This window comes from Panthera uncia, unplaced genomic scaffold, assembly GCF_023721935.1.
Source record: "Panthera uncia isolate 11264 unplaced genomic scaffold, Puncia_PCG_1.0 HiC_scaffold_1505, whole genome shotgun sequence".
Classification (NCBI taxonomy): domain Eukaryota; kingdom Metazoa; phylum Chordata; class Mammalia; order Carnivora; family Felidae; genus Panthera; species Panthera uncia.
Window position 1 is genome coordinate 1 of NW_026058146.1, and position 61647 is coordinate 61647.

Sequence of the window (61647 nt, forward strand, 5' to 3'; positions counted from 1 at the left end):
GTAATTAGAGCAAATTAGACGGTATTAGAGCAATGCAATTGATCATTTTCACAGCAATTTCATCTTTCTGGGCCAGATTTTGAGCTGATTTGTATTGTCTCTTTGTCTTACAAACATATGCACTCTCTAAGCGGCAGCCCAGATTTGTAAGGATATTGTTGCATTCAAATGAGTTCATTTGGATAAAATTGGCCTTTTTCTCCTGATTTTCATCTACATTCTCCCTATGATTGCTGATAGCCATCAACTTGTGCACACAATTTTAGATTTGGCAAATGATTGCTTTAACTTCTCCCTCTACTTAGAGCCTTTTTTACCTTAGAAGCGGCCCCTTTTTCTGACTTTGATCTTCCTCAGAACTCCCATGACCTCTAACACTCTATCCCTCTATCACTCTATCCCTCACAGACTGATGGCCTATATTTTGCTATACATTTTTTTTTTCAGTCTCACAGATGCAAGTGAGTATCTTCTTGAAATTTTAACTGGTGATTATTGCCCTTGCTCCCTGGTAAGGGTTTGGGCCTGTCACTTCTCACCTCTCATCCTTCTGGTAGCCCAATTCTTATTTGTCCTGACCTCAGATCTTTGACATATGCTAATAACGTCAGTGATTTCTCCCCCTGTATTTAGGAAATAGAGAGCTAGGAGATGCCTTGATCCCCACCTTCTGGATCATTTTAGAATTACAGGAAGCTTGAGCTGAATGGGGACACTGAGGTCCACACCCTCTCATTCTATGGATGGGAAAATTGAGGAGCCAGAAGAGAGACCTACCAAGCCCAAGGTCAGAGAGCTAGTTGGCAGTAGAGTGGATACTAGAAATCAAGTGTTTTGCTACCTAAGCCACTACACTTCCATTACACTGTTCTTTTTAATGCTCTTCTAGGCATCCTACGAGCCATAAAGATTTCACAAATATTGTAATATTGGTAATGACTACCATGTCAAAATACACAAATGGCATTGTGTCATCTGTCCTCTATAGCAGGGATTGCGAACTTTTTTGCAAAGAGCTAGGTGGAAAATAACTTTGGTTTTGCAGGCCACATGGTGTCTGTCTCAACTGCTCAACCCTGCCATTGTGACCCCAAACCCGACATAGATGATAAACAAATGGACATGGTTGCATTTCAATAAAACTTTATTTACAAAAACAAGCAATGGACCAGATTTGGCCTTTAGTTTGCTGACCCCTGATCCAGAGGATCAGCTGTTTTCATTTTATCCTTGTAGACATAGTCGTGAGGTCTAACCTTATTAAAGCCAGCCAGTGGAGTTGACACCCAGGGGATGACCGGCGCATCCTTGGCATTCATTTCTGTCAGAATAATAAGAGCACCCTAATGAAGTTGTGGCTTTTAGCCAGAGCTGTAGTTTTTCTATTAAAGTATTTTTTTTTTTTTTGGAATTTTAAAACAAGGTACAGTGGATCCCAGAGTCTTGCTTAGGAGGTGGGCAGTCTTCAGTGTGACCTTACCTTTACCTCTTTCCTCTCACCTGACAGTACCCAAGAATTTCCCACAGGAACTCAGGAAATACACAATACAAGGCTTCCGTGTCATTGCTTTTGCCCATAAAGGCTTGAAGATGAAGAAGATTTCAGAAGTGGAGAATTTAGCCAGGTAAGGAAGTCAGATATCGACACTAGAGCAGGCTCTGTGTGTGTGAAGTAAATGAATGTTGGAGATGGACAGAAGGACAGCTCCAATCACGAGGAAGCCTCCTGGAGATGGAAAGTCGTCTCATCCAATCTCCTAACTTGGAGCCGGGCAACCGTAAGCCACACTGGGGAAGACTGGTTGGAGGTAGAACAAAGATGGTAGTCCAGATCTCTTGACTCCCAGCTGTCAGTGAGCTATCTCTGCCCGGCAGTCCATCATCCAATCAAAAATAACCAACACTCCTTCAATCTTGGAACATTATGTGGCTGACTGGCTTGGGGGTCCCACGTACAAACGGGTTGAGAAGGAGAGAGTGGGCGCTGTGACACACTGACCTCCAGTATGCTTTAAACCTGGTTTCAGACCTGGAGATGTAGTGAGTCTAAGTTGAGTTATATGAAATAGGATTCAGTATTCTTAATTACATTAATGGATAAGATGTCCTCTTGAGAGTATAATCTGCAGATTCTTTTCTCTTTTAATGTTTCTCAGTTTTTAAAGGTTATTTTTGAATTGTCTAAGACAAAGGAGTAGTGAAATACTGCGGAACATTGAATAACAAACTATGCATTATCTTTGATGTAGTGTTGCTGATAGAGAAACCCTCACTTATATACAATTAGCACCTTCACATAAGATGTGGATATCCTTGGTTCAATGTTACTGTTTACAAGCTATGTCCATGTGTTCTAATAGAATCTTTGTCCCTTCCTTGCACTGTGTCTATTTCCCTCGTCTCTCAAGTGTAGGATTGGATGATCTTTAAGGAGCCTTTCAGCCATGACATTTTAATCTTCTAAATAGAATCAGAAAGCTCATTTTGAAATCAATGAAATAAATTATGGCACTCTCAGATTTAACATTAAAGGTGTTAGCTATTCTTGAGCAAGCACGAAGACCCATAACACACAGGATTTTGTAATTTCTCAAGGCAAAAATTTTAATAACAAAAGCTAAGGTTATGTGTGAATAAAAAATTCGTGTAGTTTGACAAGGAATATTGCCACCACCCAGCTGCCACACACTAATGTAGCTGTGATGTTCTCATTTAAAAGTCACTGATGAGTAGACATTATTCTAAATATAACAGAATAAGAAAGTGATGATCAAATGTGCTAGATTTCCAATCATCTCAGATTTTCCCAGAGAATATCAGGATCCTATTATGCTTCTTAAAATTTCGCTACTATTTTCAAACAGAGTAAGGGAAAAGTGTTTTCAGTTTTTTTTTAGAATCAAATTATATTTCGCAAAGTTTTCGAATCAGAAAGATCAAAAACTTCTTTAAAAACTGGTGTGTCATAAAAGGGAAGTAGAAGAGTTTCTTTCTGTCTCTCTCTCTCTCTCTCTCTCTTTTTTTTTTTTTTTGGAAAAAATAAAACACCCACACTAACAAACAGAAGAAATACTTTGTCAAAATTCTCCCTTTCATTGGTTTAGCAAATTTCTATTGAGTTTGAGGGTGCACGAGATACTCTTTAAGGCACTGAAGATTCTGAAGTGAGACAATCTTTGCCCTCAGAAGCTTATATCCTAATTGGGAAAGATAGATAATGATACCATTTTACATGGAGTGATCAGGGAAAGTCCTCTGAAGAGGTGCCATTTGAACAGAGATATGGCATGAGGATATCCAGAAGAAGAGTATTGCAGGCAGTCAGAAGAGTGAGTGCAAGGGCCCTGACACAGGGATTTGCCGGGAATGTTGCAAGGTAGCAAGAGGCCCAATGCCTGAATTGGTGGAAAAGGGAAGAGTCCTCAAATAGAGACCAAAACTGGAAGAAACTGGTGGGACGATTCTTTGTTTTAGTTCTAGCTAATGGGAAAATATGAATCCAATGTATAATAGACAGCTATGAAGTTAAATGATAGAAATTTAACACATTCTGTATTTAGGTAGGTCTTTCATAGTATTCTCTGAGATCACTGAGGCAGGATTCATATCCGATAATCTGAGTACTCAGCAAGTGCCCAATACAAGGTCTAAAACAGAGTGATTGTTTGGTGAGTGGACTTTTGAATGAAAGATGGAGTAACTTGTTCTGTACTCCAGAGAGAAGTTTCCTCACTGTGTTCCCATCTAAGTTTGAGTAATATTTTTCAAGAAATCCAACTCTGCTCTTTCTCTTGAAGAAGGTTTACTGACTGCGTGTTTATTTCTTCTATCTCCCAAGTCCTACCAGCGTGATAGAAAAGAAATAACATCAAAGAAAACTAGAAAGGTGATTAAGTGCAGACAGGAGATTTCTACCATTTCTGTAAGATGAAAAATAGGTGGGGGGCGGTGAATGGAGTCTGAATCAGTAGGGATGGAAGAAGTGTGGTCTACGCCATGACAGAGAGAGAGATGGCGAGAGGGAAGTTGCTCCACCCTGTAGAGCCTGACAGGCAGAGACTCAGCTCTATCACGTACTGTGGAAGGTAGACGTGGGACAGGACTGAACATGGGAGATTGTACCCAACAAGGTTAGGTCCCTAGGTCTCCAGCTCCTCCTGCAATCTTAACTCCTCCCTGGGCAGAAAAAGGAACAATGTGAGATTCAGAAAGAGATCTTGGCCCCCCACGTTGACTTTTTAAACAGTCACCTGAGATTTATTCCATTCCTGAGGTGAGTTCCTATAAAATGAGTGTAACCCAGTTAGACTCCAAGCTTCCAATTTCAAATTCTGATAACTTTTTGAAGGCTTAGCTGATATCATATATTTTCTGGAAGTTACAGATGGAGGTTGAAACGAATGATTCCATATTCAACTGTGACCGTAGTATCCCGTCACATTTAGTTAGTTAAATGCCTAACTAAACTGATTACCAGGTCACAAAAAAGCTCTTTGAAATTAAAAACAAAATATGTGTGATTAACAAAAATTTTAAAAACCAACAGAAGAGTTGGTAGATAAACACATTCTTTTAAAAAATGGAGTTGAAAAATGGAAGAAGTTGCTAAAAGATATAAAAGTGGTTGCCTCTGGGAAGGAGAGGGGGTGAATAGGGGTGGAGACAGGGACTATTGGTTTTCATCATAAGCTTTTGGGTTCTTTTTTATTTTTAAAACATATGCATGCATTACATTGATAAAATTTAGAAAAAGTTTTTTAAGGAAGAAATAAATTCGACCGTCAAGACTCCGTAAATAAGCTTTAATATTTTCTCCTGAATCCCAAGAGAGAAGGTGGAGTCAGACTTGACATTTCTGGGACTTCTCATAATGGAGAATCGCTTGAAAAAAGAAAGCAAGCCAGTCTTGAAGGAACTGCATGAAGCCTGCATCAGGACCGTGATGATTACTGGTGTGTACTTCTGGAGGCCTGACACGTTCAATGTATCCCAGGCGTCAGAAAAAGACCATGTGAGCTAAGTGGGTTCATGTGGCTGAGGCAGAAGGAAAAATACTTAGCTGTCATGTGTTACTGTTCTTTGACTCCTTTTCTTGCGGCACAAGTGCAGCAGCCCCAAGATGACTGTGAGATTTGGTAGCAGAGACCATACTTCATTCTCTTTGTCTAATGCCCCTTCTCCCTACTTGGGCTTGGTCCAGAGTTAATAGGCTCACAGTAAATGTTTAAACACAAGAACGGATATGTGCTCATCAAGAACCCCCGTGAGACGTCTGTGTAAAGTGTGTAAAACTCTACTTAGCTGTCCTTCAGGGCTGTGGGGCAGGCATAGCATATGCTGATCCAGTTCACGCATGGCCCAGCCCTCAGTGTTCTAGTCTCTGTTTGACTGCAATCCAGATCCCCAAAATGGTTGCATGCGATCAGAGTGGGCCCGTGTTATCTTCACCACTTGGGGCTCTCAGTCTTGTGAGGGTTCATCAAAAAGCATGTAACCATTTCCTTATTCATCCTTGCATGTTTTGGAAATATTCAATGTTGAAGACATGATACCATTGTGGCAGGGAGATGCAGACATTGTTTTTGACCACTAGAGACAGACAGGCTTGGGCAAGAGGGACAGACAAATGGTTATCAAATAAGGCCCAAAGTGGGAAATGCCCCACAAAGAGCACCAATATTGGGGTATGCCCACTCGGAGGAGGCAGAGCTCAATTTGAGCTGCTGAGAGATTTACACAGAAAGCAAGCTGACTCTCTTTGTCATCTAGGTGACAACCTTCAAACAGCGATTACTGTGGCAAAGAATTCTGAAATGATTCCTGGAGGAAGCCAAGTGATCCTTGTTGAAGCCAATGAACCAGAAGATTTTGTTCCTGCCTCTGTGACTTGGCAGCTGGTTGAGAACCAGGAGAATGGACCAGAGAAGAATGTGAGCAAATGTTAGAAGGCCCCTTGGTGGCCTGGGCTGATGGCATACAGCCCTGGCCTGGGCAGCCTTCTCTGGGCGTTAGAAGTCACCAAAGTCAAAACCCTTCACAGCTGTAGGTTCTGAAGTTTGCAAAGCATTTAGCATTTCCACTAGCACTTCTCGCCCTGGCTGCATGAAGAAATCACCTGGAAGAGTTTTAAAGCTTCCAGTGCCAAGGTTTTACTGGTGAAATCCAAATCTCTGGGTTGGGAGCTGGCATCAGCCCATGATTCCAATGTGGCTGGGAACTTATGTCCATATTTCCCATTTGAATCTCATAGTTGGCCTATACAGTTGACAAACTGTTCAATTCACAAATGTGAAAACTGAGGTCCAACAAGGTAAACTTGCCCAAGACACACCGCTGGCAAGTTGCAGAGCAGGAAATCAAATTTAGGTCTGTTTGATAGCACCCAGATCCATGGGCATTTACTTGTTTATTTTTTTAAAGACTTTTCAGAAGTACTTTTTCTTTAAGTTAAAAAAAAATTTTAATGTTTATTTTGTGAGAATGAGAGAGAAACAGATTGCAAGCTGAGGAAGGGCGGAGAGAGAGGAAGACAGAATCTGAAGCAGGCTCCAGGCTCTGAGCTGTCAGCACAGAGTCCGACGCGGGGCTCAAACTCACTAACTGTGAGATCATGACCTGAGCTGAAGTTGGACGCTTAACCCACTGAGCCACCCAGGAGCCCCCAGATCCATGGCCATTTAGATTGTGCTGTGTTCGTGACGTTAAGTTAGCAAGTGTCAAGCTTTTCGAGATAGCAAGTTTCCTGTGCTTTTGTGAAAAAAATGGGCTGCAGCCTGACATTCCATCATTAAATGTGGCACCTCTGCCTGTCTGAATTCCAGATGGTCCTCCAGGTGATAAATTACAAAAATGATCCCTTCCTTCAGGCTGACCAGCCCTTTGGATTGTTAAATGTAGAGTAGACCTCGTACAGTATACAAACTGCACAACTGTACAGTGACCCTACCCCTACTTGGCTCAAACCCCATCATATTGGCTGTAAAAGATGACAGCTCTATCTGTACTTTCAGCAGATTTCTGGTGCTTTATATCCTTGCAAACTCACTTGCTTCTGTGTCAATGCATGTTGCCTCCATTTCACTGTGTGATAAAAATCAGGTCTTCACTAATTTTTAACAGTCCACTCACACTACCCACTCACTAATTTAATACCTTTACTGAAGTTTTGGCCATCGCTGGGTAGTCTGGTTCCCTCCCACCACACTTTCCCTATCCAACTTTCTATTGAAAGCAGAAGGAATTCTTTCCTTGCCTCATGTGGAATGCTTTAAGCATATTTTTGTTGGCTATTTTGCAGTTGGGAGAAGGGGCGTGGAAAGAGAGGGGTGTATCTCCTTGCCTCCCAATTCAGAATATCAAGATGAATCCCTCTAGTGAAAAGAATGTTCTCACCTTCTATGCTATTTGAACTCAGAGTTCTACACTAATGTAAGGACCCCTGAGAAATGTTGCATGAAAAAGCATGATCAGCTGTCAACACTGTGAGTGCATGTGCGTTCATCGGGTGCTCTCTCTTGGGGCTGAGCCAGGTAGAGCTAGATTGCAGTGATGGGAGCACATTGACAAGTGGAGGGCAGGAGAGAAAGAGCCAGTGCAATGGAACATAGGGCATGGAAGAGGAGTGGAACACCATGAAGGAACATGTTGCCTGTTGAGGTGGGAAGAAGGCAGGTGCTATAAGGAGCTAGGCTCTGAAGAAAGAGTCTGCCTATTTTACAAGGAAGAAATTGGAGAATGATTGGTGAGTGAATGACTGGTAAAAGATCTTAGGAAATAAAAGCATGAAGAGGAGAGGAAAGAGGAGGGAAGAATGTTTTCTACTCTTCCTTGGAATCACTAACGGGTACCTCGGAAGGATTTCCTCAGCAGACTGACATACATGTATTAACTCCTAGGACATGATCCTGAGCATTGTGTTGTCAATGTCTCATATGTTCATATAATTTGGGAAGGACATTTTGAGTGTCTTCTTCATCGGAGTCTAGGTTCCATGGACAAATTGCACATTATGCATTTGCTGGCATTACACTATTGCATAACTTGAATACACTTCCTTCCATAAAACATAGGAAAGCAGAGACATTCTTTAAGAGCCCATGTGGAAACAATGCCCTTTTGAATTTAGGAAACCTGCGTTAACATTGGGAACAGTTCGGTGCCTGATGGAGCAAGAGGGAGCTGTTACCATTTTGCAATGAGTGGAAAATCCTACCAAGTGATATTTCAGCATTTCAACAGCTTGCTTCCAAAAGTAAGTACTGGTGAAATGAAGTGTTTTGTTTTGCTCTCAAATTATTGAGGCAAAAAAAAAAAAAAAAAAAAAGAAGAGAATAGTGAAGGTGATCAGTGAGGTTGTCTCAGATTTGGGGAATAAACACCCCCAAAGGTGCTCCTTCAGAAGTTCCCCAGCCCTACCTGATCCTGCACATGCACATAACCCCCTCTTCAGAGTCTGAGCTCTGGTACAGCTCTTCACCCCCCCATGGCCAGCCCAATCCCAGTCTCCCTCCTCCTTTCCCTCCCCAGCAGGGAGGACCTCCAAATAGTTCCAAATGTGCTGCCTGTTTTGTGGGTCAGCCTCTCTCTGAAAGCCACCAACTCATGTCAGGTTGAGCTCTATTCCCCTTCCTGTCTGGATTCTTAAATTACAGCAGCAGGAAACAAAGACCCCGTGGTTTATTTTCAAAATCATTTGTTATCTTGTCCTCTGTGTGTCTATTTAAAAATAGTGCTGTGCAGGGTTGTGCTGTCAGTGTGAAGGAGATAAGTGGAGCACAAGCTGAGGGCAAGCAACCATCTGTTAGCAGTTTCTTGAAAATTCTGTCACCTTAACAGACAAGACCATTGAATCTAGACCCCAGAGGCTTCTAGAAAGCTCTAGTGCAGTACCTAATTGAGGAGATGGGGAAGCTGAGACTCAGAGAGTTGAGGTCCCTTGTCTAAGCTTTGCCCAGCTAGTGGGACCAGAGCTGAGAATGAAACGTTGGTCTCCACTCCTCACCTATCACTTTTCCTCTATCTATGCTGCAATTGTGGTGATAGTGTTTAGTAGAAAGAACTGTATTTCCTTAAGCATTTTTGTCCCATATACTCTGCTGCTTTTCAGCTATTATTATTAACTAGAGCTTATCCCATCTCAGAAAAATGGCCAGGAAAAAAGTCATAAAGTTGTGATGGGAGATGAAAGTGAAACTTAAATATTAAAGCATTGAGTCCCCTTTCTCCCTGTCCTGACATTTGGGCTAACGACACACCACCTATTGCTATATTCAAAGAGTGGCTGGGAATGACTTTCAGGGCTGTTCTTTTTTTAAAAAAGTGTCCTTGGGGGCTCCTGGGTGGCTCAGGTGGTTAAGTGTCCAACTCTTGATTTGGGTTTAGGTCATGATCTCGTGGTTCATAAGATCGAGTCCCATGGTGGGTCCATGCTCACAGCAGAGAGCCTGCTTGGGATTATCTTTCTCTCTCTCTCTCTCTCTCTCTTGCTCTCTCTTCCCTCTCTGCCCCTCCCCTGCTCTCTCTCTGTCCCTTTCTCTCTAAATAAATAAACAAACTTTAAAAATAAAAAAAAAGTGTTCTTCATCCTAATCTTATTGCAGTAGTTGTTTTTCTCTTTAGATCCTGGTGAATGGAACCATTTTTGCAAGAATGTCTCCTGGGCAGAAATCTAGTCTTATTGAAGAATTTCAGAAATTAAAGTAGGTATTATTGCACGAAAGGAGAGTGTATTCATTATCTATTGCTGCGTAACAAATTAGCCCCACATTTAGTGGCTTAGAATAACACCACTTATTATTTTACATTCCAACGGGTCAGAGAGCCAGGTGTGCTGAGCTGAGTCTTCCGGCTCAGGCCTCTCACAAGGCTGAAGCTGCGTGTTAGGCAGGACTGCAGCTACCTCAGTGCTGGAGGAGGAGGTACCCGCCACCGACCTCCCTCACGTGCTGTTGGCAGGATTTAGTTCCCTGTAGCTGTTGGACAGAAGCCACCCTCTGCTCCTTGCTACATGGATCATTTCATAAGGCAGCTCATAGTGTGGTAGCTAGCATCCACAAGAGTGATCAAAAGAGAGAAGGAGAGAGATCACCATTTTTTATATCTTCATCTCAGAAGAGACATCGCATCACTTTTGCTGTATTCTCTAATACAGCACTAATACTCTAATACAGCACAGTATTCTCTAATAAGAGGCACTTCACTGAGTCTAGCCCACACCCAGGGAAGGGCTTTATATAACGTCTTGAACACCAGGAGATGGCAATCATAGAGCCATTTGGAAGCTGCCTACCCCATACAGCATTCCTTCTGTGGCCCATACAGCATAACTTAAAGGAAGATCCTCTGCTTGGATGTGGGGAATAGAAAAAATAGGGGCTTATATATCTCAGAATGAGAAAAATGAGGAAGTGTGTGGGTCATCCCTTAGAATTATTTGAGGTTGGTCCATTAGAAGATATGTGAATGATTCCAGGACCAGTAGGAAAGAGGTGGAATGATAGTCTCACTATATCTGGCCCTGGCCATGGTTTGGGTATGGAGGCCAAAGTAAAAAAAAAAAAAAAAAAAAAAAAAAAAAAAAAAGTCCTTTTTTTAAATCTCCTTCAAAATATAGATAACCATGTACATCAGAGTGAAATGGTTCTTCTTGAGACCAGACCTACCTATAATTTTCTGGGAATGTTATAATTTCTGAGCTACATATTTCCAGAAAGGAAAAGGAAAGAGAGTAGTGAAACTTCATATAATTACTGACAAGTAGTAGCTAAAATCAGGAGACTGCCTTTCACTATTATTTTGTGTTGCCAAAACATTCTTTGGGAAGTTTTAAAGAGAATGCCTGTCAACTCCCATAATGCCTTGAGGCTGGGTTAGTAGCCAGTGTTTAAGTGACTATTTTACTTACATGGTCATTATATGATAATGGGCGAAGAAAGTAATTTTACCCATCTCAAATGCCTAAGAAATTTTGCCAATTTATATGCTTACTTTTGAAAAGCTATATTCCCTTAAAGAAAAATCAGTTCAGGAAAATATGCTGTCTCGGAATGAACTGTCTTCTCGATTTCCCCATCTTATTCCTCCTGACTTTATCACTGACAATGCACATAAGGTTGTCTGAGTTGTCTTCTGAATTCAGGGAGCACTTGAAGATGTAAGATTCTTTGTGTGATATAGAGACTAAATATGTGATTTGAGCCTGAAGAAAAGGACCCACTTCAGCAAATGTACACAGTCATGACATGCGTGTGAGCCCATGAAATGTTTATAAGAATATTTTCGTATATACCTGCCAAATATTGGGTTGAATCTTATGAGTTTGTTTGTTTTTGACCATTTTTGACTTATAAAAATGACCATCTCTTATGTGTCAGTTAATCATAAGGAAACTGTCCAAGAACTTTATTTTTTGCCTGTATTGGTTTTGTTATTACTCTTCTGTTCATGCTGTGGTGTTTGCACACCAAACTGGTAGAGATTAGGAGCATATGCTCTCATATCACTCCAGAATGCCTCAAGATTATGTGTATATGCTTTTGGTTCTTTCTGTTCAACCATTTCCCAAAGGTTTCTCATCCTAGTGTCTAAACTTCCAGTGGCATCAGCCACCAAAAAACACAGATGGATCAGGTTATTCAGTGCATCAGGTGTGGGAAGTGCTGTGATTATGGCTGCACACGCTTAAGCTTAGCCCTGATGGATACAATCACCCAGGACTTGTTTAGAAATGTGTAATCTTCTTGGTGGCCGTCCTTGGCAAAATCACTGTCATTTCCACATGGTGGAAACAACTTAAATACAACAGCCTTATTCCTCTGGGGATATTGCTCTCTAAGTCGTTTGCCATGAGCCTGATGCCACGTGTGTTCAACACACACACATACATCACGTGTGAGTTGGTTGTGATGAAAATTACCCAAGAGAGGCGTTAAGGCATTAATGTTTTTTATCCGTCCCCTGCAGTTACTACATGGGCATGTGCGGAGATGGAGCTAATGACTGTGGGGTGAGTAGAACACATGAGTGGTAAAGGCCGAGTGAAGGAAACGTTTGAAACTGATGGTTTAAAGTGTTGAATTATGTATAAAATCATGTATGCATAACATATCAGTGAAATCGCAGACCAAACTATGTGGCTATTACAAACTATAGAGAGGCCTAAATTAAATAATTCTCAGCAGATGCCTTCCCATACACAAGAGAAAGCAGTACGTGTTTTAGACTCTGAGTGTTGAAGATATGGTTGAAATAATAGCCCACCTTGAAGATTTATGTGCGTAAGCAAATATTTTCAGTACAAAATCTTCAGCACAAAACTGAACGGGATTGCTTTGTATTTCCAAAGCCTACTAGATCCTTAGGATCTGGGTAGTTGTGCTCCTCTCTTTTTAAATATTTTCGTCTAAGTTCTGTGAAAAATTGTGTTCACGCTTAGAGATCTATTATGAATTTTTCTACCTTATGCTTCACGAGAAGACGCTCGTTGTTAGTCTACACTTCAAAACCTAAAATGAGTTACCCATTCCCATAATTATGTAGAAATTAGAACAAAACAAATCATGCTAAAAAAAGGACATAGTCTCTGCCCCCCTAAAATTCATTATCTAGTGGTGGAAAGAATCATGCATAATATTAACCCAAACAGGGGCCCCTGGGTGGCTCGGTTGGTTAAGCATCCGACTTCGGCTCAGGTCATGCTCTTGCAGCTCGTGAGTTCGAGCCCTGTGTCAGGCTCTGTACTAACAGCTCAGAGCCTGGAGCCTGCTTTGGATTCTATGTCTCCCTCTCTCTCTGCCTTTCTTCCGCTCATGCTCTGTCTCCCTCAAAAATAAATAAACATTAAAAATTATATATTAACCCAAGCATAAAACAGATGATCTTAAAATATGTAATAGAGATACAAAATACTAAGAGAGAATAGAGGGAGAAGGAACTATTCTAATGTGTATTGAACATGAATTTACTATGTGCCAGCCACGGTAAACAGATGCTTTGCGGTTCTACAGAACTACAGAACTACGAAATCTCATTTTATGCTCATACAATTCTTATGGGATTAAAAAATTGACTCTGGCCTGCTTATTGGCCACTGTCTGCTCTACGCTCTCTCTGGGCCATTTCGAGTCTTGTGACAATGATTTAGCCTTTATTTTAGTGAGGCAACACAGGTCCTAGAAGGATGTGTGATAAGTACGATTCGGTCCCTGTCTCCAGTGAAGATGCTGTGAGCCCCGTACTTTGTCCCAACAGTTAACTGGTTGGCTATATCAGGCAGCCCAGGGAAAGGTGGGGATTTGATCTCTTTTCCTATCGTTCGTGAAGATGGTCTGCTGAGTGTAAGAACTGTTGATGAGGAAGACCCCCACACATACCCATCCAAATGCTATCACCTTTTCAGTTGACTTCTTGAATTATTCCTTCCTTTTGCTTATCACATCTACATCCGCACAAGCAATGCACACACATGCATATGAACGCACGCACCACTCTTTTGCCCCAGGAGCATCGTTTAGCTGGCGCCTCTTTGGTTGATGACTTTCTGGATCTGGAGGGGGATAGTACTCCATGTGGAGGGACAGCGTAAACAGACACCCAGGGCTGGAAGGTTACAGGGTTATAAACTCAATAATGTGAAGAATAGCTCATGGTGTTCAAATAGAACATGGCCCGAGGAGTCATGGGTGTAACGTGGATTTATCCTTCTAGGCTTTGAAAATGGCTCATGCGGGCATTTCGCTGTCAGAGCAGGAGGCATCTGTGGCTTCCCCTTTCACCTCGAAAATAGCCAACATCGCGTGTGTGCCTCATCTCATCAGGTAAGCCACTAGTTCCCTTCCACCCTCATGACCGACGGGCTCATTGGCTCTGTACAGAATTCAACCACAATTTAAAGTGATAAATGTCACACAGAGGTATGGGTACAGTGCTATCCGAGCACCAGTTAAGGGGCCATTTGTGCTGCTTGGGAATGCTGGTAAAAACCACAAAAAGTGACCTTTGCCGAGGCTGAAAGGATGAAAGGCTATATTGTATGGACAGTTGAAAGGTAGAGTTGATATTTAAAAACTGATTGCATTTCTTACTTCTCTCCCTTATCTTGTATGTTGGGTGCTTACTGGAACCTTCCTCCTGGGGATTGGGAAGGGTGAGGCAGTACAAAGAAAACACTCCATCACATAGCCTCCCCAGATAATGTTATCTCTCCAAGATACCAATCAGCAAATATCCAAAATGATCGCAAGACTTTTATAATCGAGGGAAGGGGAAGGAATTAAAGACCATTTATTTTGTCAAGATAGCTCCCTCACCTCCATTCTGCTCTCATTACTGATTTTCGTCTCTACTCATAGTTTAAACGTAGTTAAGAATAAAATGTTAGGTTTTATATTTTGTTCACAAATCGTACTCTTCTGTTGCTCCCTATAACACTGTGGGGTAACTTTAGGCCATCTTCACAGCCAGTGGTTTGAAAGACATCCCTGAAACTTGAAGTTTATTCCAAAGGGATGAACATAAAGTTCTCCAGCATGTCCCCTGGTGCATCTGTGCATCTGAATGGGCACCTACTAGCAGGAGTTACTCACCTAAAGGTGCTAGGCTTGAAATTCTATGCCCGTGTCTGGTTGCATAGCAAATAGCTTGACACATCTCTCTGATCTCGGGGTGCCTGTCCCTGTGTCCTTCCACACCCTCAAACATCAGCAGCTCTTCTGCCTCCAGAGCAGGAGACTCCTCTTCCTAACTCCCATGTTCTCTGCTTCTGAGAACTATCTGGTCCTTAGAGCCCTCAGAACTTCAGAGAAATCTGAACTCTCTCCTTTCTTCATCCATAGCCAAGCAGGCATTATGTTTTACTGGATTGTCTTTGGGAGACTGTCTCCAAGTCCTCTCCTTACTCTCTACTGCCTTAAATTTGGTTCCTAGCCAGTGACTACGAAATGAGAGTGCCCAGGACCCTGTCCCTATGTCAGTACAACTCATGGAGCTTTTTAAAATATTGTGCTTGGAAATATGGTGGATAAAGGATGAGACAGATTTTGTCCTGGAAGACTCATGTTCCAGTAAAGGTACAGAGAGATAGAAATATAATCACAAAACAGAGAATCATCTGCCTGATCAGTGAGAAGTGCTCAACAAATTAGTTTAAAAAAAATTAATGCTCAAACAATATGGTAATTGTTCCAGTAGTTCCGATTGGTAACTCAAGCCAGGAGGGAAGGTTTCAGGAGGGGAATTGGGACTTGAAGGATGGATAGGAAGTACGTAAACAGGAAGGAGGGGGGAGAACATTCCAAGTGGGAGAAGTGGAGAGCCACATTTAGAAATGGGATTTTAACTGGAGAGTGTAGAGCCCAATAGCCCAGGCTTCTCAAGCCTCCTTAAGCCTCCTGTTGGGAGGCTTCTCAGGTGGGAGTTATGGAGGGTAAGCTGGAGCAACAGGTGTGGAGGGAGTTTAAACTCTTGGATGGTTGCACAAGTGCCTATTTGATCCATCTGAGAAGCAGTGCAATTTGAACTTCAGATGCTGTCTCACACACATGGCCCAATTCATTTGTGAATGGAATGCAGTGTTTTAAGATACACGTCATGGTGTAAAATTTCTCTAGTGGCAGATGGTTTAGTAAGACTCAAGGTGGAAGCTCTTTGCTTTTTTATTTCCTAGATTCATAAAAATTAGATATGGTTCAGCTCTGTTAGGCTCATTTTACCCTTGCTATCCTTGATGTATGCTTATTTCTGAGAAAACATCCTCCAGAGGGGCAGCGAGGTACTGTTTTAAATGCATAGGTCCACAGGTTTTCATTTGTATCTTTTGAAACATGACTGACTTGCTGCTAGAGTGGAAGCCTTTTAGGATAAGGACTGCACCTTATTCATTTCTGTATTATTGTGCCCAGCACTAAGCTGGACACAACAGAGCACTGGATGAATGTTTGTAGGCTGCATAAATAAATGAATTGGCTTCTTAAAATTCATAATTATAGGAGTAATTTTGGAGACCCATAGTTTATTTAGAATGGCTTCTTGAGCCCTTCACAAAAGGAGAAAAAGGATGAAACCACCAAGTTTATGTCAGAAAACGGTCTAGGCTTCACATGCCTGCCCCACTCTCAGCTTGTCTGCTGCTGCACCCTCTGTGCTGAAAACAAATGTTAGTGCCTCACAGCCTGGTGGAGAACATCTGCCCAACGCATCCTGGCCCATCCCTCCCAAACATTCTCATCCTGCCTGAGCCCAGGTGGTTATTTGTCTTTTAAGGTTTTCCTTCTCGAGTCCCCATTTTATTGACAAAGTCTTCAAGTAGCACTAATGCCCATGTCAATGTGGGGGGGGGGGTGGTGGTGGTGGTGATATGGGCTACCGCCCATGTGAATTCGCTTCTGCTTTGATGAGAGCAGGCTGCAGGAGGGGTTGTTTGCCAAGTTCACCATCCCTCCATCACATGTTCCTGCCTCGTGTTGCTGTCTTCTTTGGCCTGTCATAACCCACCACCACACCAAGCCTCAGTTAAGGGAATAGCAGCCAAACAGGATTTTTCAAGGTGGGGTGGATATTTACTTCTTAACCTGCGGTTTTTACTGTTGTCTTTGTGTCTTTTGAAGGGCACACCAGCTCAGATTATTACCATGTGTTCTCCCCGGAGTATGGAAACCAACAAAACCCAATTCATCTCACATATTGGAGGCACACCCACACTTCCTAACATGTAAAAGCACCTGTCCTTTAGCTTAATGTCTCCACGGGACTCCAAAACATACACACTTCAGTTCTCAGAAGCCTGTTGTTAGGATGTAAAGAGTCACAGCTGAGTCAATGCTTGACATTTTGTATCTCATCATAATGTCATGTGTTTCTACTATATGTGTTAATCTTTTTAATTCACTGAAAATAAAGACTGTGCCTGATTCATTTATATCCTCCATGACTCTTAGCACAATGCTGGTACCTTATAAGCCCTAAATAAAAGTGAGTCAATGAGTGAGGTCATGATAGAAGCTGAAAATGAATGAACAGATGAGTGTTTCAACAAATAATTGAGACGATGAATCATTGATTAAGTGAATGTATATTAACAAGCTATTAAATTTGAACTCCCTTTGAAATATAAAAGACTGGGAGATGTATATTATGCATAACCAGTTATTTTTATCTTTTCTTAAACAGAGAAGGCCGAGCTGCTCTGGTTTCATCCTTTGGGGTATTTAAATACTTGACCATGTACGGCATAATCCAACTTATTGGTACATCACTGCTCTATTGGGTATGAACCAAAATAATTTCTTCCCAGTTTTAATTGCATTTACATACTTGGTTTGTTCTTGGGGGTGTGGCTCCTACACAGGATTTAATGTTTTATAAATAAATGACATTTCTCAAAACAGATGTCTGCAAACTTCGGAACTTGACATAACTGCACATACAGCATGGAGCTAGAAATAAGTAGCTAGAGATCAGTTTTCTAGCAGTGCTGTTTTCTTCTAGATAACCTAAGATACTTGACCTCTTCAAGCATTTAGTTCTCCACTTGGAGTATGAAGAGAACTTCAGAACAGCGTAAATACAACTCAACAAGAAGTCGGTCTCCAACTATGGGCAAAAGACTAAGAAGAGATAAAAAGAAAGAGAAGTTCTGGAATTTGACCTTGAAGGGCTCAAAAACTAGGAAAACTCACATACTGGAGCTTCACTTCTGAACTCACCCAGAAGTTAGACACATAGACATGTCATTAGTAAAGGATTAGCATTTAAAAATTAAAAAAAAAAAAAGACTTTTGCAATTAAATGATAAAAATAATCACTTACAAATTAAATAGCTATATGGAAGGGATATGTATAAGTTGAAAATCTTCATTATTTCAGTCATAACTTGCTCTAGAGTAAAATGATCCAACAGACTCAGGGAGTGCTTCAGAGAGCATTTTTTACTATACTGCTTTCCTGGGACATTTGAGACATGAATGAGGACCACAGGTCTCTAGCATCTGGTGGGCTATTAAGCACAAGAATCACACACAGAGGGCTAAGGGGCAACCAGGTGGGTAGAAACAGAAACTGGACTGGGAGTCAGAAAACCTAGATTCGAAGTCTGCCTTTATCACTAAGAACATACTAGATCTTGCCCTTGACCAAGCCTTTATATGCCTCTGGGAGGTCAGGCTGGCAGATCCCCATAGTTCTATGAAAACTGCTTCCAGAACAAATACTGAAGCTGCCTGTGAAAATTCCTCCCTGTTTCGTGTCACCCTGCCTATATATAACTGCACCATTCTGAGGGGGAAAGAAGAGGAAGGATGTGAGAAAGAAATGTAAAGAGGACAGAGACTTAGAGGATGAGAACCATTGGGAACCCTTTATGGAGGATGAGGAATCATTTGTATCTTCTTAAAAATCTGAAATATTTCTCAGTTCAAAGTCTTCACACATAGAATTGGAATGATAGTCTAGCCTGAAGCCATTCATTCTGATGGTTTAGACCCAGAAAAGAGTGTCCCCCAGAGACCTTAAATTAGAAACTTCAGGGCCTTGGGTTCACACTCTAAAAATCCAGAAATATTTCTCATTTGCATAAATCTGGTCTATAATGGCTCAGACCAGGTTATAAGTTAGTGCTCAGTCAGCAGCTATGAAGCACATAAACAGACCTGGCTGCAAAAGGTATTGCAAGGCAAATTTCTGGAGGTTATATGCTGACTTTTATATATGACTCCATAAATGTAAACTTCAAACAACTTCTATGTCTACACAGACCTTAGAAAGTCAAGCACACCAGACTGAAGTCTGTAATGGGCTTTCTTGGGAATAGTGGCAGTTGTTCAGTTTGTAAAAATGAATGGACCCCAAGAGAACTATTTGTGAACTCAATCCATGGATAGGATGGAGAGGAACACCTGTTGAATGATTTGAGGCTTGGATTTCAAATGTTTAAGCTTGAAGTTCCCAGCGGGTATCTTATGTCGAGAATTCAAATGTCCAGGCTGAGACTACAGCTGTCAGATTACTGTGGCCCAAGCCCGGGTGTTTCCCAACGGACTGACTCTTGTTGCTAACATGGAATTAAGTTAAACACTGGGAAAATAGTGATCTGGCTTCATTATCTACAATGAGATGCTAAAGATCATAGGTAAGTTACTTTCTTTTTAAAGAGGAGAGAAAAATAACAGTTGCTTCCTGATTACATTCAGAAAGAGAGTTGGCAATAATAAAAATGCTACAATGGCAGAAGCAACATTTATATTTACTTTTATTTCCTTTCCAGCAGCTACAGCTCTTTGGGAATTACCAGTATCTCATGCAAGACGTAGCCATTACCTTGATGGTCTGTTTAACAAGTAAGTACTTCAGCAAAGTAAACAGCATTATTTGTATTTATTTACCCATGACATTCTAGAAATGCTCATACAAATAAAAGCTTTTGAGAAAGATACACCTTTACTACTGAAACCACTGTATTTGTGAATTTTTTGAAAGAGGTGTTGGCAGTAAGTGGAGGCTTGAAGTCCTGAGATTTGGCACTAAAACATCCTGATAGCAAATAAATCTTAGCTTCATAAAATGGTCAATGTATTCTGAGTTCCTTGTGGGTTTGTGTCTTGTACATAGAAAATTGTACAAGAAACCTAGAAAGGGAAATGTTTAAAACCCAAAGGTCACTTTCCATTATTCAGCTATGTTTCACACCGATATGAAACCAGATTTTTGCCAGGTCTTTGACATGTTGAGAACAAATGCGAGCATTTAACTCTAGAAATTCTCTCAAAAGCAAGGTGTGACTCACAGCAGCTACTGCTCATTTCCTTCCTTTGCGAGGACACTGCGATAAAGTATTTCTTATCCAAGGACTCAGGGCTTCATACTAACTCTTAAGGGAGAAAGGAGACTGCCTCAACAGAGAGCAAAGAAAAAGAATGACATAGTCATCTCTTTTTCCTTGTTCAACAATGAGACTGTTATGAAAACAGATTAAAAAAATCAGACAATGCAGAATATTAATAACCTTGAGAATTTCATGTAGCATCTTAAAACATGAAACGGATACATCAACCCTGTGGCAAAATTTACCAGTGTCAGAAACATAAGTGACATCAATTTCGATTCTTAAGGTGAAAATGTGTATTTGTAGTCCATTAGCCTATTTTTCTGTGCATTATTAATGGTCACATGACTGGAACATTTTGAGTCAATGATATTGCCTTTGCAGTGTTGGCTATTTTTAAGCATTTTGTATGATTTACTTGTGAACATGGTTGATGATGCTAAATAAAAGAAGAAGAAAAGAAGAAGAAGAAGAAGAAAACCCACCAGGAACTTCCAGGAGCTAAGCTAGCAGTAGTAGCATAAAGGTGAAGGCTATGGCTATTCTCCACCACTCCCTATCTCTGAGAACTTTGGCAAATTATTTATGAAATAATTTTCTGACATGAAATGTTCTCATATGGTTGTGAGGATCAGACAAAACAATGCATGTGAAGGGTACAACACAGTGTGTCACACACTGTAAGCACTCACAGCAAGATGAATGATACCACCCTGCACCTAATCTCTTTCTCTTCTTTTGAAATAACTGGCTAACTCAGTGAGCCCTTGAACAGAGTTAGAATGCGTACAGCTAGGCTGATTGGTTCAAAATCCAAAAACGTGGGTAGTAGTGTTTGTGTTTTACTCCTCTGCCTTCAAACGCTATTGTTTTTCCATCACTGCAAGCCCAATCATCCCACGGGCACATCACTTCCTGGTCAATATCAGGTATTAAAATGATTTCATCTTCAGACATCAAAAGTCTAGGTATCGTAAATTCACATTTTGTGTTTGCATCCAGTTCAAACTTTTTCTTCCTCTAGATCAAACCTGACCTTGAAGCAAGCAGTGGGAGAGAAGGCCATACTCTCTACTTTCCTTGGGCCCCTTGCTCAGGGAGCCTTGGAACAACAAAAGCAAATGGCCCTTTATACACGTGGGGGTATTGTAGTTTTGTCCTGTCGAGTACCCTCTAATGTGGCAGGCATCTAAACTTCAGGCAATTGGTATGGGATCACTGGTGAGTTTGGGGGTTTTTCAGATTCCTTTGAATTGCTCTGGACTAGACTCCTTCCTGACATGGGTGGTACTCTTTCCCTCTGACTCCCCAGGATTCCTTTCAACAATTGCCTGCTGGTGGTAAACACCACGAAGACTTTTTCTACTGCTTGGCTCCCTAGCCCCCGCAGACTGCCCCCACTGGGCAGATTCCTTCCAACACAGCCCCAGCCTGGCTAATTTCCATAGCATCCACTTCACCTAATGGATAGATATATAGCTTTCTCTCGCTGCTGCCCCCCGTCCTTCTCCTCTGATATTGCAACCGAAGGTGGCAAGGCAATCTTCCCCCTCAAGACACTTCAGGTCTCTCCTAGAGTAGTTCTTATGACCTCCCCTAATTTTGGATTGGAGTGATGCTAGGAAGATAACCATAATTCTTGCAGCTCTTAACAATTTCCTTTAAAGCATGGTTTTCTCTTATGTATTTGGCACATAGGTAATTGCTTGGGGGTAGGGGCATGGCTACACTTGAAGGACCAGTATGGATACCTCTGAGTGAGTACAACAGAGATATGGCATGATCTCTCTTTACATTCAGTTGGGATTTATCATTATCAAATATGAGATTCAGTAAAATTCCCCAGACAGAGGAAAAGCCCCATTCAACATCCTCTTAGATGTGTTCACCTCTTACTATATGTTAAGCACATAGGTGTCTGGGGCATGAAAAGACTGATCACTGAAGTATAGAGTTAGTTGGGGAGGGGGCTTCACACAAATGTATGAAGGAAATGAAAGTCAAAAGTAGTGAGTGCCAGAACACAGCAAGTGCTTTGGGAGTTCAGAGAAACAAGAGGTTATTTCTGATAATAGGCAGAGATGGCAATGGAGTAAAGAGAGAAATACTAAGGATGGCTTCATGGAAGAAGTAACATTTGCACCAAAATAGAAAGGATGGACAGATTTCAAAAATCTTTTCCCAAAAGAAGAGCTTTTCAAGTAGAATGAGGCAGCATGAGCAAGAGAGAGCTGGGGCATGAGTTTTTCAATTTGACCACACTGTAGCGTATGTGAAAAGGAACAGCGGGAGATGCAATTTGAAAAGATGAGTTGGGTCAGATCATAGAACTTGACTACCGGGTTGAGAACCGTGGACATTCATCTGCAGATGTTAGTAGTCATTGACAATTGGATGATTAATATAAAATCACTCTCACCAAGGCTCTTTTCTTTCCAGGTTCCCAGGTTAGGGTGTTTAACCTCAAGCCTGAATTAGTATGGCACAAAGACAATACCATTGCATATTTAATTTTTTATGCACCTGCATATCTATATATACCCTGTCTTGTTCTTACAAGATTTTAAGGTAACACAAAGGTAGCTAATAAGACAAGCTATATTAAAGGGGAAATCAAGCAGAATAGTAAAATGAAGTCAGAGAAGTCAATTAAGAAAATGTATGTCTTAAAGCTCAATTTGACCCTAGTAGGTATAGGAGCCATTTTGAAAGGAATTTGTTCTAGCTGCATCTCTATCCTCTTCAACAAAACCCACTCAAATTAGATCAAGAAAATAGAGATAGGGGGATGTTTATGAATATAATTCTCAGAAAAAATCTGAGAATAGAAACTCAGAAGCACCCAGTCCAGAGAAGGACTAGAACACCAAAGAGTGAAAAACAGAGGCCACTTTTTTTATTTCCAAGAAACCATCTTGTCTCTTTCTTCTCCTTTCCACTCTGTTTTCATCTGACTTAAACTCATTCGCCTTGCAAATGACCCTAAATGGTGTCTCTATTATTGAATCTCCATAACCTTTCTGTTTGTCTTTGCACAGCTAATTAGCTCAGCCTCTCGGTGTCTCATTTGCAAATATTTTGGAGAGAAAATTCATTGACCTAACTTGAGTAAGATGTCTACCTTAAGCCAGTCATTTCTGTGAATGAAAATGAGGTCATGTAATTTGGCTCCATTCAGGCCAACCATTTCAGTGTGTGGAAGGAGGTACTGTCCAGAGAAAAAGGCTGTAGGAGGGACTCCATCCATTATGTAAATGCATCTCTTACATAAATTCCAACATTGCTTCAAAGAATCGTAAATTTTTTTTTTTTTTTTTTTTTTGGTTCTTGGTCCCTTTGGAGAGTATCATGGAGGACAGAGATCTTTTCACCTTAAAAGCCTCGTGAGGCACATTCAAAATCTTGCATGTGGTTCAGGTGGGTTCAGGAGGCTCTGGAAATTTGAGTTACATGACTTGAAATGTCCATAATATAAAGCAAGCCAACTATTTAGGAGAATCACACCCACATTATATTCAAATAATGCTGAAAAATTATGAGTATCCTTTGAAAATAAAAATTTGAAACTGCTAGGTCCTCCCACATAGCAGGCCCTGTACTAATTTCAGTAAGGGACAGGAAATGGTATGAGCCTAGATTTCCTCCCTCAACGAGCTCACAGTCTGCTGAGTGCATGTGTCAACGACTAGATTTAATGTGAGACATCCTCACTACAGGGCAGCAAAATGAGTAATGTGCTGTGGACTCTCAGAGGAGAGAGTGATTAATTCTGAATAAAATATAACACTTCACAAGCTTACATTTCTCTCCATGCAACATGATTGCATATATCATCATCATTTTGAAGAAACCTGGGCAATTCAGAAAAGTTTTTTATCCTTTTTGATTCATGAAATCCACACTACTGTGATATGCTATAGAGCAGAGAATGGGGGGCTTTACAGACTTTTTATTTTACCACGCTGTTGCTCACAAACTATGGGTCTTTACATAAGGGGCCCTACTTCTCTGAAGCTCAGTTTCTTCACCTGTAAAATAGAGATAACTATTTTGCATTGATTTTTAAAGAAATAACGTTTAGAGGCGCCTGGGTGGCTCAGTCAGTTGAGCATCTGACTCTCAATTTCAGTTCAGGTCATGATGTCACAGTTTGTGGGTTCGAGCCTAGCAGCAGGCTCCTCGCTGACAGTGCAGAGCCTGCTGGGGATTCTCAGTCTCCCTCTCTCTCTGCCTGCCACCCCCCCCCATTGGCCCTCTGTCCCCTTCTCTCAAAATAAATAAACATTAAGAAAAAAAAAAAGAAATGATGTGTATAAGACACTTAGCATAGCCTCTGGAACATAGTAGGGGCCCTTAAACGCTAGCCGTTAATTTTATAGTCAGATATACACATTCTCTATCAGAAACTATTAGGATTTCTAATATGGGAAAAGTTAAAATATTCTTTATGTTAGGACTCTATCAATCAGCTATTACCACATTACTACTGTATAACAAACTTCTCCCCAAAACCCGGTGGCTTACAATACCATTGCTCTGTAGATAGTCAGCTGGTCTAGGTCAGCTGAATCTGATCTGTTTTAGGAGGTAGATCAGTTGGTCTTGCCCCAGGTTAGGGGTTTCATTCAAGTCAGCTCCACATTTTTAATTCTGGAGCCAGGCTGGCCTAACAGACCTGAGCATGATCACAGAGAGTGAGCATTGCCATGCAAGCAGGCCTCAAACCTCTAACATCTCTTCGGCCAGAGAAAATCACAAAGCAAAACCAAAATTAAAGGGTGGTAAAGTGCACTCTACCACAATGAGGCCAATAATTCAATCTAGCACAGTCTCTGTGTAAAAGAAAAGTCAGAAGCTCAGCGAGCATCTGAGAAAGAGAGTACCGGAGAGCAGAATACACAGAGATGCAATTAGACTTCTCTCCATTATCCACAGCCTACTTAGTCATTTGGTGGCCGTCTTCTTCCTTGAGTGCAGGAACATGGGAAGAACTAGAAACACTGTAGCCTCTCTGCCTTCTGTGGCCCCAGGGCACAGTCTCCTTGCATTGACCACAGTCCACATGGTGCCCCTTCCTTGCGTGCCATGCAATGACTTCTCACACCAACCATCCAGAGTGAGGCCAGACTTTACAACTTAAGGGCACAGCCTCCACAAGACTGCCCTTACTTTAGACCTCAGCCATAAGTTTGGGGGTCCCCATGACACCCACAAGTCTGATTAGCTGGCTGCAAAATTGGGGGGTTCTTCTTCTCCCCATAGGTTCAGTGATTCATATCAACAACTCATTCAGGGAAGTGCTATACATATGATTCCAGTTTTATAATAGCAAAGGGATACAAATCAGAACCAGCCAAAGGGAGAGTGAGGTCTGGTGGGAGGATCCCCACACATCCATTGTCCTCTTCGTGGGGTGTCAGTTTGCCTTATCTTCCTGGCATATCAATGTGTGACAATATGCAGAGGATTGCCATACAAGGAAATCCACCTGAACTTTGGTGTCTAGAGTTTTTATTGGGGTTTCATTATTTAGACATGATTGGTGGAATCATTTGCCATGAAGTTGATCTCAATCTTTTTATTTTTCAAATTTCTTTTTTTTGAGATTTATTTTTGAGAGAGAGAGAGAGGGCAAGCAGGGGAAGGACAGAGAGAGAGGGAGAGAGAATCCCAAGCAGGCTCTGCACTGCCAGCACAGAGCCTGATGTGGGGCTTGAACTCATGAACCACGAGGTCATGACCCGAGCTAAAGTCAGGAGTTGGATGCTTAAACCAGCTGAGCCATCCAGATGCCCCAAGTTGATCTCAACCTTTGGTGTCATGGCATCTATATGCTGGATTATCATTTTATCACCAACTCTCTTTATGCCTGCCATCTGTCATCTTATTTGCATAAACCATCATTGCTATCATGAATAAAGACACTCCTATCAACTTAGGAAATCCCAACAACTTAGAGGATACATCCCAGGAACTGGGAATAAAAGCCAACCAAATTCTTTATTACAACCCATCTTTGTCTTCCATTAGACTTCAAGTTCTTTGGGGCAGATGAGATGACCTCCTCATCTGTGCATACTTCACAGCTTGCAGCCTAGCACTGTCCCAGGCAACTATTGATTAAATTGGTAAAGGTAAAGCCTTAGGTGCACCTGGGTGGCTCATTCAGTTAAACCTCTGACTCTTGGTTTCAGCTCAGGTCGTGGTCTCGCGGTTTGTGAGTTCAAGACCTGCATCAAGTCTTCATGCTGACAGTGCAGAACTTGCTTGGGATTCTCTCTCCCCCTCTCTCTCTGCCCCTTCCCTGCTCACTCTCTCTGTCTCCAAATGAATAAATAAATAAATAAATAAATAAACTTAAGCAAAAAAAAAGGTAAATCCTTAGATAGTCATAGAGCTTTAGAGTAAAAGAGTTGGAAGAGACTTTGGAGACCATTTAGATATTCCAACACATTCATTTTATACTTGAGAAAAATGAAGTACCAGAGGGTTCAGGTGATTACCCAAGAACCCACCGAGCAAACGGAAGACCTACTTTAGAGTTTTATCATCCCAGACTGGACACCTGCTCCTACCACCCTACCCCTTCATTCATGAACACAAACCTTAGCATACACAGTCTACTTTCTTCCTTACATCAAAGAAACCAATGATTTGCTATGAAAAAGGAAAAGGTATCAGCTATGAAGACAAGAAGTGAAACACGACTCTTGTGTAAACCTTTGATGTAATGTATCTAATTCCTGACTTTTCCATGCTTCTTCCCTGCACTGCCCTAAGAAGTAAAGTACATTCCATTTTCAATAGCTTGTTAGAACATATGGCTCCTAAGAAGGATGCAGTCTGTTGTTTTTGTGGTTCTGTTTAATCTCTGCCTATCACCTATCCTTTAAATTAAAAAAAAAAACATAAACTCTAGGATCAAAGCTATAATACATTTTAATACTCTCATCTGGAAGCAAGACTGTTTTATTTTTCCTAACCAAGCTTAATACACTCTAGCAGTTCTCCATTTACACACTTATCCAGCAGGGAACAGAACACACCTCTAGCATCTATCCTGGTACACTAAAGTGCTCAGAGAATGTTGGATGAATGAATAATAAAATCGGTACTTAAAAAATAATCTCCAGCATATGAAGATTAATCTAGCCTGATGCCTCTTACTCTCTTTATCTTAAACTCTCTGCCTTCCTACCAGCACTGAGAGATCATAGTACTGCTTATCCATGTGGAAGGCCACCTTTCTATTTTACATACCTTTCCTGGTCATCTTGTTGTGAAGAAAATATATGCACCATGAAATATGGTAAATGTATTATTTATAGAGCTTTTAAACCTATTACTTTTTGTTTCTGAAGGTGAAACAAAAGCATGGAAGAGGCAAAGGCTGGTAGCATTGGATATACACCTAAGCAATGTGCTTCCCTAGATGTAAACCCTGAGTTCATGTTTGCTGAATCTGAATCCTAACGGAAGTCTCAAGATAACAGGCATCTCAATCTTCTATTGTCAATAATGAAACCGTAATAGGGGAAAATGCATTTGTCTTTCAGTGAGTTCAACTCATGCCTACCCCAAACTGGCTCCTTACCGACTGGCCGGACAGCTCCTCTCTCCCCCTCTGCTGCTCTCAGTCTTTTTGAACACCTGTTTCACCTGCATTGTGCAAATCTGTGCATTTCTCTATGTGAAGAAGCAGCCCTGGTATTGTGAGGTCTACAGATACAGGTAAAGTTCAGTTTTTTTAGTTTTCCTTTCTGAAGGTGATACAACGAGTGCCCAATGTCACTGTACAACTTGGTTGAACATACACCCTAAATTTTTAATTAACAACAGTTGGGTCTCCAGGGTTCTATGCTACCAATGTCAGGATAGAACACCAAACACAGTTAATAGGTGGAGTCCTGGGGTGAGCCATGTCAGTGGATGGGGGGGGGGGGGAAGATCTTCACATTGGTTGTTAATGTGTAGACTAAATGTGTTTAGTAAATGAATGCATTCATTCCCTGGTGGTTTGGTTATCATATAGACCAGAGGTCAGCAAACGTTTCTTACATAGGGCTAGACAGTAAATACTTTAGGCTCTTTGGACTAGACAGTGTCTGTTGCAATTACTCAGTACTACTGTTGTAGTGAAAAGCAGACATAGACAATCAATAAAAAGTAGGTGTGACTATGTTCCAATAAAACTTTATTTACAAAAAGAGGTGTTGAGTTGGATTTGGCCTATGGACTTAGTCAGCTGACCTCTGATTTACAAGAGAGATTGGCTTAAATTAGCTTGAGTTTTTCAAGCCTTGAGGTAAGGCTTGGACAAACTCCTCTTCACAGACTCCATGATGCTCCTGAAGCACCGGAGCCCCAGCAACCAGTGAAAGATTGAAAAACTACTGAATGATGTCTAAGATTGCCATTTACACCCTAAATTCAGCAATTCAAGTATTATTGCTTGGAGTAGAGAATTCATTTTTGTCTCAAAACCAGATTTTTCTCCTCATCGGAAGGCATATATTCAGATAAGTAAAATTCTGAATCTGGGAGACAAGCAGGGATAGCTAAATGGATGATGGCTAGGTAGTCCTGCCTTTATCACTAACCCTGCAACACTAGACCTTAACTCTCTTATCTGCAATGTAAGTATAACAGAATAAATATATTTTTGTGTTAAACTCTATAATTCAGGCCTTCTGGTCTATCTGTCTTGTGCAAAAACATTTTGTGACTACTGATTATTTGTTTCATTAATGTACTCAGCAAACATTAATTGAACATCTACCATATGCCAAACACATTGTGGGACCCTAGGGAACCAAAGATATTAAGACTTAAGTCTATTTATTGGGAACTAATTTCATCTATAAACAGTTACAAGAGTAAAAAGTTTCAAGCTGAACAAGAAAGCTGATACAAACTAATTTGTGAGTTTGGAGATTAAAAAAAATAAACATTGCAAATAGATCAATCTGGACTGGGAAGGCTCATCTTTTAAACAAATGTTTTTCTGAGGAACTATTCTGTGGCATTTCTGTGCTAGGTGTTAAGGCGTTGTAAATTTGGGTAAAATCACAACAAAGTAAACCCAAAAGAGAAATTCCATATTCAAGGAACTCTCATCCCAGGGGTGGAAAATAAAAACATGTGAATGAATAATTGCAGAACAATGAGCTAAATACAGCACTGGAAGCAAGAACAGAGAGCAGTAGGCAAACTTTCCAGTGAACTAAAGACAACAGAGGGATGGAGACGGAATAGAGTATTCGACCCAGGCGTGTGCAAACTGTAGTACTTGGGGAACAGAAAATTTTCCTATGTGTTTGGAGTATAAGGAGCAGAGAAGGGCTGGCAAAAGATAAGGGCAGGAAGCCAGATTCGAAGATTTCTGGGCTTGCCTGAGAAGTTGGCATTTAATTTATTAGCAAAATAGAGCCACTGACACTCAGAAACAGGAGAGGGTCATTCTTGGATCCTCAGGAAGAGAGTGATATAGAGCAGGCAGATTCATACTCAGGACCTAAGGTAGTAGGCTTATATTAGTCCTCAGAAGAGAAAACAACACATACATACTCTCTCTCTCTCTCTCTCTCTCTCACACACACACACACACACACACACATGTGCCCACCACAACCCTCCCCCAACATGCACGAATGCACACACATGGGCAGCCATGGTTCATTTGTTCTGAACTGAAAGGAATTTCATAGAAAATTATCATCCAAGCCCTTTCAACACAAATCACTTGTTCTAAATGGAATGAGAGACAAAGAATAATTTTGACTTGTTCTAAGTGTTATTTCTGCTTTGTCATTGCAAGAGGTGAACAAAATATGTCTTGGTAGTTACTGGCTGGGACAATCTGAAAGCTGAGACCCCATGGCAGTGATAAACTTTTTTTGTTTTCCCGCCACCTGGATAAAAATAGAATAGAAAATCCTATAAATGTTGGCGATTCTCTTGTAGTGAGTGCTTTCTGGACAACCAAAGTAATTTCTCAATGAATATGAGTTTGGAGAGAAATGGGACTGAAAATACAACGCTGATTCCTGGTTCAGTTTTAAGTTTTGAGAGTACCACACTGTGGCCCCTCACCACCATCAACTGTATCACAGCAGCGTTTATCTTCTCTAAGGGAAAGCCATTTCGAAAACCCATCTACACAAACTGTGAGTATATGAAGTTTAATTTTCCTTCCATTTCCCCACCCTCCCCAGGGTTGCAGTTCAGTGGTAAAGTGATGGCTGAACTCTGGAATGAAGTATCTACAAATGGTTGTATAATGCTTTTGTGACTTGCTCTCATTCTTACAAGCTCTCCCTCTAGTTATCCACCATTTTTTTTTTGTTATTTTCTTTCACTTTCTGTATTTTCTCAGCTTTATCTTGCAATTAAAAAAGAGGGGTGCCTGGGTGGGTGACTCAGTAGGTTAAGCATCTGACTTCGGCTCAGGTCATCATCTTGCAGGTCCTGAGTTTGAACCCCACATCAGGCTCTGTGCTGACAGCTCAGAGCCTGGCTGGCGTCTGTTTCAGATTCTGTGTCTCCCTTTCTTTCTGCCCCTCCCCCAATTGCACTCTCTCTCTCCCCAAAATAAATACACGTTAAAAATTTTTTTTTAAATGTAATTCCATTAAAAAAATTTTTTTTTAATGGAGTATTGAAGGATAATTTTCATGAGTGGTAGAAACCTGGGCAGGAAACTCCTTATGTGCAGACACACACATGCATTATTAAATAGTTACGAGTCCTGTCCTGTTGTGAGTCATCAAGAATGATTTTGAGTATATATATCCAGATACTTTGTAAAAGACTTTTCTAACCAATTCAGATACAACTTGACCTCTTTGTAGCTGCACAACATTGGGCAAGTTACTTTATTCTGTGCATTTCTTGAATCACCAGTGAGGATGAACACATTTTCATGATTTTAGCCATCTCTTCTCTGAATTGCCTACGTACATTTTTATCCATTCTTTTCCAACAGGGTCACTCTTCTATTTCTTATTTATTTGTATGAGTTGTTTATTCCTTTGCGATTTTCTTCCCATTGCCTTTAGGCACAGAGAGGTTTTTCCCATTGCAAAATCAGGTAGATTAGAATTTCTCTTGTTTTTTAAATTTCTTTTAATGCTTTTTAAATCTAATGTTAATTTCATCATACAGTTTGAAGTAGAGATCAAACTACTTTATCTAACTAGTGGTTCGTTTTCCCAGCAGATTTTACTTAATATTTCTTTTCATCATTTATTTCTCAACCGATTATATGCCACCTTTATCATACCTACATATTCATGTATATTTATGGCTTCATTATATACATAATTTATATTATGTGAGTTTTTATATTTGTTATATACTTACATATTAATTTATATACAATTAATTAGTTCCTAGACTATCTTTTCTGTCTCATTAACATGCCAGCTTATTCTTGGTCTATCACTATACTTTAAAAATTATAGTTTCATTTATTTAGCTATAGTTTTATAATAAGTTTTAATAAGCAGTTAGATTGATGTATCTTCATTACTCTTCAGTTTTCAAACATTTTTTACTTCTCTTTCTTATTCATCTTTCCAGATAAACTCTAGAATAAATTGTAAGGCTTTTTTAAAATTCCTTTTTTGAATTTTGATACTTTGGGGAAATTATAATGTTTACACAATTAAGTCCTCAGTTTTAAAGACATACTATATTATGCTCCTCCATTTGTTCATTCTTTATTTAAAAAAATTTTTTTTAATGTTTGTTTTTGAGAAAGAAGGGGGCAGGGCAAAGAGAAAGCTGAAGCAGGCTCCAGGCTCTGTGCTGTCAGCACAAACCCCTAGATGGGGCTTGAACTCAGGAACTGTGAGATCATGACCTGAGCTGAAGTAGGACACTCAACCAACTGAGCCACCCAGGCCCCCCAAATTTTATAGCTTTTTGATATCTGCATTTCCTGTTGGATTGATTTTGTGTGTGTGTGTGTGTGTAGTGTTTTGTTAGGTTTATTATTAGGCTTGAAAACTCTGACTTTTTCTTTCCTGGGTCTATTCTTGACAATTTGCAAGAACCCAGTAAAATAATCTGGCTCTAAATCCTTCCTTTGAAAGATTTGTGTTTTTTTTAAAGGACTCATTTGTTACCCTCTTTCTATTATTTTATTTTATTTTATTTTATTTTATTTTATTTTATTTTATTGTTTTAATGTTTATTTACTTTTGAGAGAGAGAGAGAGACAAAGTGTGAGTGGGGGAGGAACAGAGAGGGAGACACAGAACGCAAAGCAGGCTCCAGGCTCTGAGCTGTCTGCACAGAGCCTGACAGGGAGCTCAAACTCAGGGGCTGCCAGATCATGACCTGAGTTAAAGTCGGACACTTAGCTGATTGACCCACCCAGGTGCCCCAAATTATCCTCTTTTTAAACTGTGTTTTCACATAAGAAGTTTTCCCCTAGATATTTCTAGTTCATTGAGATTGAGTCTCAGCATAAGATTTTGAGTCGTATGTTCTTATAATTTTATTTCCTTTTATAACTCTTTGAATATTCTCATCCTGTATGTGTTACCTTTTTCATATATTCTTACAAGAACGATATTTTTGCTGGTTTTCTTTAAAAGACCAGTTCTCAGATTTAATAAATTCTGTATGCTTTCTCTTTTCTAACTTATTAATTTTGCTGTTTTCATTTTTTCTTCCTTCTTACTTTCTCTGAAAAAATTGTAATGTTTGAATTGACTTTATAATGTAAGTATTTTCTTTTGATTCTTGTGAAACAAGAAAATCATTCAAAATCAACAGTTTGGGCCACGTTCTTTACATTTTCACATGTCTCTAATTATGACTTGATTTCTTCTCTGACCCACCTAGTTTTCAGAATAGAGAGGTTTCCTTTTCAAGTGGAAAGGGATTTCGTTTTCATTCCTCTAGTCCTCTTTATTCAACAGTCTGCAAATGGACTTGATTTGCTTTTTTTGTCCCAGCTGATGTTTCGAATTTTGTGTTAAATCTGTATGTTAGAAGGGATTTTTCATTAAATTTAGTTAATAATTTCTAGTTTTATTGTCCTGATCAGAGAACCTGGCCTGTAAAATTTCTGCTCTGGGGAATTTACTATAGTTTTGCCATCGTATGGCATAACCTGCAATCTGTAATTTTCTAAATAAGTCATAGATATTAGAAAAGTAAGCCTCATTCCTATTCCTAAATTAGAAATATACCTTGACTATGTTAAACTAGTTTTAGTAATTATTTACCATTCTATCTATTGTCATTACCACACCCCATTTTTTTTTTTGGTACAGCTGTTTTTTCAAAGGTTTTGAGAGCATGCTAAGACCTTCCTTTCATTTTATATTTTCTATAAACTTCTTCCTGATTTTCTTATGATATTTTTTAGTTTTGATTCAGTGTTTGATAATGCCCTTGGCTCTTGTCACAACAAATCAAGATTCTGCTTTATGTTTTAAGCTAAATCACTTATAGTCCTTTTTTTGATTGTGAATGTATTTTACAAGGAGGATATGATATATTGCTTTGGCAAGTACTTTAGTTTGAACAGTAACTACAAAGCTTTTTACATACATTGAATTAAGTGAGAACCGAATTAGTTACATCATAGTGACTTAAAGCTTGTGGGTAAACTCAAGTCCTACATCGAAAATAACTGAAAATCTTAAGTTAAAAACAAGTTTTATAAACAAATATTCTAACAACAGAATCTCCTAAGTCACTTAGTCTCAAAAGTCCTTGGAACTTTCTAGTACAATATCAAGCAATTTTATTTTCAACTCTGTATCTTTCTTGATAGCCTTTGGCAGATCAACTTTATAATGAGACGATCTAGAAAGAATACAAACTTAATCTTTATGGAAACAGATGTGACTATTTTCAAACCCTTCCCTTCCTTGCAAACAATCTGTAGTGTCTTGCCCAGGACATGTCTTCCCAAATGACGTGTGCAAAAAGAGTACCATTCTTTCAAGCTTCCTCATCAACAGCAACTGATCTAGGGAGGCAACAATCACTTCCGTTCATCATTATGTTCTCCAATCAATGCTGAATTACATGAAGGCCTTATAATTTTCCTTCCACACTGGTCTTAGGTCTTATAAATTTATAAGACTTAGGTCTTATAAATTTCCTTCCACACTGGTGTTAGGATCCTTTATATCATGGCAACACTGATGAAATCCAATTGTTTGGGCCTGAAGGTGCTAATCTCATCAGAAAACATTTGTAAGGCCCATCTACAAAGTGTGTAAAAGCTCTGTGGATGCAGACGTGGGTAGGGCCGGAGGGATAAAAACAGTGGTGTTGGCACAGTGCATCCTGGGAAGTTTAAGCTTCCTAAAGCAAAGCCATTCGGGCAGGTTGGAGAGAAAGAACCCAGCAGATGTACATGATAGCTCCTCATTCTTTCAATTCAGAGTCCTACAGAAGGGCATACAAAGTCACTTTTAAGAGGTTACAGTCTAGTAGATGCATAAAGATCTTGCAAAGCAGAGTGTTACATAACCATATGAAAGAAAACTTTGTGAGAGAGGCCTGGGTAGTCCTTAAAAAGAACGTGGTATCTGAATTGGGCTCTTTAAGAAAAATTTAAGAAAAACTGCCAAGACATAAAGAATATCCGCTATACAGGGTACTTTGTGAACAAAGTCCTCCATGGAGGTAGCAGGTTTGTGATTTAACCCCCCTCCAACACATAAGAAAGAGCAATAAGAGACTAGAACAGAAAGGCAGATGGAAATTGGATTCCATTCAAGGAAGACCTTGAATATCAGTTGAAGACCCTTGGACTTTATTCTCCAGGCAACAAAGAATGCAATGATACTAAGAGGACTGACCGTTCATCCATTCATGCACAATTCACCAGACACGCAGTGATAAAGCACTGGGGCTTCTCTGGTGACCCTTCACGTAGGCTGGTCACTGCAGGGCGTCCCGACCCTCCTGGACTTCTCAGCTGACGTGACTCCTTTATGGAGTGTCCTGTATTAGATCAGCAGTTTTCCATAGCACGCCTTTCAAAGGAAAGATGTGAAGCTGTCACCTTTGTCTGGTAAGCATTAGAACATATTTTAAAACATATGAGGATCTATCAAAACATCTGAAGATAGAGCCGATATTTGCCCAACAGAGATAATTGATTCTGCAGTGTGTGCCAAATTATATGAAACATTCGTTTAGCATCTAAAAATAACGTTTGGTGTTTCTTCAGATATATTCTCATTTCTGCTGATATCTGCCTTGGGCCTCACAGTTTTCATTCTGTTTTCTGACTTTCAAGATATATATCGTGGAATGGAGGTAAGTGGTATTCATTTCCACCTCTGGAGTGACTCATATGTGCAATGGGACCATATTTGCACTGTAATTTGCAAGTCAGGTATTACCGTATTCTCTCCAACCATTTCATGTTGTGAGGCTATTCTGACTTCCTAGAGGAACAAATAACTCATCACACATATGCTAACCTCTGCTTGTTCCCATATCATCTGTATTATCAATCTAGAACATTTATCCTATTCACACCTAAAAATGCTGTTTGGATACTTTATTCATCCATGTTATGCTAATATGATAAATTGATGTGCTAATTCAGTAATTCTTCAAGTGTCGTTTTTTAAACATATAGTAGAAATCCTTTATAATGTAGTTGTAAGGAGTAAGAAAAAGTAGACTTGTAGGCCAATCATGTTCTGTCAGACATTGACTATGGGGAGTTTTATTTCGGTGGGCATCACTTAACCCAAGGGGTGGTGGGTTAAAATAAAATTTAAGAAGAGGTCATTGAACCCATTCTTAGAGCCAGCATTGTGGGAGAAATGAAAGAGAGGGATTGACTCTTGCAGTCTATAGTTTTGTTGAGGACATTGTGTCCTATGCGAGTGAAATGATGACATGGCCACCTGGGACCACCTGTGCTTGTAGAGGGTGTAGGGAGAAGTGGGAAGAACACAGGAAGGAGGAGCTCTCACGGGGCCCGTACCCTGTACCATCATGGAGGGCCTCATGGTGGAGGCTCAACTTGATCTGGGTCCACAGGATAGGCTGGATTTTGCTAGGTAGGAGGTAAGGGTATTTCAAAGCAGGAAAACAGCCTGAGCACAAGCAGAGAAGGCTGCAAGAATCTCTTTTGTCTTGGAAATGCAAAAGAATGTAAGGTGGCCGAAATAAAAATCGAAAGCAAGACTTGTTTCACAGAATGCTTGGAGGATTGGCAAAGCCTGAGGCAACATGCTGTGGAATGTGAGGAAGGCGTGGTGTGGCTGGACAAAGGTGGCCAGGGGAGTTTGGGCTTTCTCCTGAGAGCAACAGAGAGTCAATGAAGATATCTGAGCAGGCTTTCCAGCAGGGCTTTTAGGACAGCCTAATTACGTGATGGCAGCCTAATTACGTGATGCTATATGCTTGAGCAGAGAGTCTATGGAGGGAGATGCAGTTAGGAAATGAGAACCTAGACCATTTAGTCACTTACAAGACATTATGAAGCTCCAGAGCATGCTTGGCACTAGCGAGCCCAAGATGTGTAAGGCGCGTGGGCACAGCTCTCAAGTAGTTCAGAGGCTAGGAGGGAAGACCATCCTGTGGGCAGATAATTCCAAAGCAGTGTGACAAGTGTTTTCCAGGCCAAGGGATGGAGAGGAGTCCTCTCAGATCAGGGCAGGAGCAGCAGGGAGGGGAAGGACCAGGTTCTCCACTACGCTCTGACCCACTGCCAGATCTCACAACAGTCTCCAGACAGCTCTGCACCCAGGTGCTCTGTCTCACAACCCGGAGAAAGGCTGTCTCTACATGACGGGAGAAAATAAAGCGCAATAACCCGTATCTGACTGGGGATGAGAATTGCAAGGGGGCAATCAGATGCTGTGGAGGATCTGTGGTTTTAGTCCCAACAACAGCTCAGCCCCCATATTTGACTTTGGGATCAGAAAGGGAGTTGTGGGAGTAATCTTTTGCCACTGATGCCAGCATGGGAAGTTGTAGTGTTAATACCTATCATTTAATCATAATTGGTGGCCAATAGGTACCCTTGAATCCTTAAAAGGAGGTGGGTTGTGTGCGTTCAACGTTGATCAAGCCGTTAGACTTAGGGCTGGGAACCTTGGTTCGGAAAGTTTCCACCTAGTATCAAAAGTAACTGGTAACCTCTGTGCCCTTTATGTTTTACTCATACGTCAATTTCACTGAATGAATGAACTCCAAGTAGATTTTAACTTTGGGAGGATTAGAAGTGATAGCATTATTAGATGAATGACTTAACCCTGCATCCTCTTACCTCCATTTGAAAAGATAAAAATGAAGAGAGACACACAGGTTCCAAAGTGTTTTGTCTCATGTCTGTGACCCATGGCACATTTTACCGAATGTTTACTCTCAGGCAGTGGAGGAAACACAGGCCAAGAGGCAGTCAGTTCTGATTTGAATTCTGGCTCTATTTATTGATTGGCTTTGCATCCTTAGGCAACGCACTGACCTCATCTGTGAAGTGGAGAAAGCAATGCCTACCCTCCAAGCTCAGAGAGCTGTTACAAATACATAAATTAAATAAGATAATGTTTATGTGTGTGTGTTTTCAAAATTTAAGGTCTGCATGGTATAAAGGTAAGATTCTTTTTTTAACAGTTTATCCCAACACTGATATCATGGAGGGTTTCGATTTTGGTGGCAGCCCTCACCCAATTCTGTGTGGCCTTCCTCATAGAGGTAAATTTCTGTACATCTCTTACACTCTTTCTGGGAAAATAAACAAATAAAGGGTCTCATTCTCAACACATACCTGTTTTTTAGATGGACCGTTTTTGTCTCCCAAAGTGATAGTTATTAACGGTTTGTAAGAACTGTGCATGTTCTCTTTGGGGGAAACTCTTGGAGAGTGATTTAAACTTCTCTAAAGGCTGCATAGAAATGTTCTCAGGATCCATGTTTAGCATGGAAGGCAAAACATCAAATTAACTCTAATTTTTGTCTCCCATGAAGGCATCGTAGTGTATTTTTCTAGTATTATCAATAAGCTAGTAGAGACTAGACCAGGTGACCTACAAGCTCTAAAATTCAATGAGACCTTTCAGCGTGAAGAGCTGTCTTCAGAAGGGCTTCCTTAATTAAGAGTGGAAGGAAACCATTGCTCATCTAGTCAATTCTTACTCTTGAAAGTCTTCCCCTATAGTATTTTTCTTCTATTCACTGTCATTAAATGACTTTGCCTACTCAGTGAAAGTCCTGGGTATTATTTTTTTTAAGGGACAGTTTAAAAAAAAAAGATTCATGTGTTGTAAATCCCTTGGGAAAAGGGTTCAAACAAATCTATATAAATATATGTGTGTGTGTGACACACACATCATTGTATACAATGAGTGTAAAATTTCTCATACTCTAAGGAATTCCATTTGAGACTATATATATTTTTACGTATTTTATTTTTTTTAAGTTTTTATTCATTTATTTTGATAGATAGAACATGAGTGGAGGAAAGGCAGAGAGAGATGGGGAGAGAGAGAAAATCCCAAGAAAGCTCTCTGCTGACAGCACAGAGCCCAATGTAGGGCTCAATCTCACAAACTGTGAGATCACTACCTGAGCCAAAAATCAAGAGTCAGATGCTTAACCAACTGAGTAGCCCAGGTGCCTGAGACTATAGAGATTTTTAAATAACCCAAAGGGGGAGAAAAAAAGCCTACATGTATGAAGGTATTCATCGTAGTATTATCTATGGTGGTAAAATTTTATTTTATCTTAATTATAAAACATTTTAATGTTTATTTATTTTTGAGAGAGAGACAGAGTGTGAGCAGGGGAGGGGCAGAGAGGGAAAGAGACACAGAATAGGAAACAGGCTCCAGGCTCTGAGCTGTCAGTACAGAGGCTGATGTGGGCTCGAACTCATGAACCATGAGATCGTGACCTGAGGCAAAGTTGGACGCTTAACCAACTGAGCCACCCAGGTACCCCTATGGTGGTAAAATTTTAGATTCAACCTATATGTTCAAAAGTAGAGATGCTGTTTGTTTAAATCAATCGTTATACACCAATTTGAAAAAATGGTATAGGATCATTAAAAGTGATTATTGAGAAGACTATGGCTACATGTGACAGAAAGTCTAGCATAACCAGAAGTGGAATGCAAAATTTGACCATTCCTATTATAAATGTGTAAACATTGTGAGTGCATGTGAACATAGAAAAAAAGAGAACCCTCCCCAAACGGAAAGCAAAACCCATTTGATTTCTAGAGTTCCTCCATTCATTCAACAAACCATCAGGGGCACCTTGTAAGTGGCCTGTGGCAGGTAGCAGTGATTTTTTTCTTCCTTTTCTCGATTTTGAGTATGTTATTTTGTTATCATTTCAGTCTGGCAGTAAAATAATTCTAAGTGAATCACCAGCCAGGATTTAACTAGGAAATCTGTAGAAATGAAAGGCTGTAAGCTTTTGGTGTGAACACAAGCACACTCCCTTCTCAAGGGAGAGAACCAGGGAGCTGCTAGACTTGGTGGGGACAGCAGGGAGTAAAGTTGCCGCAGAAGCAGCTTTAAATAAGTACATCTGAGAGGCCCCGGGTGGGCGGTGAGCACCCTGGCTGCAGGGGAATGTGGAAGGATGGTTTGATTGTTTTCTCCACCTGATTTCTCAGGATTTCATCCTTCAAAATCGAAAGCTCTGGCTGTGGATCAAAAAAGAATTTGGATTCTATTCTAAAAGTCAATATAGGCACTGGCAAAAAACACTGGCAGAAGATTCCACCTGGCCTCCCACAAACAGAACGGATTATTCAGGCGATGGTGAAAATGGATTCTACATCAACCGTGGCTATGAAAGCCCTGAACAGATTCCAAAAGCGAAACTCGAATTGGAAGGCCAAACCACAGAACAGCATTTTTGGACCAGGCTGTAATCAGAATTATTGTCATATGGGGTTAACAGCATCTCCTTGCTCCCAGAAACTAACATATTGTGGAGAGGTGATGACAGTCTACCTCTACCTTTCTTTATCCATCAGAGAATTCAAGGTGCATTTCTCGATGTATTGAACCTTGCAAAAAAGAACCTTAAATATGCTTATTTTGACTGTATCCTCCACTACTGAGGAAAAACATGAACTTCCTCGATTGTCTTTTTTTTTTTTCCTTAATATTGCATACCATTATCCTGGCTGAAATGCCCAAGCTTTTATGGTAGTGAAATTAGTGGTATGAACATCAGTAGAAGGAAAATTCAAGAAGAGTTTGGTCTTTGAAAGTTTCACCAATATATCTTTATTTTCACAGACAAATAAAAGAATGTGGGGGGAAAAAGTCTTTCTGTCAATAAATTATCACAGGTTTACTGAACCTTATATTCACTTGCGAAGACCATTTATGTACTTATCTTTGCCCAAGGTCACAAAATTCCTCTTTTTGCTTCTTTTGTATGGCTTTTATAAAGAAAGAAGAACTGAGATTTCCTTCAGAAAAATTAACTCTGTAATAAGTAGAAAATGATGGAGGTGCCTGTTAACTGCCTGTAATCTTGGCTTGGGCACAGCTTATATCTAAGCCAACTCCACTGATGTTGGCATCACCCAAAGTATATTGTTTTGGGAGCAGTGAGCCTGAAAGTCCGTGGTAGATCACAAAGATAATGGGACAAATGTTAAACTATACTTTTCACTTAAAGAAGCATGACAGTTTTATTTATTTTTTGCTATGGACAGATGAAACCCTCAGGTTCTAAGTCAAAAAGTTGGTTCAAACTCAGCATTGCTCATCTTAAAACACAACCCTGGAGTAGGGACTCCTAATGTTTGTGTCTACAGCATGACAAGCATCAGGCTGCTGAACGACCTCAAGTCCATTTCATCTTTTCATTATTTTACTCAATCATTATGTGCGCACTAATGGCCACAAGAAAAGGTATATCCTCTGTAAATATATTCTGTACGCTATTACCTTTAATATATATCTACCTCTCGGTGACCTTGAGAGGACATACATCTTTAGTGAATCTTTTAAATTAGCTAGTAGGCTTTCCTTGTGACCATAAATTGAGTTTTGCTAATTTAACATATCTTTAATGGCTCATAGGCAATTAGCTAACCAGTTCTATCCCACGAGCTCCAGTTATGTGCCTAACAGTGATAGATGCATTCAATAATACCTTTATAATTCTGTAATCCTTAGAGCTGAAAAAATGTTTTTAACATTTCAGCAATGCATTGCTGTATATAGTACTATATACTTTGTTATACACACCAGCAGCATAAATGCAAATTCCTATAAAAACAAACCCTTTTTATTTACATTTTATTTGCTTTTTAACCTTTTCTTGGGTGGATGGCTTTAGAGAGGGATTATTTTAAAATGTGTCTAATTTAGTGACTACCAATGAAAGATGAAAAGACAAAGCAGAATTCTAGATTAAGAAATGTATGCCAACCTAAAATATATGGCAGCTCAGATTTCTTGAACTGGCGTTATTTGTATTTAGTAATTTGACCTTCAGAATCAGAAGATTCAATTGACACACTATGACATTTAGATAACATAAAAAGATTAAAAAAATCTTTATTCAATAAATGTACAGCCTCCCTTGCCCAGTTTTTCCAACACCCTATTAGTTATCTGATAGATGATGATATTTATTTCATAGATCTTTTTGTGTGTGTGTGTGGGGAGGGCACATAATAAAGTTGAACCCTATGCTTGACTTTGCTGAAAGTACTCTCAGAGAAGGGCTTAATAGTCTTGGAAGAAATGTTTGATAAAAGCACAATGAGCATGACCCTGGGCAGTCTTAAGCTGCCCATCATGAAGAATGGACATTTTTATGGGAAAACTGATGACTACCTTTGTGAGCTTTCCTCTCAGGGTGAACACCACTGGAGCCTGAACACAACCTATGTGGAAAAGATATCATCGAATTCAATTTAGAAGTGCATTTGTGACCCAGCACAGCTAGGACTGCCTTGTGGAGTGGAGGGGTCTAGAATTCACTAGTAAGGTTTGACCTGAAGATCCTCAGGAGGCCCTTTCTGTCTCCACTTCCGTTCCCTCTCCCATCGGCTGGTGTGGTAATCCCACCACACCCGAGTCTCCTGCTTTGGGTAAAATTTGCCCTCTGCAGTCATACTTTATTAAAAGGTAAGCACACCCTGGGAAAGGTAACACATTAAGCTGATGCCAATTTCACCCTAGTTTGACAATATTAGAAAAATTCCTTTTTTTTTTTTTTTTTTTTTACTATTACTTGAAAGGAGAGCATAAAAGGAAGAAGAAACTTAATGTAGAATAAAAATGAAGGGGTGACTTTGGATCATGGTATCCGGTAGAAGACACCCACCTCTCCCAGAGGACAAGTGGAGGAAGAGGGAGTTTGGGAGTTATCTGGAGACAGAACTGGTGTCATAAGAAAGGGAACGGATTAGACAGGGAACAAGGAAGAGAGATGGGGTCCCTATCATTGATAGGGTCATAGACCCTATCTATTCATTGAGTCTTCTGTTTAGTTACTTTATCTACCACGTTCCTTATTCCCTGATCATACCCTCTCACCCCCATTTAATTGAACTTTTTCTTTATTTAATGTCATGCTTTTAATTATGACATAAGAAGGATATCATTGCTTAGCAGTGTGGTTGGTAGGGTAATGTTACAATGTCTGATACAATCCTAGGGTATTGAGACCTGCATTCACTTTTTTCCACCTGCTGCCAACAGGAATTACATTGGGAACATATTAAAAAGTAATTTGTTTCATTCAACATATAATCAACAAAATGCAAGAATAAAATCATGACACTCCTTGACTTACAGTAAAAGCCTTAAACAGTAACACGAGATATTGTTTTCTAAAAATGGCATTTCAAACCTACATTTAATGATCTCTTGTTAGGGTTAAAAGGGTCAAACCCCCGAAATACTTCAAAGAAAACAATGTAGCTCCGTAGAACAGAACAACCCACTCTTGCTGTTCACTCCTGACACATACTCCTGACAAATGAGTGACTTCCAGGGAAATCTGGATCCCAAACACCAGAGCAAAGGACCCCAGCTCCCATCCGCCCCACCCCCATCTGCACAGGAACTAGGAGCTAGGAGTCCACCCTCAAATGGATTGTGAATCAAAGCTCCTCAAACTGCCTAACCAAATGCTCAATTTCCCAGTTTCTTTTTTTTTTTAATATGAAATTTGTTGTCAAATTGGTTTCCATACAACACCCAGTGCTCATCCCAACAGGTGCCCACCTCAATGCCCATCAATTTCCCAGTTTCTTTTCTGTTCAGTTAGATGTCAATCTGAACAATTTGGGAATCTTAACATTTCTTTTAAAACCACATACAAATGGCTCTTCATTCCTCTGGCAAGTACAAAATAGCCCACCCTCAGGAGAAAGGAAACCAATATTTAGGGTAAAAGATAAAATATGATGTGATTGTGTTAAGATCTTCCGCTGGCTTGCTCAAAAGGCTACTGCTTCTTGTTTAAGCTGCCACAGCAAATCTCTGCTGGTAGGGAGAAAAATTTCCACGGCTCAATAATGAGATAACATCAGTAAGCAATTTATTAAAGAGACTGCCATCCATCACTGGAATTTTGAACAATAATGATGCATCGAAAATAAGTATTCCCAGTTTTTTTTTCCCCTCCTCACAAATTCCTTCAGTTCCAATATCTCTTCAGTAAATTGTTAATAGTATTTTGCTCTTTGTCTTTTTGGAAACAAGCCCAGGAGTGAGAAGACACCAGCAGCAGCTGTCACAAACCCAATGGTACTTATTGCTTGGTTGGCCTATAGAGAAATGAGAAACAAAAAACACCACAGCTTATTCTAAAGGCACCTCAGTGTCCTAAATCCAAGCAAACTGAAGACCCTTTCAATGACACCAGAAAAATTTAAAGCTTCATGCCAAATTAAGTTCTGTGTGAAGATGAATAAATTTATAATTTTTATAATTATGACAAAGAGATAGTTAAATACATGTAGGTATACGTTTCTCATATTTTTATGGCCCCCAATAGTTTATAACTCATTATGGCACAATTCCTAATAATCATCATAGTACATCTGGGAGGTAGTGTTACTCCTATTTGGGAAAACTTGGTAAGTTAAGTGATTTGCCTGAGGTCATACCACCAACATGTTTAGATATGGGTTGAGCCATGAACCATGTGTTTCTCTTCCAAACAATCCCTACCTCCTTAATACACCCTAGTTTGGTCTATAACAGAGTGAATATCATGTGTGTGTGTGTGTGCATGTGTGTTCCTGACTCAAGAATGTCTACTAGAGAAAGAATTCACAGATGTAATCTAAACTAAATACCTCTATGCTCTTATTTGGTAGCTACAATTTCTCTTTTGATAAACAAACTTCAAAAGAGGTCGCTACTGATGTTAACTATTGTGTCACAAATTAATTTCTCATGTAGACAAACTAAAATAAACTACTCTCAAGCTCAGTTGTCCATAAAGGAGTTCAGACGTTTGTAGCTTTAAGGGTATTAATCATCATGATGAGGGATCTAATAAATATTCATGATTTTCATGGCACTCAGCTAATATTGCCTTCCATCTGCATGAGTTTGCATGCAGTTTTATGACCCAAAGGTCATATTCAGATGCTTCAGAGTCATCAGACATTCTGAAAACAATTGTTCTCTGGGATTGAAGAAATCAGGCTTTCAAATAAAGCAAAACATTTTCCCCAAATGATTCCAGGGACCAACCCAAATGCTGGAAAGCCTGACCCAGATCACATTTGAGCATGCCTTCTCTCTAACCCACAGGTCTCCACCACAGAGCCTGCCACCCCTACGTGACTGCCACATAGTGCTGCCTCCCTACCTGCAGCTTCCCTGTGGGAACCAGACTGCAAGGGCCTGGCCAATGACAGGAGCATTTACTCCATTTATATCACCCTGCGGTCTGCAGGGACAAGGCCAGGCACCAAAACTCCCTGCTGTGCCACCATCCCCAGCTGCCAGGGAGAGTGGCAGCTGGCGAACAAATGACAAATGCTATTTTACTTTACAATCCTAACTTTATTTGGTTGCTTGATTATTTTACTCATAATTTTTAATTAGTCACCACCTAAGTTATTTCCCGGGGAAAGAGTCAGAATTTGCTGCAGTCCAGAACTACCCATGGGGAGCCAGGGGGCAGATACAAGACAGAGGACAAAATTCCAAAGAGAGGCAAAATCAATAATCAGATAGTCAATCGGATAATCAAGCCTAACTCTCATATAATTCCAGGCAGATGCTAAGATCCCAAGATCTGATACAGGGAAATGTGGTGGCGGGGCAATGAACAAATAGGAAGATGCAGTTGGTATCTTTAGAGAGAGGAGTCAAATGGCAGTAGGGTACAGCCCTGGGGAAGATCCTGTGGGCTTCCCAAATCCCAAACACTTATTTAAAATTATATTCTAGACGGCAAAATCCTGTGACAATCCCTTGGCGTTTTGTGTATTGGGATCTGCTAAACGCAGACCTAACTCACTGGGTATCTTTCAGCCAGTAGAAATACAAGAGATGAAAGAAATCCCACAGATCTAAGAGGCCTGGGGAAAGCAATGTGATCCTAAGCCAAAATCCCCTGACAGCACACAGGCCAGATACAATTACAAGGAAACTATTTCCTATAGTGCACGCGGTTTCCCAAATCCCAAACACTTACTTCAAGTTACATTCTAGATGGCAAAACCCTGTGTGATTGGGACAATCCCTTGGCGTTTTGAGTAACAGGATCTGACTTGCAAGATTGTAACATCTCAGAATGTTCTCAGAACCTATATGAACACGAGCTTTTATTTCACAATTTAGGATTATAAAGTCACCTAAGCTGACTCTTCATACTTTTATCCTTTACAGGGCTTTCTGACTGTGGGCCATAATAAAAGCCTCATTCTGAGGATCTAAACATGACCAAGGAAACATTAGTTGAATCTGGAGTGCTGTATCCTGACATAGCACAGCTGGGTCACAGATGACCACAAGGTCTACCAAAATTCCTTTTCCTCTGAGACTCTAAGTTCACAGTGCTATGCACTGAAGCACAGTCAGGGTATATTGTAGATCAGCTTGTTCAGGCCTATGCAAGAGTGCTGCCATCTTCCACAAAGCTAGGCACATTTCAATACCTTGTTAAGACTATACCAGTGGAACATGTCTACTTAAAATCTTTTTTAAAAGAAAAGACAAGCCACATACTAGAAAACAACAAAACAAAACATTTCCAACAGGCAAATCTGATAAGGAACTGTTATCCAAAATATGTAAAAAGTTCTTAAAACTCAACAAAAAGAAAACAAGCAAGCCACCCAGTTTAAAAATGGGCAAAAGATCTCAAGAGACACATCGTCAAATATGCAAATCACAAAGGAGCATATGAAAAGATGCTTAACTTCATACACGTTTAGGGAATTGCAAATTAAGATAGTGAGACACCACTGTGTACCTATTAGAATGGCTAAAACCCAAAATGCTCACAATACTAAATGTGGAAGAAGACATGGAAAAACAGGAACTCTCATTCGTTGTTGGTGGGAATGCAAAAGGGCACAGCCACTTTGTAAGACCTTCCATGGTTTCTAACAAAAATAAACATATTCTTACCATACAATCGAGTAATCATGCCCTTTGGTATTTACACAAAACCCTGCACACAAATGTTTCTAGAAGTTTTATTCATAATTACCAAAACTCGGAATCAACCAAGATGGTTTTTAGTTGCTGAATGTACATCCAGACAATGGAGCGTTACTTGGTGATAGAGAAAAATGAGTTACCAAATCATGAAAAGACATGGAGGAATTTTAAATGCATGTTGCTTAGTATGCATTCTTCTCAGCAGTTGCCAGAGACTTGGGAGGAGGAAAGACGAATAGGCAAAGAGAGCACGGAGAAGTTTTAGGGTAGGGAAACTATTCCGTATGATACTGTACTAGTGGATATATGTCACGATACAGTTATAATTTATAGAATGCAAAACACTAAGACTAAACCCTAATGTAAACTATTTTAGGAGAGGCAAATTTTTTCCTTTGTGCATCTTAGGTTTTCAGCTGAGGCTCACTAATAAAAGGCAAATTGACAAGAGAAAAACAGAGGTTTATTAACATGTACATCTCAAACATACACAGGAGAAACTCAGGGAAGAGTAATTCAAAGAGGTGGCTTAGAATTCAGGCTTACATAGCACATCTTCAGCAAAGATCAATACATTTGTAGAGTAATGGCAGGACAAAAGAAAGCAGTTTCAGGCTGCCAAGGATGGCAGACCGCGGTAAGGTAAACATGGGAAATTAATGGCAAAGGCTAGTTAGTAAGGGTTGTTATATAAAATTTTTTTTTACATTTATTTATTATTGAGAGACAGAGAGACACAGAGCGTGAGCAGGGGAGGGGCCGAGAGATGGAGAGACACAGAATCCGAAGCAGGCTCCCGCTCTGAGCTGTCAGCACAGAGCTCGACACGGGGCTAGAACTCACTAACCGCGAGATCATGACCTGAGTCAAAGTCGGACGCTCAACCGACTGAGCCACCCAGGTGCCCCAGTAAGTGTTGTTATTTAGATTCCTCTACTGGTTGTCTGTGATGATTAATTTTTGTCCTTCCTGCTAGCAAAGGGAAGAGGGACACCTTTCAGAATGTATCTCCCACTTTTAGGCAAATATGTGGAGAGCAGGGCCTCCTTCTTAAGTGCCTTCAGCTCTTGATAATAAATAATAATCCTTATGACACAGATTTTGAGGTGATATTCTAGTTTCCTTCACTATGGACTTTGGTGGATAATGTGTCAGTATTGGTTCATTATTTGTAACAAATATACCACACTGATATGGAACGGTGATGGTTGGGGAGGCCGTGTATATGGGTGATGGGGAGGGGGTATGTGGGAACTCTCTAAAATTCCAGATCACATTTGCTGTGAACTGTAGATTACTCTAAAAAAAAATAAAGCCTATAACTTTTTTAACACAAAAAAGCACGAAGAAGAAAAAGATGGACCATGATCCTTCCACCTTTCTAATCTTTTTAAATGCTGTTGAGGTTTTTTAATTTCAGAGAAATACATAGCCATTCCCCAAGAAAACTGTTCTATGTCCAAGACCCCTAATCCCTTGCAGCAAAGGCAGTCCTGAGAAGAAAATACATTGCAATCCAGGCCTATCTCAAGAAACAAGAAATATCCCCAACCTAACCTCACACCTAAAGGAACTAGAAGCAGAGCAGCAAAGAAACCCCAAATCCAGGGGCGCCTGGGCGGCTCAGTCGGTTAAACTTCCGACTTCAGCTCAGGTCACGATCTCGTGGTCCGTGAGTTCAAGCCCCGCGTCGGGCTCTGGGCTGATGGCTCAGAGCCTGGAGCCTGCTTCCGATTCTGTGTCTCCCTCTCTCTCTGCCCCTCCCCCGTTCATGCTATGTCTCTCTCTGTCTCAAAAATAAATAAACGTTAAAAAAAATAATTAAAAAACAAAAAAAAAGAAACCCCAAATCCAGCAGAAGAAGAGAAATAATACAGATGGGAGCAGAAATAAACAATATAGAATCTGAAAAAAACAGTAGAACAGATCAACGCATCAAAGAACTGGTTTTCTGAAAGAATAAACACAATTGATAAACCCCTAGCCAGACTTTTCAAAAAGAAAAGAGAGAGGACCTATAAAATCATGAATGAAAGAGAAGAGATCACAACCAATACCACAGAAATACAAACAATTATTAGAGAATACCATGAAAAAATATATGCCAACAAACTGGGCAACCTGGAAGACATGGACAAATTCCTGGACACCCACACACTACCAAAACTCAAGTGGGAAGAAATAAAATATTTGAACAGACCCATAACCAGCGAGGAAACTGAATCAGTTATCAAAAATCTCCCAACAAATAAGAGCCTAGGCCAGATGGCTTCCCAGAGAAATTCGACCAGACATTTAAAGCAGAGTTAATACCTATTCTTCTCAAGCTGTTCCAAAAAATAGAAATGGAAAGAAAACTTTCGGACTCATTCTATGAAGCCAGCATTACCTTGATTCCCAAACCAGATAAAAACTTCACTAAAAGGGAGAATTACAAACCAATATCCTTCTTGAACATGGATGCAAAAATTCTCAACAAGATACTGGCAAATCGAATCCAACAGTATATTAAAAGAATTATTCACCATGACCAAGCGGAATTCATTCCTGGGCTGCAGGGCTGGTTCAATATTCACAAATCAATCAGTGTGATCCATCACATTAAAAGAAGAAAGGATAAGGGCCATATGATCCTGTCAATAGTTGCACAAAAAGCATTTGACAAAATACAGCATTCTTTCTTAATAAAAACCCTCAAGAAAGTTGGGATAGAAGGAACATAGCTTAACATCATAAAGCCATATATGAAAAGCCCACAGCTAATATTATCCTCAATGGGGGAAAATTGAGAGCTTTCCCTCTGAGATCAGGAACACTACAGGGATGTCCACTCTCACCGCTGTTGTTTAACATAGTGTTGAAAGTCCTGGCCTCAGGAATCAGACAACAAAATGAAATAAAAGGCATCCGAATTGGCAAAGAACAAGTCAAACTTTCACTTTTTGCAGATGACATGATACTGTACATGGAGAACCCAAAAGACTCCACCAAAAAGCTGCTAGAACTGATATATGAACTCAACAAAGTCACAGGATATAAAATCAATGTACAGAGATCAGTTGCATTTCTATACGCCAATAATGAAACACTAGAAAGAGAAATCAATAAATTGATCCCATTTACAATAGCACCAAGAACCATAAAATACCTAGGAATAAACCTAAGCAAGGATGCAAAAGATCTGTATGCTTAAAACTATAGAACACTTAAGAAAGAAATTGAAGAAGACACAAAGAAATGGAAAAACATTCCCATGCTCATGGATTGGAAGAGCAAATATTGTTAAGATGTCAATAATACCCAAAGTAATCTACCCATTCAGTGAAATACCAAAATTGCACCAGCATTCTTCTCAGAGCTAGAAGAAACAATCCTAAAATTTGTATGGAACCACAAAAGACCCTGAATAGCCAAGCTAATGTTGAAAAAGAAAACCAAAGCCAGAGGCATCACAATCCCAGACTTTAGCTTCTACTACAAAGCTGTAATTATCAAGACAGTATGGTATTGGCACAAAAACAGACACATAGACCAATGGAATAGAATAGAGAACCCAGAATGGGACCCACAAATGTACAGCCAACTAATCTTTGAGAAAGCAAGAAAAGGGTATCCAATGGAAAACAGTCCCTTCAGCAAATGGTGCTGGGAGAACTGGACAGTAACATGTAGAAGAATGAAACTGGACCACTTTGTTACACCATACACAAAAATAAAGTCGAAATGGATTAAAGACCTAAATGTGAGACAGGAAACCATCAAAACCCTAGAGGAGAAAACAGGCAACAACCTCTTGCCATTTGCAACAATGTGGATGGAACAGGAGGGTATTATGCTAAGTGAAATGAGTCAGTCAGAGAAAGACTGTACCATATGCTTTCACTCATATGTGGAATTTGAGTAACTTAAGAGAAGACCATGGGGGAAGCAAAGGGGGAAAAATAGCTTTTAACAAAGAGGGAGGCAAACCATAAAAGACTCTTAAATACAGAGAAGAAACTGAGGGTTGATTTGCGGGGGGTGTGGGGGAGAGGGGAAAATGGGTGATGAGCATTGAGAAGGGCACTTGTTGGGATGAGCACTGGGCATTGTATGCAAGCAATGAATCTACTCCCAAAGTCAAGAGGACACTATATATGCTGATGTTAGCTAACTTGACAATAAATTAGATTTAAATAAATAAATAAGTAAATAAATACATAAATAAATTTGTTGAAACTTTCAAAAAAAAGGCCCTTAATCCCTGAGGAGACCCCAAAACTAATCAAACACTAGCTATTGTTGGTAGTAATATTATGAATTGTTGATAATAATGAAAATAATAATAATGTGCTACAGTTTCTATCAGATCAACATAAATTTTATCGAGGAGTACCAATACAGAGCTATAAAATTCTTAATTACTATAATTAAAAATAACATTCATCTAAGACACATTGTTTATTGAGATGGATGATATATAATACAGTGCACTAAGAGACTTCAAATATCTAGTATAATCCCCCAAAGAGCCTCAGTTTATAGGTTGGGAAACTGATAAACGACGTTCTCCAAGCCACCAACCTAATAACTGGGGAAGATGTGGTTGTAGCTCAGGTAAGCACAATTTCAAAGCTTAGGTGAGTTCTTGGGGCTGTCACTGTACTTCCTGCAACAGAACCAGCTAGAGAACAGTTCTAGTTGTTGAGGAATGATTAATTTTTCATGGGTCTTGATTCTGGGTATGAAAGGGGAAAAGATGAGGGATGGTAAATTAGAGCCAAAGCAAGAAGATGGTTCTGATCCCATTTTTTTTTTTTTTAGCCACATTAAAAAAAATTGCTTCTTGAACACAGTGGACAACTTTATCCTTTACAAAGGAGAGGAATGGACTTCACTTCCTAGTTACACCCTTAGTTTTTAATGCGAAGGTGAACAGGATTTTTTGTGTGGATGTTTTCTGTGCTCTGGCTCACAAGCGATTTATTGTTACATGTGAATAGCACATTCATTATGTTAATATATTTCCTAAAGAAATGCATTTCCAATTAAATTACTTCCTAATGAAAACAAATGTATCCTTTTATGTTCCCTGTCCCATCTTCCCAAGCTTCCGTGAGGGGAATTGGAAACTAATTCCTTAGAACAGATGTTTCTGTAACTGATTCAACCATTTCAGGATACTGGGAGCCTTTATTCATTCTCTAATATCCCTTTAATAAATCTTTAGGTTAGAACATCAACGTTGGAATTGGATTGGTGCCACAATAGGTAGAAAGAAGGCAAATGAACCAAGCATGCTTTTAGTTAGGAATCTGCCACGCTACAAAATAGTGTGAGAGACGACGACATTGCATGCTACTTTAAAAATAAAGTAATTGATCCATTTTAAGAAATCATCCAAAATCTCAACCAATCAAAGGACCTGCTTAAAAGCACAAGATTCCTCTGAAACTAGCATTGCAAGGAGACAGAAACAATTTTCAAAGCCACCAAAATATGTCTGTCATTAGCTGGCCTCTCTCAGTCAGGTAATGGAGAAGAATCTCAGAGTTACCATCTCTATTTCTGGCAAAGGAACTTCCATTTAAATATTTCAACATTCTTTTCAGAATGTCCCTTTCAGCATGTGAGGCTGCTGTATGGCAGAAAAACGGAAGGAAGGAACCCTGAAGGACAGAACGCAACAGGACTGACAGAAAAGCTACGGTCTTGATTCTGCTTCAAGCTCCTTCCAGCCCCAAATTCAAAATGTCCACGTTCACGCATTAATGTGGTCATAACTGCTACATGATCTTGGACACCTCAATTCCTGTCCTTATCCTTCAGGATTCTCACCTTTTCTCCATTCTTTTCATTTTGTTTTAGGCCTGAGAATCTTATAGTCAGTAGTGCTTATTTTCCCAAGGTAAGCAAATTCTATGTCTTCTAAAGAAAACTCACCTGCTCTGAAACTCCTTCTCCATAGCGAAGCAAAGTCACAAAATGCTCACAGTTGTTGACAAGTATGTCATAATCCACCTCTTGTCCAATAACAATCTCTGACCGCTGCATGACTTCCTCCATGGGGAGAGGAGGATAAGTTTCATCATATTTATTGTTTATTCTGTATGTGTCGTTTCCCACGACATCCTTCAGGGGCTGCATCTTCACCAGGGCCTTCCTGCTAAATATAGACTTGGCGCTTGTAAATGCTGCAGGAATGTCATCCTCTATAAGGAGAATTCTGGTTAGCAAGATGTGGTGACCCAGCTCACAGAACCCCAATGCCAGAGTATTGCAATGCCACATGTTTGGAAGTGATGGAGTCACTGAACCCAGCTCGGTTCCCAACTTAGCACCAAACCAGAAGCCACTTTAATCATACCAGGCTTAATAACTCACTTGGTAGTTTATCTATAATGAGGGAAAATAGAAGAGAAACCTGTATCTGCCCATAGAGAAAATTGAGTGAGAAAACTACCCATTCTTGAGAAACAAGTTCTCTATCAATTGGCATTATTATTAGAGATCTTGGTATGTGTCCCTAACAGAATACAAATAAAACCATTGTCTCCTTTTTTTTCCCTATAAAATATGCTTTTATTCAGCATCTGAACCCTTCCCAGCTACTCTCTTTGGGCCTCAGCTGTGTGCATTGTGATTGATAAGCTCGTCCTAGTTGTCTAAGTGTGCTCCTTACCCCTTTCTCTGCTTTTTACACTTGTTCTTTCAACTTGGCTTCAATTTGGTTCCAATTTGAAACCCCTCCAAGGGGTCAGCTGGGGTCAAGCTGGGGCCCTGCTTTTATCTTGCCAGTTCCTTTAGGCCAAGAAACTAAGTCCTGAAACTGAATCTATCCACCAGATGCAGCCCCATGCAATGCCATACCCACCTGTTACATGTCCCACCCCTGCAACTCCCTTTTAACTGCCTCAGTTGGCAAACAGTTACCTTTGTCTAGATACCTTTGTCTCCTGGCCTGCTACTGCCAGTATCTGAGGTTGGACAGATGATTGCTCAGTGTTCAGCTCTAACACCTGGCCCTGGTCCCTCTCCATCTGCCCAAGACTGCTATGCTTGGCTATGTGTTCAAGTCAATCATGAGAGAGTCTCCATGTAACCGGTGTGAAGAGAGTCTTCCTTTTTGTAATAACTAAAAGCTAACTTTCTTTTCCACTCCCTTTTTTTTCCTACCTTCCAAGTTCCTTTTCCTTCAAGCAGCATTTCCAGTTAATATCTTACACATTGGAAGTTCTTGTACAAGTTCTTAGAGCAGAGATCTCCTAGTTAGAATTACTAAAGTTTTATTTACACTAGTCTGATGCTATCAATTTATAGAGGAGGACACTGAAGCTTAGAGAGGTAAACTGGCTTGCAAAATACCACCTGAGTAGTTAACAATAGAACCAGAAAACTGCGTTTCAGTCTACAGGATCAGAGCTCAGTACTAGAACCATATTAAAATGGAGCTTAACACATGAAAATAAGGGAAGAGCAGAAAAATCTCTTATTGTATTCCAGACGTGAAAACTGCAGAGATATTGCAGCATTGCTTACTGTTAATCACTAGACTCTGCAGAAACTAATGGGTGTGTATCGTAAATGTCACTTTATTTGCCATTTCCATTTCCAATATTCTAGAACAAGAGGCAAATATCTCAAGATGTTGCAAAAGTCACTACATTAAAAATTCTCAGACATCTCCAAGATAGTAAGACCAAGGTTATTAAAACTTCTTTCTAAACGTAACTTGAAGAAAAAAAAATCTCCAGGCTACTTGTTATTTGCATACAGTTTTTTTCTTAAAAAATGAATTAATTTGTGCTTATTTCTAAATATTTAGGAAATATATAAAAAAACAACATAAATGTGTAAATTTAAATCACCCATTATCTGCCCAACCATAATCATGTTATTATTTTGATAATAATATTATCATATCCTTCTATTATGTCTTTTATTAACACATGTATATTGAAGCATGCCTATGTGTGCATTCACATGGGTATATATTATTTCTTTGCAAAGTAGGTATAATATGACACACTGCATTTTTAATCTAGATTTTTTTTCAAGTAAATATCATGCAAGATTATTTCTCAAGCAATTAAGCATGTCCAGAAATATGATTTTTAATGGCCGTTAAATAGCTATTGTTTTGGCTTATCTAGCACCCCATCCCACCTCTGCCTCTTTCTTTCTGGAAATGATTTTGTGTGGGCTAATCACAGTATCTCCTTCTCCAGGGCACAACGATGGTGCAGTGATGGGCATGGGATCCACACTCGCCCAAATCAGATTGTTCTCCATGCTATTTCTAACTGCAACAGGCAGGGATTGGCCCTCTCTTATTAGATCACAAGACTGTAAGAATAAGAGCCTAAGGATGTTGATGACTATCAGTTCAGTCTCCTAGAGAGGCATAGTCTGGGAGAATTAAGACAATACTTGGAAAGGAAATGCAGATGTGAGTCTTGATACTCATGTTTATGCCCCTACATCCAGGCATCCTTGAAGCCAGCACCAACCATCTTTATCCTTTTTTGTAGTTTTCCTCAGTGAAGCAATGAATTTGCCTTTTTGCTTATGCTAACTTTTGTTTGTTTCCGTTACTTGCAACTAAAGAATTCTGTCAATATTCTGTGACAAAGTCATAATTCACTTTAGTCCACTATTGAATCTAAGACATTGTTGGCTTCTTTTTTTTTTTTTAACCTCTTCATCCCCTTCACATATTTTTTTTTTAATTTTTTTTCAACGTTTTTTATTTATTTTTGGGACAGAGAGAGACAGAGCATGAACGGGGGAGGGGCAGAGAGAGAGGGAGACACAGAATCGGAAACAGGCTCCAGGCTCCGAGCCATCAGCCCAGAGCCTGACGCGGGGCTCGAACTCACAGACCGCGAGATCGTGACCTGGCTGAAGTCGGACGCTTAACCGACTGCGCCACCCAGGCGCCCCCATTTCACATATTTCACCTATTCCCCTATCCCTCCCCTCTGGCAACCACCCATTTGCTCTCTGTATTTGTGAGTCTGTTTCTGGTTTGTTTGTTCATTTGTGATTTTGTGGGTTTTGTTTTTTTTGTGGGTGAGTGGTTTTTTTTTAGATTCCACATAGAAGTGAAATCACATGGTATTTGTCTTTATCTTATTTTACACAGCATAATACCATTTAGATCCATCTATGTTAAGGCAAATGCAAAGATCTCATTCTTTTTTATGGCTAACATTCCATTATATATATATTACATATTATGTATATATGTATGTGTATATACATATACATAACATCTTGTGTATATATATATTTGTTTGTGTGCATGTGTGTGTGTGAGCGAGTATATATATTACATCTTCTTTATCCATTCTTCTCTCAGTGGACACCTAGGTTGCTTCCTTATCTTGGCCCTTGTAAATAATGCTGCAATTAAGGTAGAAGGGTACATACATCATTTCGAATTGGTGTTTTCACTTTGGGTAAATATCCAATAGTTGAATTATTGGATCATTGGTATTTTTGAGGAAAGTTTAATTTTCTGTGGAAATATACTGTTTTCCACAATGGCCACACTAATTTATATTCCCACTGGCAGTGCAGGATTCTCTTTTCTCCACATCTTCACCATCATTTGTTATTCTGCCATTGCCTGTTTTTTAAACTGTTATGAGATAGAGGTGAATACCTTTATGCTGAATGTTATTCTACATCTTTATAAATATTTCTGAAAAATAGACTCAGAGAAGTAAAATTACAGGGTCAGAGCATAGGAACTCTTTTAAGACTCTTCATACACACTATTTAAATTCTTTGGTTTTCATTATATGAAGTTTATTGCCAAATTGGTTTCCATACAACACCCAGTGCTCATGCCAAGTGCTCATCGAAGGACTTCCATACAACACCCAGTGCTCATCGAAGGTGCCCTCCTCGATACGCATCACCCACCCTCCCCTCCCTCTCACCTGCCCCATCAACCTTCAGTTTGTTCTCAATTTTTAACAGTCTCTTATGCTTTGGCTCTCTTCCACTCTAACCTCTTTTTTTCTTTTTCCTACCCCTCCCCCATGGGTTTCTGTTAAGTTTCTCAGGATCCACAGAAGAGTGAAACCATGTGGTGTCTTTCTCTGTATGGCTTATTTCATTTAGCTTCACACTCTCCAATTCCATCCATGTTGCTACAAAGGGCCATATTTCATTCTTTCTCATTGCCACCTAGTACTCCATTGTGTTTTTAAACCACAAATTCTTTTTTATTTTTTTTTTATTTTTTTTATTTTTTTTTAATATATGAAATTTACTGTCAAATTTTTTTCCATACAACACCCAGTGCTCATCCCAAAAGGTGCCCTCCTCAATACCCATCACCCACCCTGCCCTCCCTCCCACCCTGCCCTCCCTCCCACCCCCCATCAACCCTTAGTTTGTTCTCAGTTTTTAACAGTCTCATGCTTTGGCTCTCTCCCACTCTAACCTCCTTTTTTTTTTTTTTTTCCTTCCCCTCCCCCATGGGTTTCTGTTATGTTTCTCAGGATCCACATAAGAGTGAAACCATATGGTATCTGTCTTTGTATGGCTTATTTCACTTAGCATCACACTCTCCACTTCCATCCATGTTGCTACAAAAGGCCATATTTCATTTTTTCTCATTGTCACGTAGTATTCCATTGTGTATATAAACCACAATTTCTTTATCCATTCATCAGTTGATGGACATTTAGGCTCTTTCCATAATTTGGCTATTTAAACCACAAATTCTTTATCCATTCATCAGTTGATGGAAATTTAGGCTCTTTCCATAATTTTGCTATTGTTGAGAGTGCTGCTATAAACTTTGGGGTAAAGTGCCCCTATGCATCAGTACTCCTGTATCCCTTGGGTAAATTCCTAGCAGTGCTACTGCTGGGTCATAGGGTAGGTCTTTTTTTCATTTTCTGCGGAACCTCCACACTGTTTTCCAGAGTGGCTGCACCAATTTGCATTCCCACCAACAGTACAAGAAGGTTCCATTTTCTCCACATCCTCTCCAGCATCTATAGTCTCCTGATTTGTTCATCTTGGCCACTCTGGCATGAGGTGATATCTGAGTGTGGTTTTGATTTGTATTTCCCTGATGAGGAACGACGTTGAGCATCTTTTCAAGTGCCCGTTGGCCATCAGGATGTCTTCTTTAGAGAAGTGTCTATTCATGTTTTCTGCCCAATTCTTCACTGGGTAGTTTTTCAGGTGTGGAGTTTGGTGAGCTCTTTATAGATTTTGGATACTAGCCCTTCGTCCGACATGTAATTTGCAAATATCTTTTCCCATTCTGTTGTTTGCCTTTTAGTTTTGTTGGTTGTTTCCTTGCTGTGCAGAAGCTTTTTATATTCATAAAGTCCTACTAGTTCATTTTTGCTTTTAATTCCCTTGCCTTTGGGGATATGTCAAGTAAGAAATTGCCATGGATGAGGTCAGAGAGGTCTTTTCCTGCTTTCTCCTCTAGGGTTTTGATGGTTTCCTGCCTCACATTCAGGTCTTTTATCCATTTTAGTATATTTTTGTGAAATTTGAGAGAAAGTGGTCCAGTTTCAATCTTCTGCATGTTCCTGTCCAGTTCTCCCAGCACCATTTGTTAAAGAGAGTGTCTTTCTTCCATTGGGTATTCTTTCCTGCTTTGTCAAAGATTAGTTGGCCATAAGTTTGTGAGTCTAGTTCTGGGGTTTCTATTCTGTTCCATTGGTCTATGTGTCTGTTTTTGTGCCATAATAAATTGTTTTTATGAATGAAGTTATCCACTTTCATTTCCTTCAACAATATACTTGCAATGGTTTCATTATACCCTTATCAACACTGACTTATCACTTTTAAATGTTTGCTAATGTGATAGGCATAAAATGTGTTTTTCTGTTGTACAATTCCTAGATCAGTCCCTTTAAAGATGGGTATTGACTTCTTTTCTTCTAAATACTGTTCATAGTTCTTTACCCATAATTTTGTTGGGATTTTGCTGTTTATGTATCCCCAGCATCTAGAATAGCTTTTGGCACATAGTGGGTAATCTATAAATAGATTTTGAACAAATTGAAATGATTTGTGTGATAGGTAAAGATACTGACGCTTATGTTTGTGAGCAATATTCTCCCCAGTGGATTATTTCCTTTTTATGTTTTTTTTTTAATCCAGAGATTTTACTAGATTCTAATGTTAAAAGTTTAACATTTTAATGTTAATTGGTCTTTGTGATTTAGCCAAACCACTTTGGTCTTACTATGTCCTTCATTAAACCTATTTCAGATAGATTTATCTACTTTCTACATTTTATTTCTTTTTTTTATGATTTCATTCATGATTCCTTCTTATAACAAGAGAATTCAAAACCTCCAGGAGTTGTGGGAAACAAAACTTACCTAGAGGTGCTATGTTGATAACATAACCATCACCCAGGTACAGTGCCCAGTGCTGATAGCCAGAACGAAACACTTCAATCAAGTCCCCTGGCTGGGGGTTACCAGGATAGCTCAAACTAAAGCAATCATTAAACGCCATCTGAAATGACAGACACAAAGACGATCTAGCTGACATGACTTGCCAAAAGAAAATCAGTTTAAGACCTCCACAGAAGTATAAGGATACAGAGTTTATTGGGATTGCATTCCGTGTTAAAGACTTAAACTCACACCACTGTCCTTTGTATGATCATTCTTTGTATGATTCCAACTCTGAATTATGCGTGCAAAAGTGAAAAAAAACAAGTGGGAAAGAATTTTTCTGCTAATTGTTTAATTTTCTATAGCAATGCTTCTCATCCTGATCAACCACAGATCTCATTTACGATAATAAGCATCTTATTTTTCTCTCTTTAAATCCAAATATTCATAGAAAATATGATTTACCATACACAAAATTTCAAAAATAGTAATATGGTGCCCTATTTGAACAAAAAGGTGAAGTAAATTTACAATAGTACGTATTTTACTTATGTAAATAATCGGTACATGACTATAAAAAAGATACAATAAACTGTCCATAAGTGTGCACTTACTTAGCATGAAAGAGTCAACAGTCAGTGGCAGAAGATGAGAAGCCTTTCAGCCTCTCAAAAAATAAAATCAAAGAACATGGTATGCGAGGACTGACACTGATATTTTATGGAAAAAATACCTTGTATTGCAAAATTTCTCTCTCATTTAACTTAAGCAGAAAGAAGTTCCAGACTCAGAGGAGTGGCCAGTCACATATTCAGTCATAGTGTAATACACGGGACATTTATTCCTTGTGCCAAACTGCTGTGCAATCTAGGTACTTCAGTCTCTACCCACTAAATATCAGTAAATGCTCTTTGTCATGTGACAACCACAAATATCCACACAGATTTCCACCCCTCCCTTACTGCCCCATTTTCTGCTTGGTTCCTGACTTACTGATTCCAGAAACAGTGTTAAGGTGGCCACCGTAGAAGTGAAACAACTTGGAAGGTTGGGGAGTTCGTCATGTTGATGAATATGAAAATTCTAAGCTTGGTGAGTTTTTTTTCTTTTAAGTCACTATTTTTCAGAAAGAACATTTAAGTCTCTGATGGTCGATTTTTATGAAATGTTACATTTTCTACATAAATATGGCATGGGAGTAGAAAGACATTCATCAATACTCAAAAGGAGATTTTGTGCTATATCCATGTTGAATCTCTAATTGACAGCAGAGTTTCTCATCTCTCTGATGTAGATCTCAAGTAGTTAAGAAGCAGGGGGACAGTGTTGTCACAGATAATAGCATGACACTATTCAATATGTCCTGTAGATTATGGAGCAGGTGACAACATGTAGCACTTTCAACCTCTCAAAAAAGCTGCTTTTTTAAAATATAAACATAAAACCTGGGTTGTATAGTAAACACAATGTTTTGTTTTTTCTGTGGGGAGTGTTTCTTTGAAAGGTAATCTTTTTCTAGGTTTTTACATTTCTGATACTTTGGAATTTTTACTAAATATGTATTTTGTAATCAGAAAAAATTTTGGACTTGTATTTAATAGTAATAGTGAGGGAGGCGCCTGGGTGGCTCAGTTAGTTAAGCATCTGACTTTGGTCTAGATAATAACGCCTTTCCGAGTTCAAGCCCCTTCCCCTCCCCCACTCATGCTCTGTCTCTCTCTCTGTCTCAAAAATAAACTTTTTTTTAAAAAAAGTAAATAGCATTAGTGAAATAATGGATGAGGAACTATGCAGTTTCATTAAAATGCTTTTTTTTCCCTGAGGTATGTTACACTTGGTAAAATGTACAAATCTTCAGTGTAGAACTGGGGGGATGTGTATACATTCCAGCAAGCACCATTCCGGTCAAGATAGAGAGTATTTCTGTCCCCTAAGATAGTTTCCTTGCCCCTCTCACCAGCCAATCCCTCACCAAGTAACCTCCACTTCGTATTGCATAGATTAGGGTCTGGAGCAGGCTTCTGCTCTGACTGGATCATTAATATACAATGCTGATCTGTGTCTCTCTTCCTCTGGGTGTCTTAGGAAATAGACTAAATAACCTTTATGCACACCTTCAGTTCTAGTATTCCAGGAGAGAAATGATAAATAATGTATTTTCCTCAAGGGTCCTTAGTAAATCAGCAGTAAGAATTATCTCCCAACTTCCAGGTCTAACTTCAGCTACTAAGCCGTAGGGCTTCTGTATAATTAGTTCCTAAAGCTGTATCAAATAGACTCTATCCAAATGAGAAGGCAATAATTCTGAATATTAGATTAATGTTTCATTCATTCCCTTTTCACTATTAACTGCATGCTAAACAGGCCTTTGGCAGGCAATTGGCTCTGCTGAGGAGGCTCCTTGGTATAACGGAGGAATAAAAACACAGGCCCAATCTCACTACATATAGAATCTGAAACAAACAAACACATAATTCAGAAGAATTAATTGCTGATTGCCAAAGGAAGGTGTGGAGAGGGGGCACAATGCGTGAGGGTGGTCAAAATGTACAAAGTTCCAGTTGTAAGATAAATCTTGAGGTTGTCGTGTACAGCATGGTGGCTATAGATGACTATTGTATTGCATATTTGAATGTGGCTATAAGAGTAGATCTTGAAAGTTCCTGTCAGAAGAAAAACAAATGTGTTACTTTATGAGGTGATGGATGTTAACTGGACTTATTGTGGTGTTTATTTCACAATATATACAAATATTGAATCATTATGCTGTTCCCCTTAAATTAATACAATGTATGTGTCCATTGTATCTCATAAAACTGGAAAGAAAAAAGAAACACTGTCTGTAATAAAA

At 39.7% G+C, this 61647-nt stretch overlaps 2 protein-coding genes across 2 annotated transcripts; one reads left to right on the forward strand and one right to left on the reverse strand.

The window, feature by feature from the left end:
• Positions 1-1391: 1391 nt before the first annotated feature.
• LOC125917119 (probable cation-transporting ATPase 13A5) lies at positions 1392-41933 on the forward strand (the record flags this gene model as incomplete). The annotated part of the gene is made up of 14 exons (XM_049623386.1): positions 1392-1625; positions 4828-4952; positions 5770-5930; positions 8126-8251; positions 9619-9698; positions 11962-12004; positions 13705-13814; positions 17164-17260; positions 19256-19328; positions 27370-27544; positions 29777-29979; positions 35019-35107; positions 37427-37507; positions 39435-41933. Coding segments are annotated over 14 exons (1858 nt in total), but the record flags the coding sequence as incomplete, so codon positions are not given.
• A 1384-nt stretch (positions 41934-43317) lies between these two features.
• On the reverse strand, positions 43318-58968 carry PLAAT1 (phospholipase A and acyltransferase 1). The gene is made up of 3 exons (XM_049623387.1): positions 58776-58968; positions 52351-52619; positions 43318-43568 (listed from the first exon to the last, which is right to left on the reverse strand). Exons 1-3 carry the CDS (start codon positions 58948-58950, stop codon positions 43467-43469), a joined length of 546 nt encoding a protein of 181 aa, XP_049479344.1. The 5' UTR covers positions 58951-58968; the 3' UTR covers positions 43318-43466.
• Positions 58969-61647: the final 2679 nt, after the last annotated feature.

Bases quoted from the DNA above. Each gene is read 5' to 3' on its own strand.
- PLAAT1 (XM_049623387.1), bottom strand. From the start codon at position 58,950: ATGTCAGCTAGATCGTCTTTGTGTCTGTCATTTCAGATGGCGTTTAAT. The intron at 52,620-58,775 runs GTAAGTTTTGTT...TTCTCCTTATAG, and splicing joins TATCAACATAGCACCTCTAG to AGGATGACATTCCTGCAGCA. The intron at 43,569-52,350 runs GTGAGTTTTCTT...ATTTCTCTATAG, and splicing joins GAGAAGGAGTTTCAGAGCAG to GCCAACCAAGCAATAAGTAC.